The sequence below is a fragment of the Muntiacus reevesi genome, chromosome 2 (assembly GCF_963930625.1).
Source record: "Muntiacus reevesi chromosome 2, mMunRee1.1, whole genome shotgun sequence".
In the NCBI taxonomy this organism is placed as follows: Eukaryota; Metazoa; Chordata; class Mammalia; order Artiodactyla; family Cervidae; genus Muntiacus; species Muntiacus reevesi.
Genome location: NC_089250.1, coordinates 236,537,575 through 236,609,663, shown reverse-complemented (window position 1 = coordinate 236,609,663; position 72,089 = coordinate 236,537,575). Strand labels below are relative to the sequence as shown.

Here is a 72,089-nt window from a genome sequence, read left to right as displayed (position 1 = left end):
TTTCCTGGGAAGAGATGCTCCAGAGAACTGAGTGCCACATTTGTTAAATGAGGGAGTTGAACTAGAAAGCCCTTAAAACTCTTTTTGTTCTAACATTTGTTAAATATTCTCCGCTATGCTTTCACCAAATTCGTTGTTTTTCCCCTTGATTTTTAAAGAACAACGTGAATGCATATGTTTTTGTGTGCGTGTGTGCATGTGTGTGTGTGTAAATTAATCCAAGAAAGTTCTAGAAGGACACAGACTAAGTTGCTAACAGCAGTTATATCTAGAGAGGGAATCAGGATGGGAAGGGATAGTAGTCAAAGGAGACTTTAACTTTATATATAGATAATGTTTCATTTTTTTCAAGGAATATGTCTTCACATATTCAGTTATTTTTCAACTAGCTCATGATTGCTATAGATAGTCCAGAAGCCATGGAAAAGTATAAAGTTGAAAATAAAAAATTATCATATCTCTCAGACCCCAGAGATAACACTGTTGGTATTTTGGCATCTTTGCTTTAGGAAAAGTTTCCTAAGTACTAGGTCCACTTATACCAAGTGTTCCCATCAGGGTCACAAGGATATAGCTTTTAAAGACAGGCCTTTGCTTTGGTTTCATTGCCAAAAGGATGATGCATCTTTTCCCCTAAATAGAAATCAATAATAAAATACCCTGAGGAGTGAGATATGGAAAATGTCCATTTTGGCCCATTTGAAAAACATCTGTACATTTTATTTTTGGTGGATTATGGATCATAAGAGTCCCAGGCGTGGTACGTATTTACCCAAATGAGGGAGAGGGGAAAAGTCACTAACCGAAGAAAGAGAGATGAAAGATGCTGAGATAAGGGGAAAGTCTCTCATTTCTTTTTTAAAGGTAGTTTACTAAAAAAATCGCTTCCTCCCAATGGTTGTATTAGACCTACAGAAAGGTGGTAAAAACACCTATAGTTCAGGTATGGCTGACACGGCAAAATAAATAGATTCCATAAAAAAGAAGGAGCCTATAAATAGCTAATCTGTATTTTGGAAAATTTTTTTGCCTGACCTTTTAAAATGGACTTGAAAAATAGTAACAAAGTGTGCATGTGCTCGTGTGCACACACACTTTAAAAACATCAAAATGGAAAAACACCAGTAACTGGAAAAAGATTTTTAAAATATTAACTGATTCTCAAAATAATGCCCCAAATATGAATGTGAATATGCAGAATAATGATAATCTATAATAATAAAAAATAGCAAAAGCCAGAAAGACACAATAAGGCCATTTGTGTTAAGACACATTCCGCCACTTGGCAGAATAAACGATTCAGCTTCCATTTTAGAAAAGAGCAAGTGGTTCTGGGTTGAGGGGAGGAGAGAGAACCACAGTGGATCAAGAATCCCTTATTTAGTAGGGACTGACCAAAACAAGGGACCTTAGCCTTTGGGGCCTTCTGACACCCAAGTAAGGCAAACCCTGGGAGAGTGCCCAGATATCGTCTCTGCCCCGCAATCTACCCAGCCTTCAACTCTGGGTTCCTGGGAGCTAAGTTCCTTTTGGGGGAGCCCCCTGAAGTGTGTGTGTGTGTGTGTGTTGGATAACAGAAATGGGTAATGGTTTGGGGTTGGGTGTAGAAGGCAATATTTCTGTTTCCTTGTTTTGTGCATTACATCTGTCATTTTAATCATCTCCATAGCAACTGTACCCTCATAAACATAATTTTCCTGCTAGAAAAGCTGGGTCACAGAAGAGGAAAATCTGATTCGAACACCAACCTCTGCATCCAGGAAACAGATTCATGGTGACTCAGGGTTAGTGGGAACATCGAGGGTCTATAGTTCAACTTGCACACGATCCTTAAATCTCTCCCATGACATCCTGTTAGACACTCTCCTCTTATACATCCCCAGGGGAAGGGACCTCACTACCTCCTCACGTCTGAGAATCAGTAACTTTTCTTCATATTGAGTTAAAACCCAGCTCTAAAAATCCTTCATCCAATGGTCTATGCTGTGGGGTCTCCATGGCAACAGGCTGTCACATCTTCTTGGAGTTCTCCTCTGCTTTCTTCAACTATTCCTCATGTGTATTTCCAGGTCCCTGTCCTAGGAGCTCATTGGGCTACCAGTGCCCCCCACTCCATCCACCCACACACTAAACTCATCTGGGTTTGGGTTCATGGCTATCTACAATTAAGTTGTTGAAGGCAGAGATCCAGTTGATGGACTGGACTGTATTATTGAGGAGTCCTTCCACAGTCAGTGATAGAAACCCAACTCAAAAGGGCTTATGTTGGGGGACTTCCTGGTGGTCTAGCGGTTGAGAATCTGACTGCAAATGCAGAAGACACGGGTTCAATCCCTGACCTGGGAAGATCCCGCATGTGGCAGGATAACTAACCCCAAGCACTGCAACCACAGAGGTGCCACAACTACTGAACGCTCGTGATCTAGAGCACATGATCTGCAACTAGAGAAATCCTGCACACTGCAACAAAGACCCAGTACAGCCAAGAAAAAAAGGGGGGAAGGGGTAATGTTAACTAGGGAGTTGACTGGCTCACACCACTGAAAATATAGGTGGGGCTTCACCTGTGGGCTCCCTAATCGTCATCTCTCCCCTCGACTTCTCTCTATGAGTTCTCAGGGTGGCAAGCTGGCTGCCAGCAGCCCCAAGCTTTCAGAGCTCTGAGCCCTGAAGCTTTGGGCCAGAGTTCTGGGCTTGGCTCTCATTGGCCTGAATTGAATTGTGTGTCCATCCCTACACGGATAGCTGAGACCACAAGTATGGCGCTGCTCAGGTTGACTAAGTGTGAGGCAAATCCCTGGCACTGGCATTGGAGTCAGCTTCTCTTCAAATACATGAACTGAGAAAGGGATTTGCCAGAGAGAAATGGGAGTCCTGTCACTAGAAGGAGGGAGAGTACAGCTAGGGGCGTCAGTGTCCATCACATCAACTAAAGACGGGATGTGTCTCCTGGTCAGAGGTCACCGATGGGGACGAGGAAGAGATCCTTGAAGAGTTAAGGAAGAGCCATGGTGGGTTAACCAAGCAGGTCAGGGAGGTCCTTTGTAAGCACAGATGCAGTCAGCTTCCCCCCTGGGCTTTTGATAAAAGCTTTTCCTCACAAATTCCTTAGCTTTAGCACCATCTTTCACAGCTTTCAGGTTGTTGCCACATTGTTCAGAAGAAAAGTTGATTTTTACACTTAAATTAGGTTGCTTAAAAAAAGTCAGCAGCTACCCTTACCTCCCCCTCACCTCCACTTTGTTCAAAGACAATATCCCTTATCTGGAACCCACTGGAATCTTTGTGTGCTAATTGTATATCCCAGGGCACAGAGGAGGTGTTCAACTGGAGATATCTCTACAGGGGCCCTAAACAGGGTCTTTACTGGAAGGGGGGATGGGTGCTGGGACTGCAAGAGGTGCTAGAGAGGGCTTCAGTGGTCACCAAGGTGGACCCCTCCTGGAGCAACTCCCAATCCACGTGGGTGACAGATTAGGGAACAGGAATGAACAGGAATGAGATTGTCTAGTCACCAATGACTACATAGCAGATTCAGATAAACATCACACCAACCTTGTGTTTTTCCAACATTTTGATTACTATACTAATAGGCTACAAGTAAAACATGGGAGAGATATTTTAGTTAATAATGTGCCAAAACATTAGCAACCCAATTACACAACATCTTCTTACAAATTGGTTCGACCAAGATGTAGTAGTTCTACTAAGACAGACGCCCAAGTAGAAAACTAGCTAAAAGACTTAACCAGGCAGTTCCTGGGCTTCCCTGGTGGCTCAACTGTAAAGAATCCGCCTGCTATGCAAGAGCCCCAGGAGACACGGGTTCGATCCCTGGGTCAGGAAGACGCCCCTGGTGGAGGGCATGGCAACCCACTTCAGTATTCTTTGCTGGAGAACCCCATGGACAGAGGGGCCTCTCACGCTACAGCACCTAGGTTTGCAAAGGGTCGGACATGACTGAGCAAGGCAGTTCCTAAATGAATCAATACAGAGGAAAGTTCAACCTTCATAACTTCTTAGCAATCGAGGAATTGAAAACAACAAGATGCAATATTTTAGGCCTATCTAAAAGGTAAAGGTATTTAAAGAGATGCCACCCAGGGTTGGTGGAGATGCGGACATAAACTCTTGTACCTTTACTTAGTAACGTGTCAAGTGATCCAACTTTTTTGGAGGGCACTTTGGAAATTTCTATCAAAAGCTTGAAAAATATGCATGCCCTGTGACCCAACAAGTCAACATTTAGGGATTCTCCTGGAGAAATGATCATAAATATTTATAAAGATTTATGTAGAAGAATAATTACTGAAGCCCTATTTGCAATAGCACAAAGTTGATGAAACTGAGTTTCCAATAATTGGAGGCTGGTTAAAAGAGCCATGAAAACAATAATTTTTGGAGGGATTTGATGACATGGGAAATGTTTATTATATACCTGAAATTAATGAGTAGCGTATGAAATGGTATGGGTTTCCCCGGTGGCTCAGCTGTAAAGAAACTACCTGCAACACAGGCGATGCAGGAGATCTATCCCCGGGTCCAGAAGATAACCTGAAGGATGGCATGGCAACCCACTCCAGTGTTCTTGCCTGGAGAATCCCATGAATGGAGGAGTTCGGTGGGTTACAGTCCATGGGGTCGCAAAGAGTTGGACATGACTGAAGTGATTGAGCGTGCACTCATGCATATGAAAGAGTGTATACATTATACATACTATGTGTAACATATATATATACTTCTATGTCATATATATTATGTAGGTTTGGAAGGAAGACTGGAAAGATAATCCCCAGAATGTTCAATATGGTTATCTCTAGGTTTGGGATAATGGGTGATTTTTTTGGTGTGTATATTTCTATATTTTCTATCATTAAAAAAAAACAATATTGGCAATGGCTACTCTAGTATTTATCTAGGACTTAACTACATGCCAGGCATTGTGATAAACTTTTCATAGATAAATCTACCATGCAACTATCTTGTAAGATAGGTACTATAATTATACCCACTTTACAGATGAGGAAACTAAGGGGGCATGCCCACCCAAAGCCCATGCTCCTCTTCTGATCTTTGCCCTGGAAACCCCAGAGTCTGGGTTCCCTGCTGAAAGGGCCCCGTCATGGGTGGGCCTACAAAGCAGTCCCAGGAAGGAAAGGGAAAGAAGTTTCTGCCTGCTCTTCAGGTCTTCCTTTGTTAGTTAATGCTCACTCATATATGTGTGTTCTGAGCTGATTTCCCCTGCCCTTCTTTAACCTAAAAGGAGGAGTGGGGTATACTGGAAGGAGCACTATGTAGAATTCTAGTCCTGGTTTGCCTGTGTGACCTTGGGCAAGTCACTTCCCCTCTATGGGTCTCAGAGCTTCCAGCTGGGATTAGACTTGCTGCTCTGAGGCTGTATGACTCTACTCACAAAAAGGATATCTAAATAACTCAGGGGAATTGCTGAGAGCTGGAGTCAAGGAGCCTTCTTTCTTCAGGCCCCCAAATCAGGATATCTAGGCCCCAAGTTCTTGGAGCTGTCCAAGGCATAGATGAAGAAATCCATTTGTTCACGCCTGTAATGAGTTTCTATGTACTGTTGCTGCTGCTGCTAAGTCGCTTCAGTCACGCCCGACTCTGTGTGACCCCATAGACAGCAGCCCACCAGGCTCCTCTGTCCCTGGGATTCTCCAGGCAAGAACACTGGAGTGGGCTGCCATTTCCTTCTCCAATGCATGCATGCATGCTAAGTCACTTCAATCATGTCTGACTCTGTGGCGACCCTATGGACAGCAGCCCACCAGGCTCCTCCGTCCACAGGATTCTCCAGGCAAGAACACTGGAGTGGGTTGCCATTTCCTTCTCCATCCTATGTACTACATCCACGTATATATTCTTTTTGTTTTGTTTTCATTTGCATATCTTTTTTTAAAATTATGTATTTATTTTAATTGGAGGATAATTACTTTACAATATTGTGATGGTTTTGCCATATATCAACATGGATCAGCCATAGGCATACATGTGTCCCCTTCCTCCTGAACCCCACTTCTGCTTCTCTCCTCACCCCATCCCTCCAGGTTGTCACAGAGCACTGACTCTGGGTACCCTGCATGATACATCAGGCTCCCACTGGCTATCTATTTTACATATGGTAATGTATACGTATTCTTATTCAATACTCACTCTACTTGGGCCTCTATTTGGGTGGATATTAAATGACTCATGATGGATTTTGTTTTTTAATCTATAACTTCTCCAATATAATTTTTTAAGTTTATTTGTTGTTTTTTCATTTTTATTCAGTTCAAGAAGCTTTTTGGTTTTATTTATTTATTTTTTTGCCTCACAGCATCTTAGTTCCCTGACCAGGGACTGAACCAGCATTCCCTGCAGTGGGAACAGGAGTCTTACCTGCTGGACCTTCAGGAAAGTCCCATGACTGACCTATTGATTTCTGGAGAGAAATACATTTTTCTATAGCTTCATCGACAGTGGGATGAGAGAAATCAAAACAAGGTTTTGTAGGAGTTCTCTTTGAACCCTCCTGGAGAGTTTAGTTTCAGAGTCAGCTCTTATTTTGTTTGTCATCATCTACCAACTCGCTGAGCATAAGTGAGGTCTGCAGGCAGCACCCAGAATAAGTGGGCTTTTACAGTCTGTGTCCTCACCTAAATCCTGACCCATTTTCAGTTCTGTGTACCTTGATGAGGTGGCTGTTGTGGGTGTGTATTATCTGTAAGCGCTGGATCAGAGGCGAGAAACCTGGAAAGAAGCTGCTGTGAATATGCACAGTTCTGTGCAAATGAAGTGTCATGGTTCCAAGACAGTTCCATGGTTTCAGCGACCCCAATTCAAATCCTCACCTGGGGTCCACAGATCCCATGTGACAGAGCCCTGCCCACCTCTCCAGTCTCACCCCTGACTCCACCCTCTAGCGTCCACAGGTCCAGAGTTCTGGCCTCCTTTGACCTGCAGAGATACACCCTGGGAACTTTGTCATTTCTGTCCCTTCTGCATTGAACGCTTCCCCCCTGGATTTTTGGATGCCTAGCTCCTTCTGGAGTTGGCATTCGGGTGTCCCCCAAAAAGGCAAGGGCCTTGTTTGTTTACAGAGAGTCTCCAGTACCTAAAATAGAGATTGCCACATTTATATCCATATAAATATTTGGTACATGAATAATTCTTCCAGTAGCCATCCCTGAGGTCTGCCTGGAGGAGGGAGCATGTGAGCTGGGCCCCAGACACCAAGCAGCTCACTGGGCCTCGCTTCCTCTGGCCTGCTTCACATTTTTTCTTTCCAAACACACGCTCTTTCCCAGGATGACCTCATCTATGCGTGTGCTCGATTTCAGCTACTATCTTTGCTCAGGCCTCTCACCGCGACGCCGGTTCACCGTCCCTCCCTTCCCCTCTCTTTGTCTGTTCTCAGCTGTCCTATTTCTGGCGCTTAATTACAGTCCTGCTATGCAGACAATGACGATGCCATCATTCTCAAAAGATGATTGTGTCTGCTCGCTCTTTTGTCCCCAAGCAGAAAGACGGCAAGACTGTCCGGGTCATAAAAATGAGTGCAGTGTTAGTTAGAAACCATTTCAAAAAGCACTTGTGTGACGCTGTCTGTCACCACTGTGCTCATGAGGCTCACTCAAATGGCGCAGAGAGCTTCTGAGCGGCTCTGTGCAGGATGTCTTATTAAACTAATTACAATTTTTAGACCAGAACTCTTTTTTTTTTTTTTTTTAAAGTTTTTAAAACAGGTTTTGTTTTTGTTTTTTGGTTTAAAGGACAGGAACTAGCTTTCTTCCAGCCAGGAGCAAATTTAGCTACTAAATAATTTGGGTGGGAAACATGCTCTTGGGTTCAAGTCCAATTTAGGTCTTGGCACATAGAGCTGATGCCTTCACTGGACACTGGCTCTGGCAAGGGGCCAGAGCCTCAAACTTTTCAAGGGCCTTTGAAAATCTTTGTGACCTGGGGGAGCGGGGGTCAGAATCACTGGCTGCCAAAGGAAAATAGAATCCTATCTGCTGAAAATGAATAAATAATGTTAAACACAAAACTAGAAACTTCCTTCCTGTTTTGTATAGCAAAAAAAGAAAAGAAAAAAGTTACATCTAAGGTGGGATTTGAGTGTGTATTTGATACACTCCAGCAAGGAGCAAAGCAAAGTAGACAGGTCCAGTCTGTGGAAGCTTCTCAAAAGCCTTCCTTCTAAATAGGATCACCATTCTCCGTCTCCACCTCCCCAGTAGCCACTTGAATGCTCGGGGGAGAAATCTTTTTGTTTTTACTCCTCTATTATAAATGGGTGAGCTTACACTTCAGTGGCCAAAGGAAGGTTTAAGAATTAAAATGATGAAAACTTCTAAAATCTTTCCAATAGGATGGTAATTGCGGTAATAATCCCCTTTGTTATAGAAGCTACTGTATTATGCATGACCTTGACTTCTATTATGTACTGTTACCTTTAACGCAGAATCTATAACTCAGGGGACTATTAATTATCTCACCATAAGTGTCGGTCCGAATGGGGGACTTTCTGGAGAAGTAAATGCCACATCGATATGAAGTGGAGCCCCTTGGTAGCTTGACGGTTGTTATCAGTGATTAGGGCTCAGCAGCCCACTGTCAAAGTCAGGAGATTATTCCTGCCTAGCTTCCCTTGCCACCTCAAACTTTGCTCATCACTGTGACCTCTATCTGTGACTTAGCCCAGCTTGCAAAACAAAATAAGTTTACACACATTGTTTAAACACTCCTACTTTTTCATCAACCACATCCCTGGGGTGTGCTCTGCTGCTAAGAGTTGTATAAAAATAAAACACTGTTTTCAAATATTTCCTTCCTTGGGGTATTTTTTTCCCCCCAATTTATGGTTTGTCCTGTGGAATTTTGTATTCTCATCTTCCAGCATTTATGATCTTTGGAGTAGAGAATGTGAATGAAGCTTTATATCTAGTTCAATAAATGTTGACTCTGCTATGTTGGGGGAGACGCAAAGAAGAGAGTTTTTAAAATGAGCTAGAAATCAAGCAAAAAGAGGGCATTTCCTTTGCCATCTTTTTCTTAAAAGGGCGAGCCCGAGCCAATCTTCTGACTACTCGGCATCCGTTGGAAATTTTATCCTTCGATTTCAATCTTCGGTTACAGCCAAGGAACTATTCCGAGAAGTTCTCAGCAGTCTTGACTAACCCCAGAGCAAAATTTCCATTTTCCCCCCGCTAATGCCCTAATTGAATTTAGGGGGTCGGTTATGTCTTGCATAGGCATCTCCCCCACATCAATGGCATACATTCAAAAAGAGTCTTATGGAGTGGATCAGATAAATATGGGCTGCAAATGTGCTGATTTACCCCAGCTTGTAAAACAAAACAATTTACGTATACAATTTAAACATTCTTTCTAGTTTTTCATAAACCACATCCCTTGGGTGTATAATTGAGATTTCCTTGCCACCCAGAAGATAGCAAGATAGTCCGCTGGGCTTTGTTCCTCTCCTGCAGGAGGGCGGCTGGAGCTGCGAGTTGCTTCTCAGAAAGGAGCTGCCGGCGGCTGCAGATTGGAGGTTGTCAGATGCTGGACGCGGCCTGCGACGCTAGGGAGCAGACTGACACAAGGATTATGGGTGTGCTGCAGACGCCCCGTCCGAAGAGGCAGAGCCGCTGCAAAGAAAAGCGTTGTCTGTTTCCTTCTTTATTTCAGTGCTGTCTGTTGCCACAGAGTGGGAGAGAAGAGAGGGAAGGAGGGCATGTCTCACGCTCAAAGGCTCCTGCCAGCTTGAGCCAAACTGATCAGAGTCCTCACATAAAATTCAAGCTGAGGAGGAGACAGAGGAGCAGGAACAGGGGATATTTTTGTCACTTGGATCTCTCATGTTGAGTCCTAGAGGACAGAGTGTAGGTCTTCCCACAGGTAAGGCTGTGGCCTGTCCTAAGACCCGAAATCTACATCTATGACCAAGCGATGTGGACAGCTTTCTCCTAACTGACGTCATAATAACCTTAGCAAGAGAGGAATGAATGAGTGGGAAGAAAAAAATCACAAGTCAGAATATCAAAAGAGATGACTCAGGGTGCCAAGTGGGAAAAGCCAGCGGTAGAATTTCACAAGCACATCTAGTGATACTGTGCTGACTTATGGAGCCCTATCTATTTAGTAAGAAGAGTATAGAACTAAGGACAAGAAGGAAACAAACAACATTCAACCCAGGTCGTAGAGAGGGAGAAGGGAAAGAAGAGAGGCTGAGACAGAGAGGGGGACAAAAAACTTTTCTGTGCATTGATTTATTTGTATTAAAATAATCTGATGCAAATATGACACTAGCATTTTTTTTTTCTTTCTGGGTTGTGAAAGCCTGTTTGTTTTTTATTATTCTCAGTGCTTTTTCTGTTTTTAAAGTAATTTTTTTTAAGGAAAAATAATCAGAAATAAGAGCGTGTAGGCCCCAGACAGAAGTCCACTTTCAACATAGCTCAGGCCTTGGTTCCCTAAGCCACTAAGTCAGATTGAAGCTCAAAAGTTGTAGAAGTCCGTCGCCTTTATAATTTTAAATTGCACCATTTGGGTGTAATTGAGTCACTTTTCTCCCCCCCAATCCCCGCCCGTCTCCTTTTAGTCAAATTAAACTTATTGATTAGAACCCATTAGTATGTAATGGATTGTTAATTTGACTCTTTTTACAAATCATATTTATCTGCACCAATAAAATATTTGGATTTAATATTCATCTGTCACATTTATGGTGATGTTGATTGAGGGCCAGGCAATTTGAAGTGAAAGCAGGCAACTTGTCCTTTACTCACACAAGGGAAAATGCACAATTAGCTCCATGAAGTCTCCCAAAGGTGGAAAGCTTAAATATAAAGAAAATTTGAGAAAAGGAGAGTGAGCCCCCACCCTCCCCACAACTCCTGTCTTTTTGCTGTAAGCTCAAAACTCCATATCGTGTTTGCATACTTCTCAGCAATAGAGCAGAACTGGGGTACCCCAGTGCAGTATTCAATTTATTTATAATGGTGTTGCAAAGTCTGTTAGGAAGAAGAATCAGATTTTTGTTAAACGTCAATTGAGCAGTGGCCTCTTGTGCTCATTTCGTCTACTAAGGAAAAATAGAACCCAGAGAAAGATCGATTTGATTCCTTGTCTTCTTTTGCTGGCAGAAGGCACTGAGCAGGCAGCTGTTTAGAGGGAAGACATGAATATATTTTCTGTATATTGCAAATATATGTGAACTGAATACCTGCTACCGTGTATCGAGTGCCTCTTCTCTGCCTAGCTCCTGGGGTGATGATAAACATATTTAGCAACTAGTACAGCCTCAGCACCCACCAACTGGAGCAGAAGCCAGCCGAAAACAAAGCAGCTGGTTAAGTCTGGTAAGTTGTGCTAGTGTCCCAGCTGAGCTTCAGTCCAGCTTGTTTCTTGAACAGGAAATACTACCTCAAAGTTCCTTTAATGCTCAATTATAGGAGCTGTATTGCCAAGGCTAGTGATGTGTTTGATTATTTTCTTTCTTTCTTATCTTGCTTCTTTTCTTGCTTTTAAAACATTCCATTTTAATTTTTTTATCATTTCATTTTTATGTTTGTACCGGTCCTAATGCAGATGGTTTTTCTGTTGTGTTTTTGTAGGCTATCCTAAACCTTTTGAGAAGCAGGAAGGCTATACATTTTAAATAAATAAAAAAGAAACACATGCTTTTCCTGATCCTGGCCAAACCCCATTACAAAGAGAACCAAGGCACAGTCAGAATTCCTTTGTTGTCCAGGGGTTGCCCTATCAATATTGTATAAAGCAAGCAGGTCATTGGCTGGGCCTCGGAATTCTTTTTGTTATTTCAAGGGTTTGGGGTGATATTTGTTGTAATGAGAGCCAATCTGTAAAAACAAAATTTCCTTTTGCAAGGTGGCAACAAAAAAAGGCTTGCACAGCCAGTCCAGGCTATAACAATATTTAGTCCATAGTCTTTGCAGACAAAGAACTTGGCTGGTCATCATTAATGATGGAATGCATGATGGCTACAACTTTTTTGACAGCCAGCTTCTGTAGAAACTCTACGCAGCTTATCGTCAACTCTTTTCACTGAGTCATGTGTCGGAAGCAGGGTGCTTTGAACACAAATTAAGATTTTTTTCAATAACTCTTAAAAATTTCTGTTCTTTCAACAGTATGAAATGACCTAGTTTTTGAAGCAATGACCTTTGTGAAAGACAACAACAACCAAAACAGAACTATTAACATTGGCGCTTTCATATTCAATACCATCATAATATTTTTTCCTAAGAAACCCAACCCCCTTCCTAAGCAGTCATTATTCTAGATAAGTGTGTGGTGAGTCAGGATATAGAGCGGAAGTGGGAAGTTTCCCTGGACTCAGCAGAAATTTGGTGTCAGAAGCAGAAATAGCCCCTTGCAAGTGCTAGGCTAATAGTCATGTAGTTCTTCCTATACTGGCCAGGTTATAGGGGATAGATTTTTACACGAATACGTTATGGCTCCGGACTGAACTGTAAAATCCTAGAGGACAGGGAATAGATTTCATTTGTTTATTCCTCTCTGCAGGCTCTAACGACATAAGTATTTGTTGGTTTTATGGTAGACTTGGGGATGAGAAATGTCTTTAAAATCTTGACCAAGTTACCTCAAATGCTGGCAATGCTGTTTTATCATCTCTGGACTGAGATAGTAATATTTTGAGGATTATTGAAATGTTGGGCAATTCTTGTGCTATTTGGCCGTTGTAAGGAACAGAGAAACAAGGCAAAAACATTTATAAAATACATAATAATGATTTATACAGTAAGTTATACTCCCTTAGGCAAAGATGTTATATAAACCACAAAGTATTTGGCTACAGCAGCATTTAAGACATCTTAAGATGCTTAAATGCCATGAGATTTATAAATATTTTAATAGTTAAATGAATTTAACTTTGAAAGTTACCTAATATTCTATGAAGTTTGAGGTTGGAACTTGTTTTTCTTTTTTGTATTTGAATGTGCTTCATTCAGGTTGATGCAAGCAAGTTAGTAGGGGTACTTAATGGCATATCATAAAGGATTTAACTTAATTCCACCATAATGAATTAATTCTCCCAGTGACACTGTTTTCATTATAGATTTAATGACATCACCTTGGCCAAGATTCAGGAATTCAAAACTCTAAGTTCCCTGAATTATATGAAAACGAAAATGGAAAGATGATTCTTCTTTCTGTCTGTGTGTACTTCAGCTGTGGATAAGAGTACATGGGGAATGTCTATTATTTTGAGTAGTTGAGTTAAAAATAAAACTCCTAATACCAGTGAGGAAATTGGATTCCTCATTCTCTTAAATTGTCTTCAGGGACATTCATTTTACAAGACATAAGCCCAGAAGAAGAAAGCCCTAGTGTTTCTTTTCATTTGCTTATGTCATGATTGTGGTTGCAAACATAAAAGGATGAATATGCGATCTCAAATCATAATTCAGGAACAAGTTCTCACCAGCTAAGGAAAGGGGGAGCGGGTGCAAAAAATATGCATTTTCAAGGACTGTGTTTGATTTCCTTTTGGATTTGTTTATTTTGTGGAATTAGAGGGATGGTGCATCCTATTTTTACAGGCTTGTATTGTTACCCCAGGAATGTTTTGGCAGATGCAAAATTAGAAACAAATTTTGCGCATTCTCCAGTGCCCTTCAGGCCTTAAAGGACAGGAACAAAGTGTGGTGGTTTGTCATCAGAACTCCAGGAAGCCACAAGGAAAGAGGGCTTAGGAACCAAATTGTTCAAAATGGGAAAGAAATGAAAAATGTACAGCAGATGCTCACAGCCCATAAGTGTAAACCTCGGGAAGAAGGGACCACCAGTAATGCTAATTGGTCTTGAACAATGGCTGTTTGCACGGAGACACGAGATAGAGCCCTGTTTCCCTCTGATTCTGTTCTATAGACATCGTTCCAGGATTTGAAATTGATAATTGTAGACACAAAGATACACTTGGCCTAATTTGCCAGCCTATTGGAGTCATGGGTGTCACCCTGCATGTCTACATGTGTGCAGATGGTTTCTGCCGGCTCCAATAAAATTGGAAAACACAGAATCCGTATTTTTTTTTCCTTCAGACTATTGAAAGGGGCTGGTTGTCAGTGCCCTGGGTGTTGAAATGAGAAGTGTTATGCTGAATTTTTTTTTTTCTCCAGAAGAGTTCCTTATGTTTTTAGACCAGAAACACCATCAAATCCAGTTATTTGGACTAAAATTCAGGGGCAGAAAAATAGGGCCAATCAGTAGATCATTAAATAGAAAATAAAGCCACTCACTAAATCAAATCTGAATTAGTGAATGCTTTAGCAGAACAGATACAATTTCTAAGTTCCATATGTAAACAGAACTTTTGCTTTAATCACTTAAGTATTTGTTAACACAGTGATTTCCAAATATCATTCAAGTACCAACTTTGTTTTTGTCTGATCCAAGTATAACTTATACTATTATTTAACCTATTTTTCTATTCAAACAGACTTAATTTTTAATTAAGTAAATTTTTTTTTAATTAAGTAAATTTATTTTTAAAGGGGAAGTTTGCATTACTTCTATAAATGGAAAAAAACTCACTAATGAGACCACTTACTACCAACACAAAGTAACCATCAAAATAATTGTTGCTTGCCTAAGGCTTTCTGAGCCCCAGGCTTTCTCTTTCTTCATTAAAAAGGGGAATTATCCTGTGTCTCGTGTCAGAAAGGTGCTGAAGATGTGCTAGGACCAGCGGAGAATATCTCTTTGATAATCAGAAGGATGTAAAGAACAGTGAAAAAAGGACTGAATGATTTGACTTCACTCAAAGTGCTCACAGTGCTCCCATTCCTTTGGGTTGGACCCAGAAATTAGTTTTTCTTTTAGATGCTTGCCTGTTGGGTAAGAAAGTACTTGCCCATCAGAATGATTATTTACCTGTTATTTTCCTAGATATGTGCTGAATTTTCATAAGAGTTTGGAAGATGGTAGGCTAACTGAAAGTTACCTTTTATTGAGTTCTTGTTATGTGTGTGGGCACAGTGTTAAACGTTTGCAATGAGATCTCAGATTTAATCCTCACAATAAACCTAATTACACAGGCATCCCACTTAACAAATGTGGAAACTGAGGTCAAGAGAAGTTAATCAGCCCCAAATCACACAAGACACAATCCAATTTAGGCTGCCTATGGTGTAGGAAGTCTTAATTCTATATTTTACAATAAATAAAGCTTATTTTTATTTGGTATTTCACTCATAGGCCAATATAAATTCCCTTCTATAAAAAGCTCCCTTTTATATTGGTCAGCTATTGCCACAGCAAGGCTGTGTAATAAGCCATGCCGAAACTCAGTGACTTGAAATAATGATCATTTATTATTGCTCATACATTGAAAGATTCTGCTTTAGGGTATAGCAGTTGAGACAGTTCTGCTCCATGTCTCTCTTTCTTCTCCTGGAACCAGCAGGCTAACCAGGATATAGTCTTAGAATGATGGCAGAGAAGCAAAACAGCAAACCTATGTTTGCAAGCACAATCAACCAAGCACATTTCAAGCCTCCAGTAACATCAGCGAAGATTCTGTTGGCCAAAGCAAGTCACAGGGTTGAACTCAAAGGGCAGAGAAATATACAACAAATATGTGATGAAAGGCATGGACATGGTGGGGTGTGGTGGGGTGATGAATCCAGGCCAATACGTAGACTCCACACCTTCTTTGTTAAGCACAAGAGTAGATCTCTTTCTGTGACTTTACTGGTTATTTGTTTATCTTCTCAGATACAAAGAGCATCTCAATGCAGCCCCAGTTCAATAGCAAGACTATTGAACTAGAGAAAGGAGGAATGTTCTAGTTCTATATACCTAATGTAGTCCTCTTGGCTTCCATCATAAACTTAAAGTTCAAGAAGAGAAAAATGCCTTTTTCAGGGCAAAGATGGAGAAGGCAATGGCACCCCGCTCCATGGAAAATCCCATGGATGGAGGAGCCCTGTAGGCTTCAGTCCATGGGGTTGCTAAGAGTTGGACATGACTGAGCAACTTCACTTTCACTTTTCACTTTTGTGCACTGGAGAAGGAAATGGCAACCCACTCCATTGTTCTTGCCTGGAGAATCCCCGGGACGGGGGAGCCTGGTCGGCTGCCGTCTCTGGGGTCGCACAGAGTCGGACACGACTGAAGCGACTTCGCAGTAGCAGCAGCAGCAGGGCAAAGAGGGAGTGGGTGGTGGGGCAGCTGACCCAGATTTCCTGCTCTCATCTAACAAACCTCCCACTCTGCAAAATCAATGAGGTCAGAATCAGGGAGGTTTTCTTGAAGATTTTTCAAGTAAACAAGGGAGGTATCACACTCACAGAGAACAAAATGTCTTGTTTGAATTAAAAGAACAACACAATAAAAATGTTTGGAAAAGTTACCATAGAGATAGTTTGGATTCATCCCGCTATTGTCTCTAAAATTAAATGTTACCTATGATGAATTGGCAGGTGGATTCTTTACTGTCTGAGCTACCATGGAATCCCAGCATAAGCTTACATATTTAAGTATTTAAGTTAATACTTTGAGATCGATTTGTACTGCTTTAAATTATTTTAAAAACAAAAATATTAGTGAAGTCATTTACATCATGCCATTTCAAATATGCTAGTTTTGTTTACACTTGGGCATGGAAACATTTTCATTTCGCATCTTAATGGTACTGCCTTTTATCTTCATGGATGAACAGAGTTCATCTCACTTGGGTATGATTTCCTTCCAAAGCTAGAAAAAGAAGCAGTATGCCCATGAGGGAAGAAACATCTGTCTCTCCCAAGTACTGAGTCTTTGCAGAGAAAATCATGGTCCTTGCCCAGGCAAACCCTCCACAGTGCATGGCAGCGCATCCCAAGTCCAGAGCAATTGGAGGGGTCATTGACCTGCTCTGCCTACTGCACTATTGGTCCCATCCTTCACATGCCCAAGCGCTGAGCACTCAGTCTGTGCAGTAAAGTATTTGGAATCCCTGCTGGAAGACATAAACTACAATTTTGGGGCAGAATCAGAGAACTTCCAGAGCTCAGGAGCTCTGAGCGGCCATCTGGTGTGAGATCCTCGTTTTTGAGTGGGAACAGAGGCTCCCAGAGATGAAGTGTCTGGCCCTCGGTAGCGCAGCTCATCAGTGGCTGAGCCGAGGCTGGATCTGCTGACGTTATTTATGAAGATATCGTTCTGCTTTCCTTAGGGAGGGCTCCTTGAGGGCTAAGTTTCTGCTGATTTCATCTCTGTCATCCTTATTAACTTATTAGTGTCTCCAGGACTGACACAAGGATTCCCTGCTGCTCTGTGAGTTGTTCCTGGGGCATGGAGGACAGTCCCATGCAGCTGTGGGAAGGGCTTGATAAATGTGAGCTGCAGCCAGTCCTTACTGCGTAACATTTTGTGGTTTTAAGAAACGTGTTAGAGATTGGAATTGTGTGCCTCTGACTCAGTAATTCCGTGTTCCCTCTGGGAATGACTTGAAAAGAAATAGTAAAAGTAAATTTGAAATATTAAAGCACAAAGATGTTCATGACAGTGATTTTTATCACAGCATAAGGTAGGTAGCAAAGCAAAGTCCAGCAATGCAGGACTGATGAAGTAGATGGTGGTCTTGTGTTGTCATTTCAATGATGCAAGAATACATATGAGATAATATTAAACAAAAGATAAAAAGCAAAACTGTAGAGACCCTATGATTAGAACATGAAAAGGCAATTTATTTTCTTTAAAAAGCACAACCCTAAATCATGAATGTTATGAAACTAGAAAAAAATTGTCTTGGATTGGGTAGATTGTAGGTAATGGATTTTTAAAACTCTATCTAGGAGTTTCTCTGTTTTGTTTAATGAGCATTTCTTATAGAACCAGCCTCTATTTCCAAATAAAAATCACACCGATATTCATTATATCATTTGATAACTGCAGCCTCCTAACAGCCTAGATAAAGCATGCCTTTTTACTTCCCATTATATAAACAATGCAACGGAGGCTCGAAGATTTTTTTTTAAAGTTCAAGTCTTCTCAAGTGTTAATCGTTCAGCTGTGTCTGACTCTTTGTGATCCCATGGACTGTATAGTCCGCCAGGCTCCTCCGTCCATGGAATTTCTCCAGGCAAGAATACTGGAGTGGGTAGCCATTCCCTTCTCCAGGGAATCTCCCCAACCCAGGGATCAAACCCTGGTCTCTTGCATTGAGGGCAATTTTTCTAGTGAATGTTGGAGCTGAAATTCTTAAGATTTCCAGACTCCTGAGCTGATGTTCTTACACAGCCCCCTCTGCCTGCTTGGTGTTTGTCCTTTGGCTTGACCCAACAGCACAGCACGCTTTGTGGCAACTTGGAAAAGCCAGCACTTGGTTCCGTTATACTGGCCGGGTAAGAGGACCCTGTTCTGTTTTCTTGTTTTTCTACATGTGGTAATAATGTACCTCTTAGTAGCAAGAAACTAGATATCTTGGTACGGAACTCATTATAAAAGCTCTTTTTTAAAGACAGTTTTCTCAAAACCTGGAGCAGACAGTCTCAGAAACCTTAGGAGGATGGTGGTGGTGGTTTAGTTGCTAAATCGTGCCCAACTCTTGCAACCCCATGGACAGAAGAGCCTGACAGGCTACAGTCTATGGGATTCTCCAGGCAAGAATACTGGAGTGGGTTGCCATTATTATTATTATTATTGAGCTTATTGTGATTTTTATTATTCCCATTGTACAGATGGGGAAGCTGAGGCCCAGGGAGGTTAAGCAGCTAATTCTTTCAGGTTTACCCACTTAGGAAAATGCATCACTGGCAACTCTCAAGTCCACTCCCTTGGCTACTCTGCCAGGATCTTCCAAATTTATCTGATAATAAGAAACTCATGTGGTTATGTAAAAATACAGATTTCCAGGTCTCTCCTCTATCAATTGATTCAGTGGTTCTGGGGAAGGCCTGGGAATCTGGATTCTTAGTGCCTCAGCTGATTCTCTTGATCATATAACTACAACTGTCTCATTTTTGAGACACCAAACCCAGAGTCTGCCTGGCAAATGCAAATGATTCCTATTTCTCTATTTCTACACCTGAACTCAGGTAGTGCTTTTAAAATGCGAAGGCAGTTAAACCCCATCTTTATGTCCTGGGAGACAGCCTGGTTACTTCCTTCTCATTCAAAGAAAATGGTAGGCTGACTATGGAGAACAGTGTGGAGATTCCTTAAAAAACTGGAAATAGAACTGCCATATGACCCAGCATCCCACTCCTGGGCATACACACCGAGGAAACCAGATCTGAAAGAGACACGTGTACCCCAATGTTCATCGAAGCACTGTTTATAATAGCCAGGACATGGAAGCAACCTAGATGCCCATCAGCAAATGAATGGATAAGGAAGCTGTGGTACATATACACCCTGGAATATTACTCAGCCATTAAAAAGAATTCATTTGAATCAGTTCTAATGAGATGGATGAAACTGGAGCCCATTATACAGAGTGAAGTAAGCCAGAAAGATAAACACCAATACAGTATTCTAACGCATATATATGGAATTTAGAAAGATGATAACGATAACCCTGTATGCAAAACAGAAAAAGAGACACAGATGTACAGAACAGACATTTAAACTCTGTGGGAGAAGGTGAGGGTGGGATGTTCAGAGAGAACAGCATTGAAACAAGTATACTATCAAGGGTGAAACAGATCACCAGCCCAGGTTGAATGCATGAGACAAGTGCTCAGGGCTGGTGCACTGGGAAGACCCAGAGGGATGGGATGGGGAGGGAGGCGGGAGAGGGGATCAGGATGGGGAACACATGTAAATCCATGGCTGATTCATGTCAATGTATGGCAAAAACCACTACAATATTGTGAAGTAATTAGCCTCCAACTAATAAAAATAAATGGAAAAAAAAGTTTAAAATAATAATAATAAAAAAAAAGAAAATGACAGGCTATACATGCAGGGTGACTGGGTATTTTTGAGAATACGTGTGAAAAAAACCCAAGCAAATTCAACCCAAAGATTCATAATTGCCATTGGGCCTCACTAAAGTTCTACTCAAATATATCAAAGTTTCAGAATATTCATTAGCCCTCCTGTCTTCGAGGAGGGAGTGCTGTTATTGCTGTTGCTATCTTTTAATTTTTTAAAAATTCTTATCCTATTTCCGTGATTAAGATAAATAATTTATTTGAGATGACATAGTGTGGTAAAAAGTGAGAGCAGGGGATCTGAGTGCTCCTACGAAATGGTTGTGTGCCCTTGAGAAAAGTACCCCCCAGACTCCAGCCTCCATTTTCCAATCTGTAGAATGGGAGGGTCTCTCTAAAGCCCCTGCTCTTCATGAATTAAACAAACAAACAAAGTAAAACTAAATAAATGAATCAGTAGAACCAATAGCACAAAACTAAAACCAAAGATGGCAGTTCTAACGTGCAGCAGCAGGCTCATCTCAGAACCCTCACCTGGTGGGTTGATGTTGATATATTTCTCTGAGAAGATATACAGCAGATGTTCTTTAGGACCCTCTTTTGTGTCAGGCAGTTAAGACAGGAGCTGAAAAGAAAATACCGAGCCTCCCTAATCTCAGTGAAAACAAATCCAAACAGAATATTCTGACTTTAAAGTGTTTACAGTTTAGGAAGGAGAAAGACAACTAATGAATCACATAAGTAATGAAACATATTACAATATCAATATTTTATATTACACCAACAATAGGCTGGTTGTTTAAATAATATTGGAATAGGGGTGAGTACCATGAAAAAGAGAGGTTTCCTGGAGGAGGGAAGGATGGATCTGAGAATGAAAAGGGAAGTGGGAATACAGAGTTCATCGGGTCTTAAAACATAATGGTTGTCAGTCAAATCTGACTATAAATAAATGGAAAATCCACAAAGAAAAATTCAGTAAATTTGCTGCAATTCCAAAAATTCTGAACAGTTGCACCAGCCTGAGCCAACTCTCAAAATCTAATAACTACATTTTGGGGAATTTTGCAACTTGTTTGTTACACACAGCCATTATTAAAAATTAGACTATTTAACTTTTCAATTAAGTAAATCATATTCAAAACAAAGATGACCTATATATTTAAAGGTCATCACTTCCTAATTATTATTACCATATTTCTGATCTTGAGATTATTTCTAGAGCTGTGTGATGGAAATGCTACGTCATATGTGCTATTCAAGCTACCTCTTTTCCCAACTTCATGTTCTGTGATATATTGGTAGCTGTAAATTGACTAGAGTAGGAATATTTGGGCTTCCCACATGGTGCTAGTGGTAAAAAACCCTCCTGCCAATGCAGGAGACACGGGTTTGATCCCTGGGTTGGGAATATCCCTTGGAGGACAGCATGGCAACCCACTCCAGTATTCTTGCCTGAAGAACCCATGGACAGGGGGACCTGGTGGGCTATAGTCCATGGGATTGCAAAGAGCTGGACATGACTGAAACAACTTAGCATGCACTCAGGGGTATTTATCCTCCAGGAATCAGCCAACAGTAGGAATCAGAGCTTCCTTTTACTCTACCCTACAGAGCCAGCCACTTGTTAAACCAATGCACCACTGCCTGGAGCTGCCTTTCAGAGCTGCTGACTCCAGGTGGCCATCGAGTCATGAAGTCCAATCAGTCAACCCACTGCAGTGGGAGGGCCAGTTGGTGGAGCTCAGTCCCCAAGGACCCACAGTGGCATCTGGTTGCTTTAGAAAGGCAGAGTTGAACCTCGGTGAGGACAAGCGCAGGACAGAGATCACTGCTGTGCTTCTAGGGCATTTGAGGCTCAATCTGACTCTATCTGAGCTGACTTCACTGGGCACTTTGCTGTACTGTAGGTGACCCTGCCACAGAGGTGAATGAATGAATCAACATTTCTTTGGTACTTGGAAGCCAACAGATAAGAGGTAAAGAGGAAGGAGTCTATAAGGAGAAAGAAAAAAAGGAGAGACCTGTGACAATTTCCTCCTGGAGAAGTTTAATAAATACTTTTTAAAATAATAAAGTCATTCATTGTCATGGTTTAAAAAATTCGAAACCAGAATTTATGAAGAGGGAAAAGGAGTCCCCTTCCCCATCCATTCCCCTAGCTGTGGTTTCCCTAAGTAGCCTTCCAGACATTTCTAAGGAAATGCAAAATTTCTCATTCTCTTCCCACACCAACTTGCTATGTTGTTCAGTAATTTGATTTTGCCTCTTATTCACTTAATGGTGTGGCCAGGCTCTGCAGAGAGGCAGTGCAACCTAGGGTTTAGAGCATCATTCTGAAGTCAGACAGCCTTGGCTCACCCACCACCAGTGGTATAACCTTGGACAAGTTCCTCTCCTTTCTCAGTTTTCTAATCTGTAAAACGGGACCAGAGTGAAAGCACCTGTCTCATAGGATTTTGTGAGCTATCTGTAATAAATGTCAAGCATAAGGGCGGAAGTGACACGTATTAACTTTTTATATCAGATCATTTCTCTCACTTCATTTTTTAAATCACCTACTATTCCATTATGTGAATTTACTAAACTATATTTAAGCAGGCTCCTTTATATTTAGGTTATCCCCAGGTTTTTGCTACTACAAAAATGTTACAATATAATCACACAAACATATTTGCACAATTGTATGAATTTATGCATGAGAGCAAAATTCCTGAGAGTTAAACTACTGGGCTAAAATTTAATAGTTATTACTAAAATTATGGGTTTCCTTGGTGGCTCGTGGTAAAGAATCTGCTTGCTAATGTAAGAGATGCAGGTTTGATCCTTAGGTCAGGAAGATCCCTGGAGAAGGAAATGGCAACCCTCTCCAGTATTTCTGCTTGGGAAATCCCATGGACAGAGGAGCCTCATGGGGTTCAGTCCATGGGGTCGCAAAAAGAGTCAGGCACAACTTGGCGAATAAAACAACTAAAATTACTCCAAATCAGTTTACAACAAATATATGCACTCCAAAAAGAACATCAGAATGTCTGTTGAATTTCAAAGGCAATAACTGTAGACATTATCCAATCTTCTCATATTTATATAATCCACTCACTCATATCTAATGCAGTGAGTGAAAAGTATCTTATTGTTTACATTTTCCAAATTATTGATATGTTTAACCATCTAGACACATTTTTATTACCCATTGGTAATTCTTTAAAAAACATGTAACGGTTATGTGTTTTGCCCTTTTATTTCTATTTTTGCAATTTGTTTTCTGATTTATTTTTAGCCACATGAAATAACTTTATGTAGTCAAATTTATCAATCTTTAACATAATAGTGTCTGGGTAGTATGCCATATATGAAACAACCTTCTTCTGCCTTTTTGTTAAAATACAATTATTTAAACTCACTTTCTGTTTTTTTATGGTTTCACATTTGATATCTAAATATCTGAGACATCTATAAAAGTTGTAAAAAGTACATTAATGATTAATTTCATTTTTTCCAAATGTTAGCCAGTTTTCTTAGCATCATTTATTGAATAAACCATAACTTTTCCATCAATTTAAATGACACTTTTATTATATGTAAGATCCCTGTATATATTTAGCTTGGATTCTTTTAATTCATTGATTTGCCTCCGTTGTTCTGCACCAGGACCATACTGTTTTTATTACTGCAATTTCATAATGTGCTTTAATATCCTATCATGCTAGTTCCCCACAATATATTTTATTTTCAGAATTTTCCTGGAAAATCTTATAAGATTATTTTTCCACATGAATTTTGATATCCTTATGTCAAAGTGCTAAAAAAAAACTTAATAAATGCTTAATTAGTAATATCCCCTTGATGCATGTATTAATTAACTCAGGGACGTCCTTTTACAGTGTATACATATATCAAATCATCACACTGTACACTTCAAATGTCACAATATTATTTGTCAATTGTACCTTAATGAAGCTGGGAAAAAATAATTACTTCCTTCTTTGAAAAGTTCTTTCTGACCCATTTTCTCTTTTATGCTTCACAATAACGTCGGGAATCCCTCTTTATAGGTGAAAAATCTGAAACTCAGGGAAATAATGACATTTGCCTATGGTCATCTCAGCTGACACAGAGGCAATGTCCTAAGACTCAAATCCAGGTTTTCTTTTTCTTTTTTTATGCATTAAGATGTTTACTGTAGGTTCATGTATAAGTCTAAAAAAATTGGAAATATATATACACAACAATAAAATACTGTTTTATTGTTATGTATAACAATAAAATATATATACACAACTACAGTTGTATAGTACTGATCTAAATATTTTCATACATAATACCTCACTTCATCCTCATTGTGATCTTATGAAATAGATATTATTATTAGTGTAATTTACAGATGGGAAAAGATTATATAGAGATGAATAATTTGTCAAGGCCTAAAAAGTAGGGGAACTGATGTCAAACCCAGGTTTTTCTGATTCTAATGCCAATATTTTTGTCACCCTCACCCCCAGAAAATACAAATGAAAGAGTAAGTTTGGAAAAGAAGAAAAAATACAATCACCTTTATCCAGAGCCTAAAAATAAATTAATCTGAACTTACTTGTAATCCAAGTATATGTTGAGCTGTGTATTGTGAAATGTCAAATGAAGCCAAATGACACGTAATGTCAATGTGGTCCATTTCCAATGACAGATTCTGACCTTCCTCGGGCTAGTCCTTATGGCTGACTGTGAAGAAGTACCAGAAACCGCTCCAGAGGTTCTTGCTAGTATTATGTACTAAGTACAACCACACTCCTGCTTTGGGCTACTTCCTTAAGGGAAAAAAAAAAAAATGCTGAGACTTTGATCTCATGTTTTAAATCTGGCTGTTATAAATAGATAGATTTTCAGTTTAAATATACTAATGATTTTTTTCACTATGCAAATTATATTGGTTCCTTAGCAACAGACCAAATAAGTGTTTCTCCTCTAATTCTGTGTATGTTAGTTTAGAGAAAGCACACAATAAGTTAATTAGAGAGTGGTTGGGGGTGATTTGTAAATGTCATATTAACATGCTCTTGCTTTGTAGCAGCCAAAAACTTTAAAATAAATGGATGCTATTTTCTGGCATGGTTGATTTATTTTATTTTATTTTTTGTGTGTTTAGAACATTTCCACAACTAATATTTGGAATAAAGATTTAGAAGTGACCAGTAAACCAAACATACCTTTGGTTGCAGCTTCTAATAATATATGTGCTCAGTTTCGAGAAAAACAGGGATACAAAAATTTAATCTGAAAATGAAGATAAATCAGGGCATTGTTAGAATTCCACTGCATTAGAGGTAGTCCTTATAGCACTTTCATTTTACTGGGGGGACAAGTTGGGCTTAGATGGGGCAAATGACCTACACAAGAGCCCAGTGTGGGTGCTTGGTTATGAAATAATATAAAATATCTTTTGGTCTCTGCTCCTGGTTCCCAGACTAGGACTCCTAAAACCCTTGTAATTTCTTAAGTGGTAAGAACATTAGAAGCATCTCTTGTTCTAATATTGGTCTTTGACCTCTGTGGCTGACACAGAGCTCCAGAAACCCTGGAAATTTCCTGGGTGACAGGATTGTCTTTTGTTCTAATGAAACAACTTGAGTGGGTTCCTGGGTGAGGGCGGGTCATGGGAAAAACCAAGTCATGATTAGAAGTTTAGAATTTTCAGCCCCACTGCCCTCCACCTCCATTTCCTAGAGAAGGGAGAAGGAAAAAACGGAGTTAATGATTGATCATGCCTACGTGATGGAGCCTCCATTAAAATCTCCAAAGTATGGTGATTGGAGAGAATCTGGGTTGGTGAGCATGTGAAGGCGCTGGGAGAATAGTGAGCCCAGATGGGACATGGAAGCTCCGTGTCCCTTCCCACATACCTTGCCCTACACATCTCTTCTATCTGGATGCTCATCTATGGCCTTTACCATATCCTTCAATAAACTGGTAAATGTAAGTGTTTCCCCAAGTTCTGGGATCTGCTGTTGCAAAATAATCCAACCCAAGGAGAGAGGTTATTGGACCCTCCAATCTATAGCCAGTTGGTAAGAAACTCAGGCGGCAATCTGGGCTTGTAACTGGCATTCTGACACCTGGCAGGCTACAGTCCACAGGGTTGCAAAGAGTCGGACACGACTGAAGTGACTTTGCATGCATTACTATTTGTTGGTAAAGCTTTGTTTATATTTCTGTCTTTTCTTAACTTGATTTCTGCAAAAAGTTACCCTTCTGTCCCTTCCTCCCACCATGGATGAACCGTATTACATCTGATTGATGAACTGTTTGCAGGGAGAAGAGGAGGTAGGGCTTGTGCTGGGGGGAGGAATTCTGTAATATCCAGGACAAATTGTGAGGTGTAAAAACTGAAAAGGGCATTGAGAAAATACAAGCATAAATTTATTCATTTAAATAATAGCTCGTCTTCTATTTTGATTGTTTCACTTGCATGGTATGTTAAGTTTCAGCATATATTTTTATCAATTTAAACCACCACCCTCATTATGATTATTAAGAATGTAAGGTGGAAATTGCCTGGCAGTCCAGTGGTTAGGATTCAACGCTTTCGCTGCAGAGGACCTGGGTTCAACCCCTGGTCAGGGAATTAAGATTCCACAAGCCACACAGAGCAGGTAAAAAAAAAAAAAAAAAGTAAGGCAAAGACTGTCTTTATGCTTATATCACCCAGCAGAACAAAGAAAAACAGTTAAATAGACAATGACACAAGGTTTGTATTCAGAGACAAAAGCAAATTTTGTGTCAATTAAGAATGCCTTTAGCTGCAAGTACCAGAAAACTCAACCAACAGGGGCTTCAAACAAAGGTCAGTCACTGTTAGATTACGTTAAGTCTGGATATATACAGTCCCCCAATTGGTTCGGAATACAAATAATGTCAAGGTTGAAACAGTGGTCCCAGCTGGTGCCACTGCTCTAGGCATGACCTCACATAACCCATCCAAAGACAGGAAACACATGGAGGCCAGGAAGTGAGCATGTGAATCTGTTTTCTCTTAACGGGAAAGAAAAAAAAAATCTTTCCCCGAAGTCTCCAAAGGGTGTTCTGTTATATCTCATCAGCCAAAAGAAAGCCAACTTTAGCTGCAAAGATAGCAAGGAAAACCTCTCTGCTGGGAGACAGGTAAGGATGAAGGGACAGGGCTCCTCGGCAGCCCTGGTGCCTACCACGTATTGGCTATGCTTGCAGAATCTCTGTGGTACTCTTCGTACATGCTAGTTGTGTTCTACTGTGAGGGGCTGGGGGCTTTCTCTTTTCTGCATGTTGGCATTCCCTTGGGGCTGGGAAATTACACCTCTGGGAGCAAATCGGATGTGGAGAGGACACTGGGGATGGACATCAGCTCCCGTGCCCTAGAGTGGGGCAGCTCTGAGACATATTTCAAGTCAGTGTCCAGTGGATTCCAGTGGGACTGAGCCCAGCTGCCCACAGAAGTGACTTGTCTGTCCATGCACTCTGAATTGGCTTCCTTGCCTCCTGTGTCTTCCTTCTCTACTCTTGCACTGGTATTTTCTGAGGCTATTTTCCAAAGAAATCACTTGTGTTCAAGTCTTGGCTTCCCTGGTGGCTCAGTGGGAAAGAACCCACCCGCCAGTGCAGGAGATGTGGGTTTGATCCCTGGTTTGGGAAGATGCCCTGGAGAAGGACCTCACAACTCACTCCAGTATTCTTGCCTGGAGAATCCCCAGGGACAGAGGAGCCTGGTGGGCTACAGTCCATGGGATCACAAAGAGTTGGACACAACTGAATGGCTAAGCGTAACACATATTTAAAGTCTCTTGAATTTGTTGGACTTCCCTGGTGGTTCAGCGGTAAAGAACTGGCTTGCCAATTCAGGAGATGATGGTTTGATCCCTCGGTTGGGAAGATCCCCTGGAGGAGGGCATGACAACCCACTCCAGTATTCTTGCCTGGAGAATCCCATGGACAGAGGGGCCTGGTGGGCTATAGTCCATGAGGTCACAAAAGGGTCAGACACGACTTAGGGACTAAATAACAATTCAACTCTTGCTTTCGAGTTAGCTTCCAGGGGAAATCCAGTCTTGCTATGTGAACCTCTTCAACATCAGTTCTGCTAACTGTGGAAGGGAGATAATAATCTCCACTAGGATAGCCACTTGTGAGGGTTAATGACAAAACACATGAAAATACATTGCAAACTATAAAGCATTAAATGGACAAAGGGATAACGTGGGCTGGAAAACACAAGGTGTTTTTCACCCAAGCTACCAGTTTAGATTCCATTTCTGTAATTTCACCTAGACTTGCCAAGGACTGAATTCTTTGGGCAGAGATCCCTTCCTCTGACAGGTAAAGGAAGTGTAATTGTTAAAATGGTACTTCCCCTCAATCTCAGCTGAGAGCCTTGCTTTTATGGATGTTACTACACTAGAATTCCAATTAACTATTATTTCTTTAGAGATGGGGAGTTGGCAATAAAATGGACTACATGGTTGCATTACAGTCTTTAATATTCGGTATATTGACAAAGATAAACAGTTCATTCTCTGTTACAGGTACTCAACTGGAAATCTGTTGGGACTGCCTCAGAAAACTTTACGCCAGGTTTCATTTCTCCACAGGGGAAAAAGGGTGATTGTATTGGGTACAATCACCTTAATGAAGCCAGGCTTTTAAAAATAAAATGCAACATCATCTATTTCCATGTAGCTGAAAGCCTCATCTTGAAAAAAAATTATTTTTAATTGAAGTGTAGTTGATGTACAATATTGTGTCAGTTTCAGATGGACAGCAGAATGATATATTTTTCCAATTCTTTTCCATTATAGGTTATTACAAGATATTGAATATAGTTCCCTGTGCTGTCCAGTAGGTAGAAAGGTGAAAGCCATGGTAATTTCAGGGTGGGGTTGAAGTAAATGTACCCTGGATGACTGTCCATGCTGTGACCCCCATCTGTCTGCTTCAGTCATGTGGGACTTTTTGTGACCCTATGGACTGTAGCTGCCAGGCTCCTCTGTCCATGGGATTCTCCAGGCAAGAATACTGGAGTGGGTTGCCATGCCCGCCTCCAGGGGATCTTCCCCACCCAGGGATCAAACCTGTGTCTCTCATGTCTCCAGCATTGGCAGGTGGGTTCTTTACCACTGGTGCCACCTGGGAAGCCCCTGTATGATTATATTAAACCCTAAAAGTAAAACCACTGCTGCTTGAATTTAAAGCTGAGATGGCAGGGCAACTTTGGCGATGTGAGTACTTCAGCCAAGAAGCCACAGGTGCCAGAAAAACTATGCCAGGAGGAAGTACATCTCCATCTTTATGATGCTACGCAGTGTCTTATAGACTTTCAGTGTTTTATAAATGTCATATTTGACACCAGAGGTTTTTTTTTTTTTTTTTGACACCAGAGTTTTTATTTCCTGTTGTGGAAGTTGGCACCCTATAGTTGGGGTTAGTTTGGCTGGAGAGTAGGGGACCTCAACTTTAGAAGTGATTTTCTCCAAAAAGTGCTGTCCAGGGAGGTTGGATTTCTCCTTTTGGAGATGGAGTGGAAATGTTAAAACTATCACTTGCATTCTATTTTTTTAATGAATATATTATGTATATTTACATATTTTAGTACATGCATGCAATTTATACACAAACACACCTATATTTGGGGTGCACTTCTGAAAATTTTTTTCTACAAATAATAGACACTATCTGGCACTCTCTGTTTATTCTTATAAAAAGATTATTTTTAACAGCTTTATTGAGGTATTTGGGATTCCCTGGTGACTCAGATGGTAAGGAACCCACCAGCCAATGCAGGAGATGCAGGAGAGGTGGTTTTGATCCCTGGGATGGAAAGATCTCCTGGAGAAGGAAATAGCAACCCGTTCCAGTATCCTTGCCTGGAAAATTCCATGGACAGAGGAACCTGGTGGGCTACAGTCCACAGGGCTGCAAAGAGTCGGACAAGACTGAGTGAATAGGCACATTGAGGTATAATTGATCCACAAAAAAGACACATATTTAATGTATACAATTGAATGAGTTTGGGAAGCTGCATACACTGGTGAAATCATGACCACATCCCAGGTAACAAATATGTTCATCACCTCTCAAAGTTTCCTTGTGTTCCTTTTTGAGTGTGTTTGTTTTTGTTTTGTTTTGAGGTTAAGAAGAATTGACGTGAGATTCACCACACCTCAATAGATTTTTAAAAGCACAGTGCAATATTGCTAATGATGGGAAAATTTTTCTTGAACAGGAATCAAACAGGTAAATCACACTTTGGCCAAGAATAAAACAGCAGATCCATATATACTGAGGTTTCCAGGGTCATGAACTCAAGGTCAGAAATTTGGGCTCTTTTCTTTTCACACGCCTTTGATTTACTCTCCAACTCTCTGTAAACTTTCGTCTCCCCTGCTTTTCTCCTCTTTTTCCTTCTTGAACTCTGCTCTCCTTCTTCATTTGTTCACCTTTCCAGGTTGGTTTTTGGACATCTACTTCTGATGGGTCACTGCACTTGGTGTAGGGAGCAAGGTGGACAAAACTGCCTTCTTTCTGTCCTTCCCTCTCCACCACCGGACTCATCGTGCCGTTATGTTCTTTTGTCCTGTAATAGTAGCAGTGTTAGTAGCTCCGTCGTGTCAGATGCTTTGCAACCCCGTGGACTGTAACCCACCAGGATCCTCAGTCCATGGGATTCCCTAGGAGAAGAATACCGGAGTGGGTAGCCACTCCCTTCTCCAGGCGAGCTTCCCGAACCATGGATCAAACCTGGATCTCCTACATTGCCGACTGATTCTTTACTGTCTGAGCCACCGGGGAAGCCCTTTGGGTCCTGAGTCACTGTCGATCATCCTCTCCCACCTGTAGGCATTCATTTTTCTCTTTACAACTTACCCCTCTAGAAACATCCACATATTCAAGTGCCTTCTCTGACAGTCAGTATTCCATAAACTGTCAGGTCCATGCAAGAAGCCTCTCTCTGCCCCGATTTATGGCTTTGCAAAGCCATTTCGTAAAGAATGATTAATGATAATTAACATTTTAACTTCAGGCCATTTAATGATACTCGACAAAGGGGTCAAGTGAAACTCATGGGTGTCATAGTCAAATGTCACAGTGAAGGGAGGGGACTGAATAGGAGCTGAGAGTTAGATGGAGAGAGAGTGGGAGGAACCACAGACAGAGCTTCTGCATCCATCCCAGGGCCTGTTGCCTCCTGGACCACAGTGAAAAGGATACTGCTTACACCCCAGATTAGAAGTGTCTTTGCTTCAGTTAGAATGTGTGCTAGAGTATTCAGTTTTGTACTAAATGCAATAACAGCCCATGCCCTTCTGTCACATGCATTCAATGTACAGCATACTGCACATTAAGTAAAGTCCACTGGATACCCAGCATTGAGGCACTTCGTTTCCTGAACATCCCAGGCTTGGTCTCCCTACAGCTGGGTGACCCTATGGACTTCATCTCTGAAGTCTCTGAACTGACATCCTCCATGCCCATTCATCTTTGTGTCCTCATTTCACTTCTTCTCCCCAATCCAGACTCCATTTCTGCTTCTCCCCCACGTATTCCTTCCCCTCTCTTTTGCTCACTGAAAGTTTACTGCTGTCACCAGTGCTCAGGAATCCCCTCCCCGAGGATAGCTTCATCCCACTGCTCTGCCCCAACCTTATGGATAGAGCCTAAACACCAACCACCAACAAAAAGCTGAGCATAAGGTGAGACCAAGAACCAACGTGTTTCAGTAATGGAAGGCTGGAGAATCTCATTGACAGGAAAGCCTAGTGGTTACAGTCCATGGGGTTGCAAAGAGTTGGACATGACTGAGCGACTAACACACATACACACTTATTTATTTAGCTTCGCTGGATCTTAGTTGCGGCATGTTTGGTTTCCTGACCAGGGATGAAACCCAGGCCCCCTGCATTGGGAGTGTGGAGTCGTAGCCACTGGACCACCAGGATGTCCCCATACCCACGTTCTTAGTCACACAACCACACCACCTCTAGACTAGCTGAGCATGTCACGGTGGCCACACGGAACGGGAAGGGCAGACATAAAGAGTAGGTACCAATACAAAGTCCCCTTTTCAAAAACACTTACTTAAAATGTAGAAGTGAGTATATGTAAAGGAAAATATCAAGAGAAAATGGTGCAAGTTTGGCTATGGCCTGAATCTTAAAAGGTGAAATGAAAACTAGCATAGGCTGATCGCTCTGACACAAGCATAGCTGAACCCGGTAAATGGTGCTAGTGGGTGTGTTTGAGGAGCCAGAGGAAAAAATGAGGAGCTTTCCAATGTAATAAAAAAAAAATCCCCACTGTTAGGCCGAGTGACAGTCCCTGTGGTCGGCAGCGTTCTGACCTTGCCTCACGTGTCAATGTCAATAGCTGTTGTCACCCATCAGTGGGCCTCCCGTTTGGTACTTAGAGATTCTCTTTATGCACTTAAAAGGCATCATTAGTACCAAGTGGCTATTAAAGCAGGCTTGCTGCTCAGAACGATTTTCTGAAGCAAATGCAGAGGAAACGTGTTGAGGGTTGAAGTCATTAGCTGAGACCACAGAAGGACTGACCGTGGGCAATGGTGCCATTAATCTTGATAAGGGGAAGTGTGAGCAATTCATAAAAATCTGCCGGGTGAGGTTTCTCCCTAAGTGGACACCCGGGAGAGTGACCCCATGTCTTTGCTCTAGGTAAGAGGGACACGTGTGAGCTGTGACATCGACTTGGCGGAAGGAACAGGGCAGGCGGGGGTGGGGACAGTGATTTCAAGCTTCACTGGGGAGGCAGGGACCACGGGGGTATAGTCATAGGAAAAGAAGTTGCAGGTAGCAATTTACATAATGCGTACTATGGACCAGGTACACAATTCTAATGCTTTACATAGTAACTCTTTTGTCTTCACCACAGTCCAATGAGGCAGGCACTATTATAATTCCCATTTTAGGGATGAGCAAATTGAAGTCCAGACAGGTTATGCCACTTGCCTCAGGTAGCACAGCCTGTAAATGGCAGAGCTGGGATTTAAATCCATAGGTCTGCTTTTAGAAGTCATGTTCTTACCATTTTGCTCCCAGCATGGTCTTAGAGTGAAGGCACTCAGCCTCCTTCTCTCTTCCCTTGAAGGATGGCATGGACTTTGGGGGTCACACAGACCTGGGTTGGAACCCCAACTCTGTCATTTTCCAGATGTGGCACCTTGGAAAAAGGACTTTGCTTCTTTTTTTGTGTGTGTTTTGTTTTATTTAATTAATTTTGAAATTTTGTCTGCGCTGGATCTCTGTTGCAGCATGCAGGCTTCTCTAGTTGTGGTACACAGGCTTTCTAGTTGAAGCATAAGGGCTTAGTTGCCCCGCAGCAGGTGAGATCTCAGTCCCCTGACCAGGGATCGGACCCACACCCCCTGCATTGGAAGGTAGATTCTTAACCACTGGATCACCAGAGAAGTCCCAGGACTTTGCTTCTTAAAACTCAGTTTCTTCCTTTATAGAGTGCTATGAAATTATATGTGGTGTCAGAGACTTCATGGCTCTTGAGTATATGTTACTGCCTTCTTCTTCCCCATCAAGGCTGCAGACATGATCGCCAGGGCAGGATGTTGATGGGGGCATATGATTGGCAGCTAGATGTCTGCCCCAACCAGCATCTCTTTGGCTAGTGCCTGGTATAGATCATTGGTCAGAGAGTCAGCGCCCTTTTCTCAGTCACCTACTTCCTAACTGGACTTGTTTAACTTGGGTTCTCGGTTAGGGTCTGCTATGAGCTAAATGTGTATGGCCCTCCAGAACCCCTATGTTGAAGCCCTCAACCTGGGTGGGATTGTATTTGAAGATAGGGCCTGTGCAGAGGTGTATAAAGGTCAAATGAGGCCATAAAGGTGGTTCCCCAATCCTATAGGACTGGTGCCCTTGTAAGTAGAGGAAGAAACACCAGCATTCTCTCTTTCCACCGTGAGAGGGTGCCATGATACAGGGGCCATCTGTGAGCCAAGAAGAAAGCTCTCACTAGAAACCACATTGGCCTGCACCTTGGTCATGAACTTCCCCAGACTGGAATTGTGAGAAAATAAATGTCTGTTGTTTAAGCCACTCAGGCTATGGCATTTTGTTATGGCAGCTTTAGCTGACCAAGACAGAACCCCAAATCCACAAGTTGAACAGGAGAATAATAAACTCTGCAAGTACATTCAGAACTGTGCCTTCAGCAATGATCCCGATTTGGGTAAAGATTGTTTGTTATTATTCAGTCACTAAGTCGTGTTTGACTCTGTGACCCCATGAACTGCAGTACGCCAGGCTTTCTTGCCCTTCACTATCTCCCAGAGTTTGCTCAAACTCATGTTCACTGAGTCGAGGATGCCATTCAACCATCTCATCCTGTGTCACCCCCTTCTCTTCCTGCCCTCAATATTTCCCAGCATTAGGGTCTTTTCCAATGATTCGGCTGTTCGCATCAAGGTGACCACAGTACTGGAGCTTCAGATTCAGCATCAGTCCTTCCAGTGAATATTCAAGATTGATTTCCTTTAGGATTGACTGGTTTGATCTCCTTGCTGTCCAAGGGACTCTCAAGTGTCTTCTCCAGCACCACAATTTAAAAGCCTTCTTTACGGTCCAGCTCTCTATTACAAACTCTATGCTACTCCTCCCATTAAATGGTAGAGTTGAATTCCTCTTCTCCTGACTCCAGACAACCTTTAGTGACTTGCTAAACCAACAGAATACAGTGAAAGTGACATCTTGTGACTTCTGAGGATGGGTCATAAGAAACCTTGCAGCTTCTCCCAGGCTTCTTGAAACACTTACTCTCCAAACCTGGCTGCCATAATGTAAGGAAATTCAAGCAGCCCATGGGGAGGACGGAAACTTATGCAGGGGCTGGAACCCCACACCCTCCTTGGAAGTGGGTCCTCCAATTCCAGTCAAGCTGCATCTACTAACACCTCATGGACCAGAAACAAATCATTCCCACTGAACCCTGCTTGCGTGTCAGATCCATGGGCAAAATCAGTGACTGTTGAGCCATTAAGTTCGAGGGAGATATTTTCCCTCTGCAATACATAATTGGAACACCAAGAAACACTTCCAAAGGGCTCCCACCCCTGCTCAGAGCCACCTCTGAGCTGTCCCAGGCATGACTTGGCTCATGTGCCTAGGACCTTCCACTCTATGTGCAGGTAGTTGGGACATGAGATGAGCAAGGCTCAAGAAGGTCTCCCTGGCTTGACACTGGCCTCTGATGTCCCATCTCTGAGCTCCTTTGTAAACAAAGTAGAAAAATGTAACTGTTATACCTCATTTTATCCTGGGGCAAACATGAAGGCCATAGGATCTAGGAAGCAGCTAGAGGCTTGTCAACTTTTTCTGCTAAGCCTCATCACTTACTCCTACACCATTCTAAAAAATGCTGGGGCTAGAAAGAGAAACAACCTTATTGTAGTTTACCAGTTCTCAATCTTGGCTGTACATTGGAATTACTGAAAAGTTTCAAAATTCCTGTGGGGGCCCACCCCGAGAGGTTGAATTTAGTTGGTCTGGGGTACAGCCTTCCAAGTGGCTCTAGTGGTAAAGAAGCGCTGGCCAATGCAGAAGACGTTAAGAGACACGAGTTCGATCCCTGGGTCGGGAAGGTCCCCTGGAGGAGGGCATGGCAATCCACTAGAGTATTCTTGTCTGGAGAAACCCATGAATATAGGAGCCTGGAAGGCGACAGTCCATAGGGTTGCAAAGAGTTGGACATGACTGAAGTGACTTAGCACACACAGCTTGGATACTGGTATGAAAAATCAAAACAAAACAAAACACTTTCCTGGCTGATTTTATGCACCTGTAGGGTTGAGAACAAATACTCGAGACTCATCATCATTATCATTATTGGCATTATTGTGCTAAGGCAGGTTGTCTAAGAGTCTAAATAAAGCCAAGTTGGAATTTGGAGACAGTCCCAGGCAATGAGGGAAGATCTCAGTCTCTGATGATCTCATAAATAATAATCACCCTTCACATTAATACAGATTAACTCACCAAACAGTTGAATGTGTACCAGCCTTGATGTGAGCTGGTCATGGCATTAAATAATTCTGAATCTCAATGTGACCCAAATGAGTCCCTCTTCAACTTTCTTTGAATCCTCTGATTCACAAAGGAGAAGCCTCCGTTTGGTGCTAGCATGTCTTTAACATCTCTCCAACTCTTGGCAAAAATCAGGGCATTGATTTGCACTGACCAAAATTTAAGTAGCACTGACCTACGTCTTTGTCTCCATGGCAGCTACAGAAATTGTGAAAGAGCCATATGGTTCAAGGTGATTTCAACCTACCAGGAGAAAGTGAATCTCAGAGGCTTTTGGTGACTTGCCCAAGGACTCAGGTCACTGCTTCTCCACCCTCTCCAGTTTCAGCTTCAGCTCAGTCGCTCAGTCGTGTCTGACTCTTTGTGACCCCATGGACTGCAGCATGCCAGGCCTCTCTGTACATCATCAACTCCCAGAGTTTACTCAAACTCATGTTGATTGAGTCAGTGATGCCATCCAACCATCTCACCCTCTGTCATCCCCTTCTCCTTCTGCTTTCCAACTTTCCCAGCATCAGGGCCTTTTCAAATGAGTCAGCTCTTCCCATCAGGTGGCCAAAGTATTGGAGTTTCAGCTTCAACATCAGTCCTTCCAATGAATTTTCAGGACTGATTTCTTTTAGGATGGACTGGTTGGATCTCCTTGCAGTCCAAAGGGCTCTCAAGAGTCTTTTCCAACATAATTCAAAACCACCCTCTCCAACTTAGCATTTAATGAAAATCATGCCAACGGAGGGGGTCCTTCACCTCATAACTGGGAGACAGCCATTGCGTTCTTACTCTGATCTCGGATAAGGGCCAAGCAGGTCCCACTGAGAGGGCAAGGGAAAGAGAAGGCATACAGGGTGACAAAAAACCTGGAATTGTGGAGAAGAGTAAGACTCATTGGTTCAAGAGATTGATTTCAGGAGGGAAGTGGAGAAAAAAATTGGTTCAAAAAAGAAAGAACCTTCTATTGCAGCCAAACTGCAACAAGAGACAGTGAGAGACCTACCCCCTCCATCACTTCTTTTGTTTGTTTAAGATACAATCTTCCTTCATGGCGTTGATTTTTCTCGAATATGTAAGGATTCTGGACAGCAGGCTCAGGTATGGGGACAGAATTCTCTTACATGAAGAGGTGCTGGATGCTCCAAAGATGCTTCCAACGCTGGAACCCTAGGTAGTCCTCAGACCGCTGGTGGAGGCAAGTTCGTCTCCTAGGTCACCTCCTCCTCCTCCAATAACAACTAATCTTTGAGCTACAGGATGGCGGGTGGGGAGCTGAACCAGATGAGGCAATTGCATGTGAATCCAGATTAAATCCTGGAGGGAATATTTGCACTTGTTACTGGGATGTGATTTACTCTTGGTCAACAACAGGCATTTTAAAGCCTCAGGCTGAATTTAGGGTCTGGCCACTTGAGGGTCAGCCACTACTACTCAGGTCAGAGGCCCCTCAGGCTACCTAGGGTGCTTGTCACATAAGCAAATCTTCCAGCCCACCTCTTAGCAGGGTCCGTTAGTCATGGTCTGATTGCAATGGTGGAGATCCACAGGCTATATTTTAGCAAACGCTGACCAGGGGTGTCTCAGACAGTCTTGACCCAGGGAAAGGTGGGCAGTGGGAAAGTGGGGGATGCTCTTGGCCAGGATGTGGGGGCAGGTCCAGGAAGCACTGAAAGTCCTTTTCCATTGGACATTCCTGAGAAGGAAGCAGGGCAACCTGGAGCTCTAGAGGCAACAGATAACACTTATGGACAGAGTCTCAGAGATAAGGCTCTTATTCATAATAGAATCAAAGAATTTTAAAACAAGAAAATGCACTGACAGTAGAACTTAGTGGTTAAGGGGCTTCCCTGGTGGTTTAGACGGTAAAGAATCTGCCTGCAATGAGGGAGACTTGGGTTCGATCCTTGGGTGGGGAAGATCCTCTGAAGAAGGGAATGACTACCCACTCTAGTATTCTTGCCTGGAGAATTCCATGGACAGATGAGCCTGGTGGGCTATAGTCCATGGAGTCGCAAGGAGTCAGACATGACCAAGCAACTAATTTTCACTTTTCACTTAAGAATCAGCCCTACTCAGGGTCTGACTTCTTTACTTGCTAACTGGATAACTGACATCGAGGTATTTTACTTCTCTGAGCTTCTTTTTCTTCATTGAGTAGATGGGACATACTAGAAAATACAAAGGTTCCTGGGACTCCTGCAACGTATAAATGAGTCAGTGCATTTAAAGGACATGGCACTGAGTCTGGCACATGGTAAGGGCTTTATAAACTCTTATCATCATTACCAGGGTGATAGGATGTTGCAGCCAAAAGTGATCCTAGAGGTTATCTAGTGAGTTCCATGCCAATGTCATGACTGCTGGCTGAAAAGGAGTCAATAAAGGAAGAAGGCACTTAAGTTCTATGGCCCCCTCGGCTCAGCCTCTCTTCCCAGTTCTCTGGTGGTTGCGCCCCAGCTGAGGGAAGAAGCACATTTGTCATCAAGGGAATTTGCAGAGACCCTCCTATAGTCTCTCCAAGCCTGAGAACGTCACCTTGCTGCCGTGACTGTCGCTCACTTTGCCGAGCTCACAGGCCAGCTGTCTGCAGGCCCCAGCAGGCTCAGCCAAGGACAGCAGGGTTGCATCCCCCCTCGCCTTGCTCCAGCATTTAATCAAAACAGTATTCAAAATATGATTCTGGGAGATTATATTGGGAGATTTGCAGGAGGCTCTCAGTGGGGGCAGAGACAGTGGAACAGATTGCTGCCGGGGCCGGAGGCTGGGATCGCAGGCTCAGACTCGCCATTCTCAGGCCTTTGGCTGTTACTCCTGGAGCCGACCACCAGCTCTGCAGCGAACCCTGAGCACAAGGATGGAGAACTAGATTATCTCCGTACTTGACTGCTGGGGAAACTAAGAGAGGGCAAAGGGCTTGTCCACGGCCACATATGGAGGGAGTAATGGGCTTCCCAGGTGGCTCAGTGGTAAAGAATCTGCCTGCTAATTCAGGAGACACAGGAGAGGTGGGTTCGACCCCTAGGTTGGGAAGGTCTCTTGGAGGAGGGCATGACAAGCCACTCCGGTATTCTTGCCTGGAAAAATCCCATGGACAGAGGAGCCTGGCAGGTTGTAGTCTATAGGATTGCAAAGAGTAGGACACAGCTGAGCATGCAACGCAATGGGATTGAGGTGGCCAAGCCATCTTCTGGGATTGAAGGCTACTTTTTTTTTGGCCCTTCTCATAGTCCAGCCCTTCTCACACTTCAGCCAACCAGATCTCACACCCCCAGATCTTTGGGACAAGCTTGGACTACAAGCTCCTGCTCTGGGTTGTGGGAGGTAGAGAGAGGCTGGATCCTGTAGATAAGGTCCTGGATGGTACCTGGACCTTCTTTTCCGAGGTTCAGGGTCCTACAAAAGCTGCATGACTGGAGGCAGGGTGCAGGTAAACCCTTTGCCCACTACCATCCTCTGTATACTCTGCATCCTAGTCCCAGTTCAGTCACATGACCTTGATGTAGGTGAGTCTCTTCTCTCTGGCATTCACTTTCCCACCTGGAAATCTGACTCCATGAGGTGCTACCGCCCCTCTCCCCTCCACAGAATGGCTAGCAGGTGCCCCACTTCCAACTGGAGGCCCTAGGAACCAGCTTCTGCAGCCTGGCGGCGGGGTGGGGCTGGGGTGGGTAGGGGTGGGTTTACCTGGCCCCCTAGGAGGGGGTGGGGTCCAGAGTGCCTTGAAAGAAACCTCTAGCTAATGCTCTTTATTACAAGCGTTAATCCCGCAAAGCCGACTGGAAATAATGTTTATCTTTTCGCAGTTTAATTTCCCGGACCCTAAGCCGCCGGACAGTGAGGGCGACTGGAGGGTCCCCGGAGAGGTTGGGGGTAGGAGCAGCTGTCACCCAGGAGCAAAAAGAAGGCAGGGAGGGGGTTTCCCAGAGGAAGGGGGAGAGGAGTCAGAGCGAAAGGGGGCCTTGGACGCTGAGTGGAGAGTTGGATTTAACTTCACCACGGGTTCTCTACGACCCTGACTCAGTCCCTGCCTTTCCTCAATTTCCTCATCTGAGGAAGGGGTCTGTGATTTTGTAATTCATTATCTCTGACTATTCTATAGAAAACAAAGTAGAGTGGGGCGTGGGGAGGTGGCCTGTTCCCCTTGATTTTTTCAACACCCACTTTTCCTCTCTGCAGCCTCCAAGGTTCTTAAAATCTCCTCCCAAGTCTGGATCCTTCCCGTCCCAGACTTCAGTGACCAGTCTGCTGGCACAGCGCTGGTCTGAAAGGCTGCCAGCCCGCCTCTGCCGGAGGGGCTGGAGCCCTGCAGTGGAGACACGGCCCCTAGGCGCACACCCCAGCAGCCCTCCCTCCTGCCTCCGGGTCCCCATCGGCTCCCCGGACCTCCCAGCAGGGCACCGTCCCGGGTTCGCCTCCCTCTTTCCTCTCGCGCAGCGGCGAACGCACTCGCGGGCTAAAGCCGAAGCCACTGGGCCGGGGACACGAACTCAAGGCTCTCACCTCTGCCCGTCCGCACTCCTCAGCCCTAGTCTGGACGCTGCTCACTCCGGGGACAAAGCCGCTTTCCCCGCTCATCTGCTCCCATTGGTTGGCCTGTACCGGAAGTGTTTGCTGACACTTGATTAAACGGGAAGGATGCCCTCTTCTCGCCTCTAATCGACCCAGCAAGCTGTCCGACTTGGCCGTTGAATCAGAGGGGTGGAGCGCGCCCAGACACTGCCGAGAGGACCCCCATCGCCCCTCCTCCCAAGAAACTTAAAACCCAAGTACGAACTCGGAAACAAATCCAGCTTCTACCCAAATAACCTGACAGCTCTCCTCTCCCCTGTCCTGCCCCAACCCCAAGTTGCGCCCTCGTTCCCCACCTCCAACTCCCCAGAATCAGCCGGGAGTCTCACGCGCTCTCCGACTTCGTTGGGTCCGCAAATTTTGGTGGGTCTTGGCCATTGCCTTGTCAGTTTCTCTCCCAGCTACAAACGGGACTGAAATCTGCAGCCCACGCCACCCTGTCTCCAGAATCCCTGACCGCATCCCCTTCTCCCCACCACCCCAACCTCACCGAGTTCCCCAGTTGCAAACAGGCCACACAGCTTGGGTTCGGTGGATTATCTTTAAGGACACAAAGAGTGAGAAAGGGGAGGAGACACGCGTGGTCCTTAGGAGCCAAGTCAGCATTGAAGTTACAAAGTGAGGGTGATGGGGTGAGTGAACAGGAGAGGGAGTGGCTTGAGACCTGAATCCAGAGGGGAGAGGCAGACTAGAGTGTTGATCTGGGTGCCCTGGGCACACTCGCCCAGCCTTCCCACTTGACCTTCCCCAAGGTGCCCTCCCACCTCCTCCAGGGATCTGAAAAGAGGGATCTCTGCCAGTCACTCCCCTCCTCTGCGTGCCAGGAGGGCCATTTGGAGTATTTTTGTGTATCTGTCTCTTAGGCGAAGTGAGAGCCCCAGACCCTGGCGACGTCTCTTAGCTTCTCACTGTGGAGGTGAGTTCCAAAAAGCAGGGCTTATTTCCAGGACGCTTCTGCTAATCGCAGCCATTGCGCTAACCTGCTGAGAGAGGAAAGGTTGATTAAAACCCGAAGGCCACTCAGGGGCGATTCCTAGGAAATGCGAGGTCGGTGGTGTCTCATTCCAAGGGAATCCAAGGTCTAGAGGCAATTTGCTTGCCAGAGGTAACATTTGGACCCTGTTAGGTGGAAATTCAAATAACAGTGTAACCCAATTTTCTAAGCTAGTAGTTAATCCTGAGAGAAATGACTTCAAAGAGCAGAATCTGATGGTAATTGCTGGAGGCTTCCAAATGCTTTGGGAATGTCCCTTTGTGGGGTGAAATTCCCTTCCAACCCAACATAGCCAGTGAACCAGTGAATCAGCCAGGTGCAGGAGACAGTTGACTGGCAGTCCTATCCAGCTTGGGGGTAAGACGGCCCTACACAGACAGCACTCACCTGAACTACACCCCTGGGGATTTCAGTGGGCTGCATGGAGAGCTTCTGGCCTTAAGCACTGGCCGTGAATCCACTGTAGGTGTCTGACCTTTCCCCTGAGACTTCTGGGAAAGCCCTTGTGCCTGCCTAGCCCTAGCAAACTCTTGGTACAAGCCCATAAGGGGAGCCAGCTGTCCTCCTCCAAAGGGCAGGAAGGGGACAAGAATGCCTGGGCTGGAGGGTCATGACCGTGCCCACCTGGCACATCTGGAGAGATCTAAACAGTGAAGAGATCTAAGCTGTCCTTCTCTTCAATGACTTTCTCAGTGTTTCCTAGGTAAGTTACTGTCTCATTCTAGTGTGATCTAGTATTTGGTTTTAAGAAGATTCAGGAGCTAGAACTTTGATCTCTAAGCTTCAGTTTCAAGGAGTTCGGTGAGACACTCTTGAGCTAGGCTAGGTCTGAACCTTGGCAGAGAGCCTGTGCAGCGGCTGGGTACTCCGGAGTTGGGGTACGGGGAGTGGGGTGAGGGAAGGTGGGAAGGGGAGGGGTCCTTTGGTCAGACACTCCCAGCGCCGTTGGGGGCCCACTACCTTCTGCTCCGGATGGGTACTGGCACCGCATCGCCGGCTCCCTCCGCCGCGGGCACGGCGCACAGTTCAGCTGCAGACCCTGTAGGGCAAACGTGGGGTTTCCAAAGGCTTTGGCTACTCGGGGAGACTCTTGGCACGCGGAGTCTCTGCGGACCGCGGGTCGCGCGCCCGGGCCTGGAGGCAGTCCGCGAATCAGATGGTGCTCAGGACTTCGTGGCTGCGGCGGGTTTGGAGGTGCCCCTTCGACGACGACGCTGGCGGCCGCTGTGTGCGCCAGAGACCAAATGCGCGATGGTTTCTCGCTGCAGGGGTAGTGCATGGTCAACGTGGGGCCTCCTGGCTCGGCCCGGAGGAAGTCGGCTTCTCCGGCTCTGGGGGGCTCAGTGAAGGAGAAGCGGGGTGCCGCCAGACTGCACTCCCGGCGCTCCGGCCGGCCCTCTCGAGCGGCCGCACATTGCGCCGCCGGCAGCGACTGAGTGTCTTTATGGAGCTCAGCCAGTCTGTCCGTAGCTGTGGCCACTGCCTCCTCTTCATCCGCCTCCTCTTCCTCTCCTTCCTCCAGATCTTCCAGGTCACTCAGCCGGAGCCCCCGGGCCTCCTGGCCAGCAGTAACGTCTGAGGGAAATCAAGAACGAGTGAGAAAAGCCCCAGGCCCCAAGGGAAATCCTCGGGAGTGCCCCTCCCCGAGAAGCTTTTAGCAAGATGTGCCCTGCACTCAGGGCAGACTCGGTGTAATTCACCAGGATGGCCACACCGCCTTCGACACTTGCCCCAGAGCTGCCGGCCTGAGGCTGGGAAAGAATTCCTGCCCTTAGACCTGCTCTCACCCTTCAGAAGAGCCCTCCCCTTTGATAGCCCAAGGAAAGGGACACTTTTCCCTAAGACCTGGATCTCAGTTTCTCAGCCTTAAAAAAAGCAGAGGGCAGTTTTTATCCAATTTAAACACTCACCGGTGGCTGGTGTGTATTATTTAATTCAGAAAATATTTACTGAGCACCAGCTATGTGCCAGACATCATTGAGGCATTTAAGTATTAGGAATTTAGAGAATACAGCAATGGAGGCTCTCTCTGGTGGAGCTGACATCCCTAAGAGGGTAAGTATGCCACAGGAAATAAAAGTAGGCACATGTGGTAGAGAATAACTTAGAAAGCTAGCTGGTGTGGGTGCACAGGGAAGGCTTTTTGGAGGTGGTGCTTTCAAGTCTAGAAGGCAGTTCCCAGATCCATAGGGAATTCCAGGCAAAGGGAACTGATTGCACAGACAAAGGCCCTGAGGCATGCAGGGGTTGCAGGTGTGAAAGGAAGCCAGGGGAAGACTTCCACAGAAGCTACGCCATGGGGTGGTTGTGAAAATCCAATCCAACTGTTTGATGATTGGAAAACCCAGGTAAGTTGGGGCAGGGAACATGGGGTACCTTTGGTGTCACCATTTAGGCAGCCCAGCAATTCCTCTGCTCCACCCTCCTCCTTCCTTTCTTCCCCGCCTTTGTTCTTGGGTGCCCACGTCATCTTGTTCTCTTTCTTGAGGCGCCGGCGCGCATTGGCGAACCAGGTGGACACCTGGGTGAGGGTCATCTTGGTGATGATGGCCAGCATGATCTTCTCGCCCTTGGTGGGGTAGGGGTTCTTGCGGTGCTCGTTGAGCCAGGCCTTGAGTGTGCTAGTGGTCTCCCGGGTGGCGTTCTTTCTGCGCCCAGCACCACTCAACTCCACTGCTCCATACCTGCAGGGAGAACCTGGCTGACAGTTCTGGGGTTGGGAACCTGGGGCTGCAGGCAGGAGACAATCTCTGTCCCTGAAGGAAGTGAGGTTCTGCTCACCATCCTAGCCCACAGCCATCCCCCACCCCATGCTCTATGGATTGGTCCTACCTTGGCAGGGGAGGAGGAAAGAACTTGTGATGCCAGCCACCAATGCCCCATGCCTTACCGATCATACTGGTATTGCCCCAGTGTCGGCTCATAGGGGTAATAGGCTCCTGGTTGTGCCAGGCTGGATGTAAAGTTCCCGGCAGCCTCCTTAAATTCGTACTGTGGATTCTGGAGGGGGAGGAGGGAAGAAATAAGGACTACATTTGGGGAGGAGGAGGTGGGGTGGGGAGTTGCTAAGGGTGTGAACTCTGGAGTCAAGTCTGGTTAGAACTGCAGCACCACCACTCGCATTGACTGTGTGGTCCTGGGCACAGCGGTTTAACCCCTCTATGCCTCAGTTTCCTCTTGGTAAATGGGATGACAATCAAGCCTAAAGGTTACTGAAGGAACATGCTTGGCAGAATTCCTAGTGCAGCATAAGCAGTATTCGCTGTCATTTAACTGTTACTACTTGTGTCCCCCCGCCCACCGCCTCCCAGCAGCTGGGGCTCTTTCTCACTCCCTTTCCGGAGCCATTCTCTGCCTCCTATCTCTGTGACTTTGGGTAAGATTATTCAAGCCACTGTGAACCTTAGTTTCCTCATCTGCACAGTGAGCCTAGTGATGACTTGCCTACTTCACGCGGTTAATCGAGGTACAGATGTTTTTTAACCAGGATGGACTTCTACAAACTGTAACATGTTGTAAAGATGTTTTATTTATTTATTTATTTTACTTTATATAGAATCCTAACCATTGCCTTTCCTCGAAGTGATGCTGTACGTCCTAGATTTTCCTAGATAGAAACATCACACGGGATTTCGCCCCTGCCGCTCCTGCCCCCAGAGGGGTGGGTTCTGTCGCGCGGACCCAGGCTCCACCCCGGGTACTCACCAGCGCCCCGTACAGCGCCGGCGGCTCGGGGCTGTAGGGCAGGTAGCCTGGGTAGCTCTGGGCAGCTGCAGCGGCCGAGTAGGGAGCTCCATAGATGCCCAAGGCCGCGCCCAGCTCGGGCCTCGCGCTGCCCAGCAGCCGACTGTCGTAGGGTGCGCAGCAGAGCGCGGCCGCCGGGGTGGAGCCCGAGCCCACATCTGGGACCGAGCGCGGGGCGGATTCGCAGCAAGTGGCGCTGGAACTTGCAGACACCAGAAACTACGGGGGCGAGAGAGGGGGCACCGGAGGTCAGAGACCGGCGCCTCGGGCTGGCGGGAGCCAGCGGCGGAACTGCCAGATCAGTCCTTCCTTCAATATGAACTTCATTCCCCCTTGTGCTGAGCGTTCTCCTGAGGACTGTGACGGAAATGATCCGTAGACGCCATTTATCCAAACCGCCTTTATAGACATACTCCTAAAGCTTTGCTAAAGCTCCAGAGTTCCAGGGGCTCCGGGTCATGGGAAGGTTCTGAAACCCGAATTACAAAAGCCAGACTCGGCCAGTTCTCTGGTGAACCCTCCTTCCTCGCAGCCACAGGATCTTACCAAGGCCGAACTTGAAGTTTGCCTTAGAGATCCCGTCTCACTCTTCCTACTTTATAGATGGGGAATGAGGACTACGGAGAATAGGAGGCTTTCCCGAGGTCACAAAGCAGGGCAGAGGTCAAGCTGGGGCTAGTCCTTGGGCTCTCTGCTGAGAAACTGAACAGGGGTGGGCGTCTCCAGAATTTCCCCAGGAGACCCTGTCATTGCACAGTGCCCACCCAGATCTGGAAAATCGAAGTAACCGGAAGCCGAGAGCTTGGACCTACCCATGGAAGGGAGAGGAAAAGAACAGAGGATCACAAACGAACGAGCCCAGAAAAAGAGTGAGACAGAGTCTGGGACCCTCCCGGCCACCTCGGATATCTGTACAGCAAGGAGGCCTGTCTGGAAGGTTCCGGAGATCCCACCCACCTCGCGGAGCGCGAGGTCAGAGTGCCCAAGTTTCGGGTCACACGATTCTTAAGCTTGCCTGGGGGAGCGGCGCATTCTCTGCCAGGGATGGGGCATGTCAGAGGGGTCTGCGGTACACTACCCAGGTCCCTGCTCTCTCTAGCTTCCCTGGGAACTCGTGGGAGAGGAGGGCTTTGCGGGCAGGTTCCGGCACTGGGCTCTCCTTCCTTCCAGTCTGCCCCCATCCCCCATGGGGGCGGCTCTTACCTGGGAAGCACTGCCGTAAGGGTGTCCAAAGTGCGGGAAGGACATTGTGACTGTCCGTGACCCCGCCGCCCTCTTCTCTTGCGGGTTGCCGCCTCAGCCCCGCGGTTCTGCGCCTCCAGCCGTCCGCGGCCTCGGTTCCTTACACGGTCGCCGATGCCCAGTGCTGGGTTCTCCGCCGGCTTGGCGTGGCTGGAGGCAGAGCCGAAGGCAGCCCGGCTGCCGAGCCCTGCGCTCCAGAAGGCTCCCCTCCGGCCCGCGTGGTCCGGAAGACAGAAGGGCCCATGGATGGGCAGGGGAAGGGCGAGGATGCGGGTTCCCAAAAGCGCGCGGCGGCGAGGCCAGGTGAGGCGCGGTGCGGGGCTGTGCGGCTCCCGAGGTGCCCCAGTCCAAGGTGGCCAGAGGCTCAATGTGACGTCACGGTAATCCCGGGCCGCCAGGCGGGCCCCCGGGCCCTGGGGCCCCGGGCCACCAAGCCTGCCAAGCGCAGCCAGCCCGTGCGCGCGCGCGCACTCTTAACCACACTCACACTTGTTCCGGGAGGTTTGTGAAGCTGGTGAGGAACGTCAAAGACCCTGGCCCTCTCTGCTTGGCGCAGGATCCTACCCCTTTTTGCCTTAAGCTCACGCGCGCGCGCACATACAATCTCTCCAAATTACCCGGGAGAAGTAGGAGAAACGCCTCCCACCGCGCCGCGCAGGCCCCGGGCGCAGCGCGCCTTCCTCCTCCCCTGCGGCCCGGAGGAGGAGAGAAGCGCCGGGCGGCGAGGGAGGAGAGAATACAAAAGAAGAGACAGGAGTAACAACAGGAGGAAAGTGGGGGAGAAAGGCTAGAGGGAGAAGGAGGAGGGGAGAGGAGAGGGATGAGGAGTCTAAGCGAACAGAGGCGCGCGGGGGAGGGGAGGAAACAGGGGTGGGCGAAGGCTGGGCGGAGGTGGAACGCTGGCAGGTGGAGGAGCGCAGAGGCTCGGGGGACAAGCCTCCAGCCCGGCCCCCCACCTCCCACCTCCGCTGCAGGAAAGTTTGTTCGCGCCGCGGGCCCCCAGCTCGTTGGGGGCAGCGTCGGTGGATCCACTCTTCGGCCGTCTTTTGTCCTCGGGGCCTGGCTCCCCGCCCTAGGACTTTAGCTCGATCCAGGATCTCCATGACCCTGTCTTTACTAGGGTCTTCCACCCCAGTGTTCCTCTGTTGCTCTCTGGTCCTCCAATAGACCGAATAGCGCCCCCTCCAGGTCAAGTTCAGATCTCCCCCTCGGACTGTGTGGGGAAAGGCGCCAAGTTGGACCCCCCTCCGGGCATCTGTAGACTGCGGGCGGAGACCCCTGGGCGTCTTTTAGGAAGGCGAGGCTTGGCTTCCTCGTGCGCGCCTCTCGCTGGGTCCACGGGGGATCGGGGAGCCGCACGAAGGTGCTGGGGCCGGGCTGCAGCCGCTGCGCTCCGCTGGGGGTGGCGCTGGCGAGCCACGGTTCAGCGCGCAGGGAGGGCAGTCGGTTCCCTGCGCTCCTCTGGGTCTCCCGGCTGGGCCCCGCGATCTGACCATCCCCTGCATCCAAGGGGCCCCCAAAGGGGCACTGATGGCGGACGAGCTCATTGGTGCCTGGGAGGGGGCTGTGTCCTCTAGGCCTGGCCCCCAGGCGAGGGGCCGCCAGTTTTCAAGTACAGGAGAAACTGGACTCCTGAAGGCTCAATCCCCAGGCCTCCCGGGGCCTCCAACCCAAGGACATGTGGGGGCGTAAAGGGGCTGTCAGTCCGGTGGGAGGAGGTCTTCCGGGGATGCTGCCGGCATGCGAGTGGAACTCTAGGGTTTTCAGGTTTGCAAGCCAGACACCTCAGATTGTCTCAGAATGTCACTCCAGGGGTCACCGAGCTTTACATCTTCAAAAAACGCTCTCCCAGGCCCTCTCTGCGCCTTCCCAGAGGAACCGGGGGTGGTGGTTCAAGGGCCTAGCTTTACTTTCTAGCTGAAACGCAAAAACATGTGGCCTGGAGGTTAAGAACAACCCGGATCTCTGACCTGGGTTCTGTGGCGAGGCAAGGAGGAAGCCCAGGGACGGTTAAGGTCTGGGTCCCTGGCCCCAGCCTTCCTCAGACACCTTTCAGCGGAGACTAGTAGGCCCGGAAGTCAGCGACCTCTTTAGAAACGACACCGGCTTCTTTATTTCTTTATACAGATTCTGCAGAACGCACACCGAGCTTGAATAAGCCGCAAACCGCAGACTCCCACCGCCTAAGAGATTATTAACAGGAGCACCAGATCCATTGCAAATACGAACAAACCCAGCGAGGTTTCCTGGCTGCGGCTAACTGCGTGTCGTTACCTTGGAGAAACCTTGCGTTCAACCCGGGGAAATCCTACTTAGAAGAAGAATTACAGTTATCGCCAGATTGATTTAGTGATAAAAATTCACCGTAAAAGATAAGATTCCTTGATTTTTCAAAATGCACTTTGGAGCCATCTACACGTTTGCAGCTGGGATACATCTATTTTTTTTTTAAAGTAAGAATTGGAGAGAATTCATTAAATTAGTCCCTTGGGGAAGATTACCGCTAATTAATTAATTGCAAACATTTCCAGAGGGAAGGTATGTCAATTGTAAAGTAATAAAATTAGGTAGTTGAAATACTTACTCAGCAACTTTGATTGCCCATTCATTCCTAAGCAGAATTTTTTTTTTTTAAATGACAGAAAAATGGGGAGGGTGATGAAGAAAAAGCATTAGTTCTGTCCCCTGGCGATCTGGTTGCAAAGGAGAAACTACCATATAGGATTTATTGATTTTCAGCTGATTTATAAGATCTCTGTGGTATCAGTGCTGTGTGCAAGGCCTCCAGGCCTACCTCTTGTATTCCCTCTCTAGGATTCAAAAAAAGGAACATGATTTGGGAAAAAAAAAAAAAAAAAAGAAAAGAGGAGGAAGAACAGTGGTGAAGTGAATTGGGAGGTGTGACTATAAATGCTTCAGCATTTTCTTCATCTGCAGAAAAGAAAACAAACAAAAGAGCCAGTTTTCTGTTAAGGCATCTTTCTTTCTACTGTGTTCTAAGTTGCTTTAAGGTATAAGAATGTCTTGGAGAGGAAGACTGCTCTTTCCAGGCATGGAGACCTTGATTTCACATTGCTTTCCTGGAGAGAGGCAGCACTCAAAGCAAGCCCACTTGCTGCCACTGACATTTGATTGTCGCCACCTTAAGCATTTAGTGGGGTTCCCTAAAAGTGTTCCTATGAAGGGCGCCTTTTCCCATTATTTGGGGGTCCTCATAACAAAACCAAACCATCAGGTTCAACCAGTATCAACTTCTGTCTGGCAGAAACCTTGGGTGAAAAGGAGTGTTTCCTGGAAAGTGATTCAAGGAAGCTGCCACGGAATTTGCTCTCTTCCGGACTTGTTGACAGGCAGTCACATCGACAGCCAAGTGCCCTGAGCCTCTCTACCGCGCTGGCTTTTCATTGCTTTGTTCAGCCCTGATTCATTTAGTTTGGGGAGAACTGCCCAATTGTCTGTGTATCCATATTGAATTTTACTGAAGCAAGTAAATAAACCTATCAAATACAGACCCAATTGTATTTAAGGGAGTCCTTCCACCTTGTTTTATATAGATGATACAGATTCTTTTATTGTATTATACCACATACCCTGATAGCGCCTCTAATTGCTCATTAAAACAAATCTGAAACAGTCGACAGTCAAAGGCCTCTTTGGAGCAGGGAGAGTACTAATCTGACTTTGTTTATTTGAAGTTCAGTTTGCTTTGATTGAAATGTACTGAAGGTCTTGAGCAGGCAGAGTAAAGAATGTGTCTTGATAGTAAACCTGAATGCAGGTGCCACACACACAAAAAAGAAAAAGAAATCGTACTGTACTATTTTGAATATTTTAAAAATTTCTGATTTCCTAATGATTTAGAAAGACAACAGATTTTACAGGGAGAGGATGATAACGGTAAAATGCCCCAAATCAACTTTAGATGCCTCAGATCATAGATGGAGTGTGTGAGTAAATGGATAAAATAACACTGATGAAAATATGCTGTTATATTTTTTTAAGTATGAATATTTTTTAGTGACTGTTTTTGAACTGAGAAGGATGACATCTCCTCACATCTATGCATGAATGAACAAGTGCATCTGGACACGTGCATCTATAATTTATACTGATCAGTCACCATGGGTCTCCCCGAGTAAAACCGAAATGAACACTAATTGTTTTGACGGAAGTAGTGTGCATGGCATCTGATTGTGAAACACAGTGAGCCCCTGCCTTGCCTGAATACATATTGTCAGCAGCAACTCTGGCATCAGGAGAGGAAAATAAAAAGGCAATAATTCCCAGATGGGGGTGTTGATGTTGCTTGTTAGTAAGGTGGCAAACAGAAAAATGAACTTCTAGATAAAGTGAAAAATGAGACAATGCAGAGATCCTGGTGTGTCAGCAAGCCAGGTACAAACCTGAGCTCAGACTTAAAAAATTGTAGCTTGGTGATAATAACATTCCTTTGCATTTGTAGATTCTTGGGAGCTATCCTAAACACCTCTGCTTTATCTTATTTAAGGCTCTTGATAAGGAAATTGAAAAGGTGGGAAGCAAACCTCAGATCACACAAATGAACAGATGACAGAGGAGGAAGCAGAACTGCAGTTTGGGTCTTTCCACAAAACCTTATTTCAAACATATATAAAGCCAGATACAGCTGGAGATGTACTGCCCTGGAATAAGATAATGTAGTTTAGCCCAGAATATCTGAAGAGACACCACAGTAAGAACATTAGTTAAGTCTCTACTACATGCTTTTATATCAACTTGTTTTATGAAAGAGCTTATGTGATAATTTAGGAGTTTTAGAAATTTGATGAAGATCATTAATTAAAATAGAAAATGGCAAACAGACCCATCTGTGATGGATAAGAATAAGAATAATTTAAAATCCCAGCAACAACAAGAAACTTCTTAAAAAATCCACCCAAGATTATGTCTATATATCTATAATGGTTTATAAAACAATTAATGCAATTTGGTTAGTGACTGTGTCAGAAAGATATGTGTGTGTGTGTGTGTGTGTGTGTGTGTGTGTGTGTGTGAAAGTAGTAGTCACTCAGTTGTGTTTGACTCCCTGCAACCCCATGGACTGTAGCCTGCCAGGCTCCTCTGTCCATGAAATTCTCCAGGCAAGAATACTGGAATGGGTTGCCGTTTCCTTCTCCGGGGGATCTTTCCCATCCAGAGATCAAACTCGGGTCTCCTATATACATAGTTGGGAGACCTGGGTTTGATCCCTGGGTCGGTATACATACGTACATACATACATACATATATATATGTATGTATATATACATATGTATATATATACCAACCAAATTATTTATATTTGTATGTATATTTTAATTTTTGTTTTTGCATCAGTAGACTGGGGGGATTGGTGCATTAACTTCTCAGTTACAAAGCAGCTTTTATGTATAGAAATTCTTTACTAATTTTATCTTTGACATTTTTCTCATGATAGCTCAAGGAATCTCAAGGAATTAAAATTGAAAGTCAACAAGTGATGTATGGAGTTGAAAGCCAGGGAACAGTTCCAGAAGCCAAAGTCTTTGGGAAAAAAAATGCATGTAAAAAACAAAGACCTGAAGGAGGCAGCATATAAAGACTTGCGAGGATAAGACGCCGTGTATGTTTTCCCCTTTGCAACAGGGCCCAAGAGTGGTTTTGAGTGTACAATTAGGGAACAGAACTACATGGCCGAGACCAGTAGGAAAAGGAGCTGATTTGGTGCTGTCTCTGATTCTAGCCAGGGACTTCGCCTTTTTGCATACAACTCTCTAACTGGACCATTGCTAATAGGCCATTTTTAAGGATGCTATTTTGTCATTCTTCTCCCTAAAGTATTTCACTGTCATAGACTTTAAGGCTTCAATTAAAATACGAGCAGCTTCAAACCACACACATTTTGTCTGATTAGCTGCATTCCACCAGTTTTCTCTTTCACTGTGGTTTCTCCTACTTTTAAAACCGAGCATTAGAACTGGCCAGGAGTCTTCTGTTTTGTGCCACCTGAGGCCCGCTACTTTAGGGAAACTGGGACCATTTGTGATGTCACGTGCTGGCCAGAGTAATTTATGACAAATCTTCACAAATCAATAAAAATATGGGAAGTATATCATTTTTAAAGGGGGAAAAAAAGAGAAACACATGAGACATGCCCATTAGGGGCATAGCCATTCTAATACCTGCATGTCTGCTTAGGTCTGCAATTAAATACATTCTGATAATAAATCTCCTTGCAGTCTCTTTTAATGCTTTTAACTTTCCTGAAGGTTCAAATTGGTATCCCAAAAATGTGCCAGGACTTTCACAAGGTATTTTATAGACTCATAAATAAATATGGCAATTAATCTCTGCTATATTTCTTTCATATTTGATGACAATTTATTATGGCATTCACCCATTCGGTGCACAAAAACTCTAATGCACTTAAAATCGGATTTCAAACCAAACATTTTATGGGAAAATATAGTATTGATCATCCATTTAAAGATATCATGAAGATGATTCATAACCTGCTATAAAAAAGATCTCATGAGAATCTTACAAATGAGTGGGGTGGTGGAATTTTCTATTCATAAAACCAGAGCTGTTGGATTGGTTCCTCTTGTTTTCTTCATCTATCTTTGAGCTTTCCGGCACTGATTACTTTCATAAGTTGCTGTTTTATAAGAAAAATCCTTTTCCATGACATTTTTCATAGTGACAGAGTTTGTGAAATTTCACAGTGAGTATTTTCTTGTGCAATTTTTCTCTCAAAATTCTGTCTGCAGGAAGAGTTTCCAGGGCAATAAAAGATGTTTCCATTACTTTGGAGTCAAAAGTACTGTATAACCCTCATGACACATGTTATTGACAGATTGTGGTGGTTCTAGGAAACCTTGAGTCCCTGAAAGTCCACTGAACTCATCTGCTTTGAATGCTTGAATACCTTTTGTGCACACACAGTTCGGGTGAGAATATAAGAAAATTCTTCTCTTCAAGTAGCACATGGCCTATCTGGGAAGAACGACCCAAATCATTTATTCAATAGATATTTTCTGAGTGTCTACTGAATGCTGGGCATGGTTCTAGGAGGTGAGGATTCAGAAATGAACGAAACAGTTTCCTGCCTCATGTTGGTTACATTCAAATGAGTTAAATATTATTTGCATCATCCTGAAATCACTTATCTAGCACTGTAATACTTTGGGAAAGTGGCTTAGTATTTACTGAATGCTCACAAGACTCTAGGCATGAAGTTAAGAACTTTTATACCTTCATTCATTCCTTTGCCAAGTATTCACTGAGTTCTTGTTTTTTAAGAGCACGACTTAGGGGCTGTGAATTTGTTCAAAGAGACGATGAAAATTTCTGTCCCCATGGAGTTTACAGTTTGGTTGTAATGTCTACCTGATATTAGAAATCATTTGTTTTGTTTTACAGAAGTTGAATCCTAAGAGAGCTTAACTTGCCCAGTGTAACAGAGCTAGTTCTGAAAATCTGGGGTTTGTACTAACTGCTGGCTTTAAAATCTGGGGAAAATAACTTTTCTGATGAAATGCTTGCTTACTGAGATGATGCTGTTTCAAGAAATAACCACTTCACCTAACATACAGATGATCTGAGCTGCTGTGTTATTTTTTATAGCATATGATTGGCTCCCCCTACCTTTTAAAGTCTATGTAATACCAATTTTCTGCATAGAAATGAAAAACAATAGAGCAGCTAAGTGGATGTTTTGTCCCATTGACACCAACACCTTGGATTCTCAGGGGTTATTTTTTACATTTGCCTTTGACTGATGTACTGATGACTAGGGTTGTATATAATGTCTAAAGACTAGGAAAACACATCTCATAAATATTGGCTGATGGGCATGGGAGATGGAGCACTGCTGAGCTGTGACTCAGTTGCTTCAAATCTACCCATATTACCTGCTACATCTATTACAGGTCCATTACTTACTTTCTTCCATTCTTCTAGTCACTCTGAGGGTTAAATAGGGGAGGTTTTCTTACCCTCTTTTCACAGATGAGCAACCAGGGTTCAGAGGAATTAAACCTCTGGTTTAGGGCACACAACTGAGAAGCATTTGAGACAACCTGGAAACCAATGGGTCACTGAATTGATGCATGGTCTTCTCATGGGTTCCAGCACCTTTTGCAAGAAAGCATGAAGTCCGACCTTGGATTTCTATACAGGCTTTGAGAAGTAGCCTAGCAGCTCTTTTTATCTCTGGGAAGGTGGCACCTTGCTCTTTCATTTGGGTCTTGCTATCAGATATCCCCTGGCAGTTTTAAAACCATACATGCTTCTGCTGTCTGCCTAAGTAGCCTCTGTCCATGGAACTCTCCAATAAGGATACTGGAGTGGGTTGCCATTCCCTTCTCCAGGGGATCTTTCCAATCAGGGATCGAACCCACGTTTCCTGCATTGCAGGCAGGTTCTTTACCCTCTGAGCCACCTGGGAAGTTTTCTGGTGTTCCAGGTATGCTCTAACAGAGAGCTCAGAAGAGAAAGTTTGTAGTGTTCACAGCAATGGCAGGGCATGACGCTGAGTATGAGACATTTAATCAACAGGAGTAAATCCACCAACAGGACTTTGGATCTCCTCCCTGCATTTCTGGCATCTTTCGGAGGGGATACCTACATTAGCTCCAGGCACGTGCTGCTTTGACCCTGCAGAGATGGAGACACTGGGCGCAGTGTCTATCTCATGGCCAGGAGAAAATGGACTTGACGGAGACAGCATGAAATACATGAGTGGGATTAGACTGTCAGTGTAGACCGGAGAACATAAACCATTTCCTGTCACTCTCCAGCTCAAGGGCAGGGGCAGAGCAGAGGGGAAACCTGCAACTATAATTATGGAATATAAATTTATACATATATAAAGGGGAAGGCTGAGAGTGGATATTAACCACTAAAACTCCTTTTACATTATACACCACAGGGATATGGAAAAGCAGTGTGGGGATTAAGGACATCTTTTTGCTTGGGGACTAATTTATTACTCTAGATTATGCAGTTAACGGAGAAAGGGAAAGTTGATATTTGATTGTTTCTCTGTACAAGTGAAATGTGAGTAACGGGAGGGTCTTGCCCCTGGCTGTAAACACTTGGTGTTGGAGAAAAAGATGGCCAAGAGCTTAACAGAGTGGAGCACTGGCTTGAGAGCCAATGCTGGAATCTAGCCCCGGTCCTGCTGCTGATTGTCTGGAAGGCTTTAGACAAATCTCTTTTCCTCTGGGAGCCTCAGTTTACGCATCTGCAAAATGGAGAGCCTGAGTTCCGTGATCTACCCGGGTCCCTAGGGCTCAAATCTTTCTGGGAGTCAGGTCACACTTCCTTTTCCAGGACTTAAAAATTCTTCTGCTACCTTTATAAGCACAGACTCTCCGGAAAGTTTTGTTTTTTTTTTTTTTTTATCATGGATGGCACATTGAAATCTTTTGAGCATTTTTAAAAAGTACACATGACCAGCCTCACCTTCTGAGATTCTGAGCAAGCCTGAAGTGTGGCCTGGACATCTGTATTCAAGAAAAATTTAAAATATAGTAGTCTGCACATGTCAATCCCAAACTCTCAATCTATCTCTCTGCCCCACCCTTTCTCCCTGGTAACCATAAGTTCATTCTCTAAGTCTTGAGTCTATTTCTGCTTTGTAAATGAATTCATTTGTATATTTTTTTTAGATTCCACATATAAGTGATATCATATGATATTTGTCCTTCTCTGTCTGATTTACTTTACTTAGTATGATAATCTCCAGGTCCATCCATGTTGCTGACATGTACATATTACTATATCTAAAATAGATAACCAATAAGGACCTACTGTATAGTACAGGGAACTCTGCTCAATACTCTTAATAACCTACATGGGAAAATAATTTTAAATATATACATATATATATATATACATATATATATGGAAAACTGAATCACTTTGCTGTATATCTGAAACTAATATAACATTGTTAATCAACTATGCTCTAAAATAAAATAAAAATTTTTAAAAAGAAAAAGAAAAAAAATAAAACAAACAGAAAAATAAAAAATAACAGTAGAATATGCATGTGATAAAATGCTGTATTGCCTGTGAACGATATGACTGATTGTCTAGCTCATACCCATTCCCTGCTTCTTCCTGGCTAAGTATGTTCGGATGTCTGGGATGACTAGGCGCAGCTGTAACCACTTGCTCATGGATTTCTAGCACCTTTCAATGAGGGAGAGGAGCATGCCATGTGAACCAGTTTTGGCCAATAAAACATAGAGGAGATTTGCATGGAGGATTCTGGGAAAGCACTTGTTTTCATGACAAGGGAGGCCAGAAGCAATGGTAGCACACACACTCTCTTTTCACTCTTGAACAGCAACTTTCATTTGTTCATTAGTTCAACAAATGTTTATTAAGCACTTACTCAGTACTGGGTAGGATTCTAAGATGTGGGGGTACAGTTGTGAACAAAACAAAATCGCCATCCTCATGGAGCTGATATTCTGGCCTGAGTCAGACAATAAACAAGGTACACGGGTCAAGTACAGAGATTCTAGAGGAAGAGAAAAGCTATGGAGGAAAAAAAGAAAGCAAGAAAGGAGAGTCACTGCGAGTAAAAGGTCAAGATAACTGCACAAAAGTACCCCTTTATCAGGGAGCCAATTGAACACTACCTCTGGTTATGTCAGACAAACTGGTTTTGTCTAAGTCTCTGTTAATTGGGTTTTCTATTACTTTCAACTGAATGAATTCCTGAGACAGTGTAGTGGGGGTACAAAGAGACAAGTAAGTCATCTGATTATTTCATCCCCACTCTCCAGAGGCACAGACTCCTAACAGTTTCTTGGCTGCCTTCCAGAAATTTTCTATGTTAATACAAGTCATATAAATATAAGCTATACATGCAATCTCCTAATCCCCCTCTCTCTCTGTCTCTCTCTCATACACACACACACACACACACACACACACACACACACACACACTCACAGTTAATGACAGTATAGCATGGGGGTTGCAGGTTTAGATATAGGCAACCTATGTAGTATAGCATAGGTATTACATATGCAGTTTATATAGTATTGCATGATATACAGACTGCGTATGTAGTGACCCCAATACTTTCTAGCATTATTATCTTGAATAAATTCCTTTTTTTAATTAAAAAAAGTTTTTGGTTGCTCTGTTGGGTCTTGGGCTCTTCATTGCAGCATGCATGCTTCTCTAGTTGTGGAGCACAGGCTCCAGAATGCGCAAGTCAGGAGTTGTGGCCCACAGGCTTAGTTGCCCTGGGGTCCATGGAGTCTTCCTTTCCTGACCAGGGATTCGACTCGCATCTGCTGCATGGGAAGGCAGATTCTTTACCACCGAACCACCAGGGAAGTCCCTTGAATCAGTTTCTTAATTCCTGTGTTTCAATTTCGCCCATTAGGAAAATGAGAACAACAAGCTTACCACAGTTTCTTCTGATGATTTAATATACTATGAGGTCAAGCATATGTAGTTCTCTCTGGTACACTGTGACCACTCAAAAGTGTTTGCTACTTTATACACAATGAATATCATTCTATTCTCTTAACCATTGACTTGGACCTTTTTCCAGACAGCACAGAGATATCCCTGCTTTGGACCCCAGTATACGTTATTCCTTAGTCAGAGATCAGTATTTTTTCTCTTAATGTCCATGGGACATTTGAATGAGACCTCTTGATGGAGGATCATGTTCTAAAAGGATTTATGTCACTCAGCAGCTGGCTAACAGCACAAGGAGAATCTGCCGAGATTGGCCTTCTTTCTTCTTTGCTAGTCTTTCCTTTTCTAGCTTCTTGTCTAATAAACTTTCCCCTTTAGTTATTTTCAGAGCTAGGCACACTCACAGAGCAGCATTTATGATGTATTATACTTCAGCATTTAAGAACTGGGTCTTTGCAGACTTTTCCTCCATGAGGCTGCATCTCTTGTTTTAGGATGGATGGATAGCCAAGTAAATGAGCAAACAAGGAAACCCACCAAGAAGTCCTCTATCTACAGAGACAACATGTTAGGTAATTTGGTGACATTAATCCTATGAAGGAAGGGGTATTTCAATGACAACTAGTCCAATGGGGGCACAGGCATGAAATAAGTCAGATAATAATACTGTAACATGTGAAGTGTAATGAGGGAGAATAAGCATAAAGGGCAATGGGAGTGACCAATCGTAGCTAATTGTGCCTTATACCTTGTGCTGAAGACCAGGGAATAATCTGGCCCTGACAGGCAAGCTGGGTTTTCAATCAGAGAAGGAGGGAAGGGGCATTCCATGTGAGAGAGGAAATTAGCATAGGCAGCACCATGAAGTGAGACATTGGGGATGATAACAGGGTGCACGGGAAGGCACGGATGGGGTGGGGCCAGACTGAGAAGGCTGCTGGGTACCACTGAGCCTCTGATTCATGTCTCTGGATCTAGGAGTGTCATAAATGACAAATGTAGCATCTTCGAGAACTCTAACCCTTGCCCAGTGCACACTCTCAGCTTCTTTCCTATCCCACCCTCCAGGCTGTCCCGTTCTGTGGGGACTCCAAAAGAAAGGGGTGAAAGATGCTGAGTTTGGGAGAAAAGTACAGAAGAATAGGTCATAGGCAGCGGCCACCTGATGTGAACAGCCATCTCACTGGAAAAGACCATGATGCTGGCAAAGACTGAGGGCAGGAGGAGACGGTGTCAGAGGATGAGATGGCTGGATGGCATCACTGAAGCAATGGATGTGAGTTTGAGCAAACTTTGGGAGATGGTAAAGGACAGGGAAGCCTGCTCTGCTGCAGTCTATGGGGTCACAAAGAGTCGGACATGACTGAGCGACTGAACAGCAACAAAAGCAGTGGGAAGGCTGAAGATGATGTGCCTGTGTCTTGAGAGTGGATGCTAACACAGGTATCAGTCAAGATTCTTTTTGTTGCTACAATAGATGAAGTCAGGCCCAGTTAAGAACAAAAAGGTAAATGGAGAGTGGATTAAAGGATGAGTTAGCAATCCTACTTTAGGAAAACACATCCAGAGATCTCAGCCTTTCTAGATGTTGCAGTGGTAAAAAATTCGACTGCCAATGCAGAAGATGCAGGTTCGATCCCTGGGTAGGGAAGATCCCCTGCAGAAGGAAATGGCAACCCACTCCATTATTCTTATCTGGGAAATCCCATGGACAGAGGAGCCTCGTGGTCTACAGTCTATGGTGTTGAAAAGAGTCAGACACAAATGAGTGACTGAGCACACACATTCAGAGATCTCAGCAAGAGATTTGAGGATTTTTTCCTCCAGAAGGCTGCCATTAAGCATCCAATAGCAATATCCCTTTCAGTAAGTGTGATATTCCTGAGAGAGAGAATATGATTGGTCCATTTTCGGGTGATGGCTCAAACTTGGGTACTGAGACTTGCCGGGTCTACCTGTTAGAAGCCAAGCAACACTGCCCTTTGAAATCTAAAATGGTGGATCAAAGAATAAATCAGGACAATCTCCAGGAGTGGAGCTAAGCCATCCTCCGTTCAGGGCTTGGAGGAGGGCAGTTAGAGTTACCTCTCCTGGATCCTGGCCCTAAGAAATTTGGACTTCATAATTTACGAAGGCAACAGGGAGCCAACAAATCCATTCAGCACACATGAAATATTTCAAGTGAGGCACAAGGGACCTGGAACAGGTCTTAGAGAAGATGGATTTACATCTGGCAATAAAATCCCAACTCCAGTAACCTTTGCACTTAGGTCTGGATTTTGTCTGGATCTTAAAGCTTTTATAAGTGTTTAAGAGCATGAACTCTGTAGGGTTTGGAATTTCTCTTGCCTTCTCTCTCCCCAAGGATTGGGCTACCATGATAAGGTTGGGGGCTGGGGGCACTTACTTTTCAGTTGCCCAGTGCTGGGACTCTTGGGTGATGTAATTAAACTTGTTGAGCTCCAGCATCCTTACCTGTGAAATGGGGGTCTTTCTACTGACCTTATAGGACTGTCATGAGTGCAAAGTCCAGAACATGTTTGAAAGCATTTTGTAAAACAACACATGAGTGAATGTGATTAACTTGCTGGAATTAGGTTTTGGAGGCAGAAAATCATTGCTTTGGGTCTCAGCTTTGCTTAGGAAAGTCACCTTGCCTCTCGGATCTTCAGTCTCCTCGTCTATAAAATGGGGACAGTAGTGCCTATCTTGCGATGTTATTGTGAATGTTCGAGGATCATTTATGCAAGTGATCTTGTATGGGTATGAGCACAGGGTCCAGGCACAGCACATGAGAATCCTCCCCAGCTCCTACAGAAGTGTTCAAGAAGTCACATCTAACATTCATGGTGAGTGAGGCTCTCTCCAGGAACCAAGAGATCTTTAGAGTCCTCGTCTGTGGTAGGCATTTTTAGTGTTCACCTATATACGTCTCCTTTCCTTTTTGGTAGCCTGGAGAAGACACTTCTAAGCTTCCTTGCCATAAAACAGTGCCATGTTACTAGTCTGGGCCACAGGATAATGAACAATATGAGTCACTTCCAGGCTCAAGCAATGAGAAATCTCTGTGTGAGAGGGCTATCGTTCTTTTTCCTTGAATTTGCAAATGTGCAGGTCTCATGTGGACATGGTAGAGTCACTGCATGGAGGATGGTTAGCCTTAAGATTCTCTGACATGCAGCAAAGTTTTCAAGAATTAAGAGACTGAGATTTGGGAGACATTTGTTAATGCAGCAGATTTTAACCTATCCTGACTAGTATATTGCTTACTGCCTATGTGGACAAGTAACTTCTCTGAGTCTTCCTTTTGTTTATCTGTAAATTAGGATAGATAATGGCATCAACTCATAAGGTTATTAAATGGCCATAGAATATGCTTGATGATCATGGCAATAGTGAGGGTAGTGATGGTGAAGATGGTGGTGATTCAGAAGCTGGCTATAGTAACTGGATTCAATTTAAGTAGAAGAATCCAGATGATCTCCAGTTCTGGACAGTGGGTGAGCATCTTCTCTGGCACACACTGAAAGTGAAACTCGCTCAGTCATGTCCGACTCTTTGTTCAACTCAGTCATGTCCGACTCTTTCCATGGACTCTTTACAGTCCATGGAATTCTCCAGGCCAGAATACTGGATTGAGTAGCTGTTCCCTTCTCCAGAGGATCGTCCCAGCCTAGGGATTGAACCCAGGTCTCTCGCATTGCAGGCGGATTCTTTACCAGCTGAGCCACAAGGGAAGCCCTGGCACATACTGGGGCACGGTTTATTGTATCATAGGAAACCAATTAAGTGTCAATACCTATGGTGGTCTATGCAACTGCCTAGTCTATATATTAAAGAACAAATACAAAAAAGGGAGCTCAACCAGCAACATGCTCTTCTATTCTTAGTGTTATTACTTTTTTCATTTCCTAAGAATGTGAAGTCAGGCATTGTGCTGAGTGCTCTCACTGTAGGGATAAATGAGAACTGGTATGTGCCCTCAAGGAGTTCATAGTCCGTGCAACATTTATAATAATTACACCAAGACACTATAAGAACAGGAGTATATGTTTTATATCTCCATCCCTATTTTGCCCCAATACCAAATTGCACAAAATTATCCATGGAAAGAATTTGGGCTTCATGGACAGAGGGATGAGGGTCTGAATTCCAGCTCTGCTACTTCCTGGCTGAGTCTTTGGGTAAAATTCTTGATTTCTGTTAGACTGAATTTCTTCTTCTTTAAAAGGGGGATGATAACTGCTATCATGTTCTGAGAATTAATTTTAATATATGTAACATACCTTCGGCAGAACTTAGTATTTAATAGATGCTCAATAAATTTTAGCAGTTCTTAAGTTCCTTGAGAGTCTACGTTATTTTGGACTCCCAACATCTAGATCATAGAGAGTGGTCTATATGTATTGATGGAATGGCAGGTAGAGAAAATGATTTTCAATAATAAAGCAGCCTTTGAAGTAGTTGTATATTTTGAATCCATTTTCTGTTTAAAGCAGGGATTTTATTTGGTTTTAATTAAAAATAGAATTATGTTGGGACTTTCTTGGTGGCCCAGTGTCTAAGATTCCATGCTCCCAATGCAAGGGGCCCAAGTTTGATCCCTGGTCAGAGAACTAGATCCCACATGCCATAACTAAGAGTTCACATGCCACAGCTAAAAGATCCTGCATTTTGTGATTAAGACCTGGTGCAGCCAAATAAATAAATATTTAAAAAAATGGAATTATCTTACTCATATTTTTCTATTCTTAGCCAGTTATTAACACTGAGTGAATTTTTCTTGCTAAATTTATTTCCTTCCTTTTTCTGTGATTTCCATTTCACTCCCCTTCGTATGTAAGGATATGTGTGATATATGTAAAATATGTAATGTGGTTTTGTGTGTGTGTTTAATTTACATGAATTGGATTATACTAAGCATTCTGCTCTCTTTCTTACTTTTCCCATGAAGGCTTCTGTTTTGTGATCTGTCCACATCATTCTATGTATGTCTGGTTCATTGTTCCTCACTACTGTGTATATTATATATTCTAAGTCATCCCTTTTTATTAACCAGAACATTGGATTTACCAGAACACCTTTATTCCCCAGCCAAGACTACTTTGCTAGAAATATTGTCTTCATTTTCTACCGAGTAAATCAGTCATTAAATTATGACCTTATGATGCAATTATAGCAATAATGATGTCTGTGCCCAGTTGCCCACATTGAGAATTATAGTAGGAAAGAACTGAAAGCAAGCTCTTTGATTTTATGTCTCTCCATTCCGTGTATGCTTGCCCATATGCCTGTGTGCTATTGGCTATATTGTACTTTCCTGTGTTTTAAATAAATATTCCAATTTACATAATTTTAGTGAATTTCCATGGTGCATGAAAATATAAACTCAAGGCTATGATGTCAATTAGGACAATTCATATCCCATAATAAAAGCAGCCTTAAGTTTAGAGGCAGACGATCTGCATTCAAGTTTGGGTTCTGCCTCTTGTCAGCTGTGTGATTTCAGCCAAGCCATTTAACATTTTCAGTCAAGTGGAGAGTAATAAATACAGAATTGTCATGAGGATAAATGCAATAATAATTAGACACGATATAGAAATGCAGCATTATATTTTATTTTTGTTTCAGATACAGACTTTTAAAACTGTAATTGGCAAAAATTTGTGGGTCTCTGATGGTGCCCCTTTCCTGTTTGTGCCCATGAAAGATGTTGTTAATTGAGCTGGACACAACCTCACAATCCTTTTCAACCTAGCACTTCAGGAAGACCACCAACTGATTAGGGATGATTTGCACCCCAAATTTTAATTTTTAGTTTTTGCCATCCTTGATTTAGGAACTGTGTTGTGTCCACTGGGGAAGTGCAGAGATGAATACATGTTAGGTTTGCCTTCAGAAAGCCTAATGTCATGCAGAGGTGATGGAGCAGGTGTAATTAGCTCCAAAACAAGACAAAGAAGGATCTTATGATGAATTATCCAAGTGCTACTGGTACACAGAAAAATGGGAAATGGATTCTATAATGGGCACCACCGAAAGTTTCTTAGAACCGGTAACATTTCAGTTAAGGTTTCAAGGTCTGAGATGATTTCGGAGATGCACACATTGTAAAGACCATTTCAGGTAGGAGGAAGGGTCTAAATCAAGTTCAAGATATGAGAAATGCAAAGTATGTGTGGAGAGCAGCTCAATCTGGTTTAAATCCAGGTTCCATAAAATAAACAAGAGACACTGAACATTATGATAAGAAGTTTAGAGTATTCTATTCTGCTTTTGCTACTACTATTAGCACTGTAACTATTAATAATACAAATTGGTGTTTACTGAGCACTTGGGTTTCCCTGGTGATTCAGATGGTAAAGACTCTGCCTGCAATGCAGGAGACCTGAGTTCAGTCCCTGGAGAAAGGAATGGCTACCCACTCCAGTATTCTTCCCTGAAGAATTCCATGAACAGAGGAGCCTGGCATGCTTCAGTCCATGGGGTTGCAAAGAGTTGGACACAACTAACTTTTAGGCTGCTCTAAGCACTGTGCTAAAGCATATTAAATATATGATAACATTTGATAATCATAAAAACTGTATAAAATAATGTGTATCAGTTAGCTATTACTGTATAACAAACAATCCTAAAGTTTAGTAGCTTAAAATTATAATCATTTATTGTTTATCATGAGTGTAGAGAAGTTCTGTGGATCTGGGCCAAACTCAGCTGATTTCAGGCTCACTCATATGTCTGTATTCAATTGATGGGTCAGCTTGGGTCTAGCTGGTCTAAGATGACCTAATCTAGGCAGCCTCTGTTGAATGCTTTCACATTCTTCCATCAGGATAGTTTGGATGTTCATGTGTCTTTGACAGGATTCTGAGACAGAGACTGGAAGGATTCTAAGACAGAGACTGGAAACATACAAAGCCTATGAAGTCTTCTAGGTTTGGAACTGGCACAGTCACCATTCTATTTGGCCAGTCCAGATTTTAGGAATGGGGAGACAGGCTCCACTTCCTGATGGGAGATGCTGCAAAAATCACTGATGTGTAATCAATCTACCACAAGTGGTAGCTACTATTATTATCTTTACAAGTGAAGAAATTGTGGCCATAGGAGGTTGTGTCTTGCCTAAGTTCACATAGCTGGTAATGAAGGACCAGAACTTGTACTTGACTTGGAGAAAGCCCAGTAAAGACCATGAGCACAAGAATGATGTTATCAGCAGACATGGAAGGAAGAGAGTACTTCTATGGCTAAAAGCTGGGACCAGGATTTCTCTGGTGGTCTAGTGGCTAAGACTCTGTGCTCCAAAGGCGGGGGTCCTAGGTTCTATCCCTGGTCAGAGAACTAGATCCCACATGCCACTACTAAGAGTTTGCATGCTTAACTAAGAGTTTGCATTGTTGTTTTTGTTTAGTTGCTCAGTTGTGTCTGACTCTTTGGGAAACCCATGGAATGTAGCCTGCCAGCCTGCCAGACTTCTCTGTACGTGGATTTCCCAGACAAGAATACTGGGGTGGGTTGCCATTTTCTTCTCCAGAGGATCTCTCCAACCCAAGGATTGAACTTGCATCTCCTGCATTGGCAGGTGGGTTCTTTACTGCTGAGCCACCAGGGAAGCTCCAAGAGTTTGCATATTGTGACTAAAGATCCCACACACTGCCACGAAGATCAAAGATCACTGCATGTTGCATATAAGACCTAGGGCAACCAAATAAACAAATAAAATAAATATAAAAAGTAAAATAAGAGCTGGCAACATGGAGAATGCAAACCTTGATTATTTCAACATCAGTCCATTCCACTTTCAACTCATTTGGCTTGGGACATAGTGTTCTCTTGGAGCACTCAGTGCTTGTGGCATTTGGCTTTGCAAGACTGTCATTGAGCCTAATTTTGCTCCCCTTAATCCTCTGTACCTTTCAGGAAGCCATGCATGTCCTTTTGGGGCATCTTTCCAGCATGTTCTGTGATTATTAGGCATCTTCAAACTGAAAGGGACTGTCCTTTCAAGGACTTGGGTCACCCAGCATCCCTGCATGGCAGCTACCAGTGGCTGAATGCTCTGGAGGCTGTGGAGAATTAGTGTGGACCTAGCATCCCAGTGGCCTCACTGGCCACTATTGAGAGGTCTGGGCATGGCAACATGGGACCCTTCCTGGAGCCAGAAGCAAACTTGAAATCTAACCTTAATCATATGTGGGCTTCAGAACTGGACACCTGCTAACTCCGGTGACTGGAGATTAAAAGGCACAGCATGGCTTGATTTTCTCTTAGGTCAAGGCTGAGAGACTTTTTGTAAGTAAAGTTACTCACAGATTACAAATTAAGAGTCATGGTTCCATTAACATTGATTCCAGGTGGCCACTTGCCCAGGAAAGACATATAGAAGCTTAGTGGGAGGTTAAGAGCACATGCTTTGAGAAAAGACAAACTCAGGGTCGAATTCTACAGCCCATCACCTTTCTGTGAGGTATCTAGTGTACGCTCTGTCGCTTCAGTCATGTCAGACTCTTTGCAACCCCAAGGATGGTAGTCCATTAGGCTCCTCTGTCCATGAGATTCTCTAGGCAAAAAGACTGGAGTGGGTTGACTTCCCTTTTCCAGGGGATCTTCCCAACCTGAAGGTTAAGCGTGGGTCTCCTGCATTTCTTGCACTGCAGGCAGATTCTTTACCCACTGAGCCACCTGGGAAACCTGAGAAGTACCTAGACAAGTGACTTAATCTCTGTGGACTTTTGTTTCCTCTTCATAAAATGAAGACAGTAATATCTAAATATCAGAATTAGATGAACTGGTGTGTGGGAGCTCTCCCAACAGCCACTCTGATCAAGAGCAGGGTTGCCTCACTAGAAAAGAGGAAACTGAAATCTTGCAGAGTCAACCAGAAAAAGTCAAGTGCATGCAAAGAATCCAACTGTTCCTCCTCCAAACCTTGATATTCATAATTAACACCTCTGCCCACTACTAATGGGCTTGGCTTGAGGAGACCTGCTGTGTCAGTGGTTCTCAAAACTGGTTGCACATTATAATCACTTGGGGAGCTTTAAAATATTCTTAATGCCCAGGTCCATTATTAGGTCAGTTAAATCAGAACCTCTGGGGTGTGGCCCAGGAATCAGCAGTTTGCCACCTAAATGTACATCAAGAGAGGAATGGATAAAGATGTGGTATATACATACAATGGAATATTACTCAGTCACAAAAAGGAACAAAACTGTGCCATTGTTAGAGATGTAGATGTATGCAGGGACTGTCATACAGAGTGAAGTAAGTCAGAAAGAGAAAACCAACTGCTGTATATTAATTTGTATATGTAGGATTTAGAAAAATGGTACAGATGAACTTATTTGCAAAGCAGAAAGAGAGACACAGATGTAGAGGAAAAAATATACAGATACCAAGGGGGGAAAGGAGGGTGGGATGAATTTGGAGACTGGAACTGACATATATACACTACTGTGTAAAATTACATAACTAATGAGAACCTGTATGGCACAGGGACCTCTACTCAATGCTCTGGTGGTGGTCTAAACGGTTGCTGTTTAGCCACTCAGTTGTGTCCAACTCTTTGGACCCCAAGCCAGCACACCAGGCTTCTCTGTCCTTCACCATCTCCCCCCAGAGCTTGTTCAAACCCATGTCCATTGAGTCATTGATGCCATCCAACCATCTCGTCCTCTGCCATCCCCTTCTCCACCTGCCTTCAATTTTTTCCCAACATCAGGGGCTTTTCCAGTGAGTTGGCTCTTCACATCAGGTGGCCAAAATGTTGGAGTTTCAGCTTCAGCATCAGTCCTTCCAATGAATATTCAAGACTGATTTCCTTTAGGATTGACTGGCTTGATCTCCTTGCAGTCCAAGGGACTCTCAAGAATCTTCTCCAACACCATAGTTCGAAAGCATCAATTCTTTGATGCTCAGCCTTCTTTATGGTCCAACTCTCACATCCATACATGACTACTGGAAAACCATAGCTTTGACTATACAGAACTTTGTTGGCAAAGTAACGTCTCTGCTTTTCAATACACTGTCTAGGTTTCTCATAGCTTTTCTTCCAAGGAGCAAGCATCTTTTAAATTCTAATTAAAATGGTAAGGAAATCCCCCCCAAAAGAGGGTATATACATATATATATATGTGTATATATACATGCATAGCTGATTCACTTTGCTGTACAGCAGAAATTAACACCACACTGGAAAGCAATATACTCCAATACAAATTAAAAAAAAATTCCCCAGGGTCAGAACTAGGGTAAGGCATAGGAGCTGCCTAGTATGCACGATTTAAGGAGGCACCCACAGTCATGTGCTAACTCTGTGCTTGCAGGATGCTGAGAGTGAGTAACACCTTAAATGTTGCATCCTACATACCTCATTCTGCCCTCCCTGGTCCTGACTCTTTTCCCAGGGTAATTTTGGTCATCAACCAATTTTAGGAATTGTTAAAACTATGAACTTATATATCCATGGGCCACAAAAGTGATCTAGCTCCATTCTACGCTCCTGTTCTGTCTGCCCTCTTCTCCTCCACTCTATTTTTTTTCCTTGACAAATGGAATGAACCATTTAACCCCAGATTTCCAGATCATCCAAGTGTCCAGTAAACAAAGCATCCTTTAGTTAAAAGAGCGTATTCTCTTAAGCGTATAGTTGAGTAAATTTTTTTCTTCCTCCTTTTAGGGAGACCCCTCCCCATTGTACCCTCGTGGCTTACCAAGTTTTTTTTTTTTTTTTTTAACCAAGATTTTTTAACACGTGACATATCACTAGCACTGGACTTCCTATGAGAATGGTCTCCTCAAAATCTCAAAAATCCTCTTTATTTTATGGTCCTGATTGCTTACATTTATCATGTTGTAGTAGACTTTCCCTGTGAAAACAGAAATCATGTTCACTCATTGTTATGACACTCCATCACATAGAAAACCACCTGGCATGTTGTAGTAACATTCAAAAATGAATAAATGAATGAAGGATTAGTCTGATGCTTAAACTCCATTGCACCTTTATGCTTGGGACCTCGTAGTCCAATTTCATTATTGTTCTCTCTTGGAACTGCTTGAGGGTGGAGACAAACCATCAGAGTCACATTTTGGCACACAGTAGAAGGGCAGGAAACACTTATTACAATGAGGCAAAGCATCTTTGAAACCCACGCCTTCTCTCTCTGTCTGTGAGTAGCTTAAAGAAGCTTCCCAGAGGGACTTCATGGTGGTCCACTGGTAAAGAATCCACCTGCCAATGCAGGGGACACAGGTTCAATCCCTGGTCCAGGAAGATTTCACATGCCATGGGGCAACTAAGCCCCAGAATTAGTCTAAGTGCTACTTGGGTAGCCCAAGTACCCTACATGCCCTAGAACCTGTGCTCCACAACAGGAGAAGTCACCGCCATGAGAGAGTAGCTCCTGCTTGCTACAACTAGGGAAAGTCCATGCACAGAAACGAAGACCCAGCACAGACCAAAAAAAAAAAAAAAAAAAAAAAAAGACTTCCCATCACTCACAATTCTTAAGCCAGGAAAAGCTTAGTGTTGGCAATAGGAGCCTGCTCCTGACCCATGGTTGGAAAGGTCAGCCTTTGGTCAGGCTATGGCTTGAGCAGGTCAGTGAAGGAGGGCAGTTCTGGGGATCGTCTGCTTGGGGAAGGCAAATCATGGCTGGGAGGAGAAGAGAAAGGAAGCCTCTTCTTGGCTCCCCAGTTTGCCTCTTAGGGCCTGAGGTTGAGTTTGAGGAATAAGGGTTGGAGGCGAGGACCCGAAGCTCAGTGTAAAGTCAGCTACGCCCCCAGCTGCCTTTCAGAATACATACCTCTAGGAAAGAGGCCTGCAATTCAGACTCCTGCAGCAGCCAAAATCTTTTCTTTATTAAAATGCTTTGTGCTGCAGGATATGGGGGAGTTAAGCTGATCTGCCTCTGAGAGTGTGTTTGCCTAGAGCGCACTATTAGATACTTTGTCTTCTTTAAAATAATACTAAGAGATGGGCTTTATAAAGTCTCTCTGTTCCTGTCCTATATTGCCGCCTGCAGAAATGGGGCCAGGAGAAGAGACCATTTGTCCTGCTGGGAATGGCCTTGATGTACCACAGAGTGATGGCTTTACCACTGCCTGGATCCCAAGCAGTGTGCAAGTTGTAGTAAACAAACCAGTCTGATTCTGGAGACATCATTTTTGAAGATGCGGTGTTATCCACCAGGATAAAGACACCATTGCAGCGTCTCCATTTCATGTTACAGATGCTATCAAATCGTTCACAGTAGCATTCCTCTTGGATAAAAGATTTTATCGAGATCATTTATTTATAAAGAAAACAGTGCCTATAATGGCATCATTACATCCTCCATTAATCATCCCACACGTCTTTCACACTGTGTTCAAGCTCATTAGTATTTGGAAGATAAAATATATACATTTGGTTATCCTTGGGCACCTCATGATTTCAAAAGGAAGAAGAAAAAGAGATCCTGACAGCAAATCCTTGAAAGTGATTGCTTTTTTACAGGCTGTGTGCATGGAGTTTGGTGTTTCTCTGAGCACGTAAAGGCATCTCGTAGCATATATTATGCTGGTAACCTCGGCAAGTTTTTGTCATAAATAACCACCCTTTTAAGTGGTGCAATATGTATTATTTTTCTCCTGTGAACTTGGGGCCTCACAACGTGATTCTCCAATTGCAAATAATAGAACGTGGGAGAGACAGATATTTCTAATTCAAGAATAAACTTGAAGAAGTGTCGTGCTTAAAGCTGCATGAACACAGAGAGTTAGAGTGATATACTAGTGAGTAGCCAGCAACTTCTCTTTCTGCCCAAATTTGAAGAATTGCCTAAGCCTTGCGCTTCTCCCTTTAAATATCTCTTGCTTGTGTTGCCACAAAGAGCCTTTGTACATTATTCTGAAAAGCTGTAGGCATAGGATTATGTGTTCTTACACGTCTTATTTTAGGCCTCAGCAGCAAAGCATACCAAAGGCAAATTTATGTTTAGAGCTATCAATAAAACATAACCGAGAGTCTGTTAAATTAGTAATCATGAAAAACCTAGCCAGACCTCTCTTTCTCATGCTTTCTCTCACTCTCTTTTTAATATTACAAAGCAACTTTTAAAGTATTTGCCTTTGGTGTGAGGGTGGTCTCCTAAGACAACGTATACTTAAATATCTCAGAGGTACCTGCAGGCCTTCTTTTTGGACTAGGGTATCAAGGGAGAGCGAAACTAAAGTCTAATAATGGTTTTAAGTTAAATGCCTTCAAGTACTGCCAAGGGCCTTCACAATCAGATGTCCATCATGAAAGGCATAATTTATCAGCAAGATGGAAAAGATAGTGTTTGTCAGCGGTGTTATTAACTCAAATGAATAGATAGTTTTGCCGGGCTTCAGAAAGCTCTATTTCAATCTCATGGACACCAAAACACTACACATGAAACCATTTAGCCGAGAGGGAAAATTACTCCCCATCTTACCACAATGACTCTGGATTTTCTGAAGGGAACATAAACAGTAAAGCAGCAAGGAAGATGCCTGCCTTGGGGTGGTGTCAGGGAGGGTGAAGTCCAGCCCAAGAGAGAAAGCTCTTTCTTTACAATGGGTTTTATATCCAGAGGGAGAACTTTTCTCATCACTGGGGGGTAACAGAGCCATCTGGTACCCCCAGAAGGCAGCACGCAGACAGGCGTCTGGGTGTGGTTTCTTTTCGGTGCCTGAATCATTTGCAAGAGGTCGAAGGACTAGAAAACACAGACAATTATCTCTTGGCTGCTAGGATATGAGGGCTGGAAGGCCTCGGAGATCAGTTGGCAGAGTGGTTTTCATTTTCTTTCTAGCCTCAGAATTCTTTCTTCTTTCAAAATATCATACAGAATTCTAATTATAAAAGAGATAAAAGCAGAATGGTTAAAGTGGGGATGGGGGGCTCAAAATCCCACCCACTGAGCCCCAGACCCTCTTCCTTCAGCAGCTTCTGTGAAGCGCCTCAGGGCTCAGCAGAGCATATATTTACAACCACCGCTTTATGAGCTTCCCTCATTCCCAGTCCTGATACTCAGAGAGGTTAAGTGACTTGTCCAAAGTCACACAGCTCACACGAAGGGCAGAGAAGAAATAAGCAATGCCAGTTATAGGCTT

General features: G+C 43.9%; 1 protein-coding gene across 1 annotated transcript; it reads right to left on the bottom strand.

Moving 5' to 3' along the window:
• Positions 1 to 40,291: 40,291 nt before the first annotated feature.
• On the bottom strand, positions 40,292 to 46,602 carry IRX6 (iroquois homeobox 6). Its single transcript, XM_065919334.1, has 7 exons — positions 46,479 to 46,602; positions 45,237 to 45,494; positions 44,422 to 44,531; positions 43,908 to 44,215; positions 42,492 to 43,106; positions 41,028 to 41,077; positions 40,292 to 40,561 (listed from the first exon to the last, which is right to left on the bottom strand). Exons 1-7 carry the CDS (start codon positions 46,521 to 46,523, stop codon positions 40,292 to 40,294), a joined length of 1,656 nt encoding a protein of 551 aa, XP_065775406.1. The 5' UTR covers positions 46,524 to 46,602.
• Between the last annotated feature and the right edge of the window lie 25,487 nt (positions 46,603 to 72,089).

Coding starts and splice junctions, on each gene's coding strand:
- IRX6 (XM_065919334.1), bottom strand. CDS start 46,523: ATGTCCTTCCCGCACTTTGGACACCCTTACGGCAGTGCTTCCCAG. Junction 44,532..45,236: donor CGGCGCTGTACGGGGCGCTG/GTGAGTACCCGG, acceptor CTCCCCCTCCAG/AATCCACAGTACGAATTTAA. Junction 44,216..44,421: donor GGGCAATACCAGTATGATCG/GTAAGGCATGGG, acceptor TTCTCCCTGCAG/GTATGGAGCAGTGGAGTTGA.